The sequence below is a fragment of the Vulpes lagopus genome, chromosome 10 (genome assembly GCF_018345385.1).
Source record: "Vulpes lagopus strain Blue_001 chromosome 10, ASM1834538v1, whole genome shotgun sequence".
Lineage (NCBI taxonomy): Eukaryota > Metazoa > Chordata > Mammalia > Carnivora > Canidae > Vulpes > Vulpes lagopus.
Genome location: NC_054833.1, coordinates 110,195,995 through 110,268,083, shown reverse-complemented (window position 1 = coordinate 110,268,083; position 72,089 = coordinate 110,195,995).

Here is a 72,089-nt window from a genome sequence, read left to right as displayed (position 1 = left end):
AAATTTAGTGGCATAAAATAAAAATAAACATTTATCATCTCACATAGTTTCCACGAGGCAGGGATTTGGGTGCAGCTTTGCTGACTGATTCAGGTTCAGGAACTCTGAGGAAGTTATCCAAGGATTTGGGCCGATGCTACGGCTCTCCGAATACTTGACCTAGACTCCGGGATCTGCTTCCCAGGTGGCACGCCCACATGGCTGGTGGGTTGGTGCTGGGTGCTGGTGGGTTGGTGCTAGGTGCTGGTGGGACAACTCAGCTCCTTACCATGTGGACCTCTCCCCATAAGGCTGCTTGGGTGATCCAAGAGAGCTAAGCAGAAATCTCAGTGTCTTGGGGGGATTTAGCCTCCTTAGAACTTATTCTCTATGATATCCATAATATTCTGGTGACCACACAAGTCAGCCCTAATCAGTACGAGAGAGAGCCACACAAGGGGATGAGTCACTGGGAGCCACCTTGGAGGCTGCCCACCACAACTGACCATGACGCCTACGATGATGGCAGTTTGTTCTTATATTTGGTCTGTAATGATTGAGGGTGGGACCAATGGGGGAAGTCTGTCCAGTGCTCAGACTTGCAAATCACATAAGCTTTGGGTCAGATCTGGGCCCCATCGTTGACTCGCTACATGGTCCCTGTGCTATCTGGGAGGTGGTCAGAACTGGAGAGGCCCTAATAGAAGGAGAGGTGGGAGTCGCAGGCTGAAAGGAGCCCAGGTACAACCAGCTTGTCCTGATCCCTTTCCTCTGGACTGCCATGTGAGGAAGAAGCAAACTCCACTGTATTTAAGACCTTGTGTTTTAGGGTCTCTTTGTCATAAGAACTTTACCTGCACCCTCTATAATACAGGCTACAAGAAGTTTCACCTCTGAATCTAATTTTCCTCATCTGTAAAGATCAGGATAGAAAAACAAACCTCACATTTTTCTCATGGAGAAAAATAAGATAAGGCATGAAAGAGTTTGTCCAGCGTCTGGCCCAGAATCCACACACTCATCATTGTCGCTCTCGTCTTGTTTGAATTTATGATCAGTGTCAACACACTGATTCAGCAAATGCATGTCTCCATCCGCAACAGCGTCTCCCAGGGAATTCAGAACCATTTTCTTTGGAGACCCCTTTAATGGGAACTTGTAGATTTAAATAAACAAGGCAGTGGCTTCGCGGAAAGATTATTCAGTGACTGGTTTGGGGCCAAGATCTGCCATGAACATCTTGTTCTCTCTCGTCCCACGTTTCCAACTCTGGAAAATGGGAAGGAGAAAAAAGGAAGAGAAAGAAGGAAGGAAGCAAGCAAGGAAGGAAGGAGGGACAGGGGAAAGAAAAAGGAAGAAAGAAAGAAGAAGAAAGAAAGAAGAAGAAAGAAAGAAAGAAAGAAAGAAAGAAAGAAAGAAAGAAAGAAAGAAAGAAAGAAAGAAAGAGACATGTGGATGGTTTTCGAATCTCAAGCGTTCCAGAAGGCAACCACAGGAGCTTGGCTGTTTCCTGCGCTGCATGTTATTTGGTTCTGCACCACATTTTGTTGAGGAAAGAGTTTTACTCTACAAACAAGTCTGCAAACCACAGATGGACAAGATGATCTACAAGGTACTGGTGGGCTCTAAGAATCGTTTCCTAATCCAGCACCAGGCACTTCTCCAGCAAGCGCTCCTGCTTCAAACCAAAGAATCCCCCTTCTTCTGAAGCTCTTAGGGCCGTGCCGTTTGTCCCAAATGGAATTAACAGAAGCCAGTGGGTATTTGAGGGGAGTCCACCGAGGACTTCCTTAGCCAGGCTCAATCCGGGCAACGCGGCCAGTCTGAGCAGCACCATCTAGTGAACAAACCGGGCAGCGTAGCCTCCTCCAGCTCCTGCAAGTTCCAAGGTGGGCGGGGAAGCCTCCTTCCAGATGCAGCGGCAATTTAAATCAAGAATTAAAATGAGGAAATGAATTAGAACTCTGAAGTGTCATCTCCAGCCAATGCCCTGGGCCTGAAATGATCAGAACTGTCATTTTATTTTTTTTCTCCTCTCTTAAAATTACTAGTTTTAATTTAATTTCTCTTACTGAAGTTTCTCTGGCCAACTCATCAAATTTTCTATCAAAATTACCACCGAATTAATTTGTATGCATGGGCACAAAAGGATGGGCTGACAAGATGGGTCACATCTAAATGAAAAGCAAAAAAATAAAATACAGCTCCCTGCACGCGCAGAGGAACCCAGTAGATAGAAGAGAGGGGTGACGGGTATGAGGTCCCAAGAGTCCTGCACATGTTGGCTGAATCCTTGGCTTCCCTCTTGATGGTGAGTGTTTCACATCCACGGCATCAAGCAGCTTCCGGTTCTCCTTGCAGAAGCTTTTCCTTGGAGGACCAGAGTCTGATGCCAACACCTCTGTGTCCCTTGGACCCTCCTCTGCAGGTAGAATTTGGCTTATGTTTGAGCACTTTGGGCAGCTTTGGATACATCTGGGAGTCCTAGATTGCATGATTAAAAAAAAACAAAAAAAGAGGATGGTATAAAAACTAGAGTTGAACCTGATGATGTCCTTTCAGTGACGACAAGAAATGCACGGTTGTGCACCTGCCGGCTCAGTTAAGTACAGTTGTGAAGGCCCTTTGCTTGAGGCAGGGGCGGGAGGGGTGGGCACAAGGTGATGGGGATCAGCGAAAGACGTCTAGGCTTCAAGGCAGAGTCCTGGGTTGGTCTGTAGCGATTTCTAGACATACAATCCGTACATGAATGACCTTGAGACAATGACAACTTCTCTAAGCCTCAATGGGACACCTGTAAAATGGGACACCCTCTTCCGTCCTTTCTGGAATGGCATGAGGCATAAGAAAATGAGACCATGGAGGCATGGTAATTGTGTAATAAAGCACAGGCCACCTTGCTCCCGGGCTGATACTCCCCACCCTACGAGGTATTTCCTTGAGGCGGCTCCTTGGGCATGCCCAAGAGTCAGGAATGAGCTGAGAAACATGTCAGGGACAAGGGAGGAACTGCTGTGTCACAATCAAAGAGACAATGTGCAACTGCGCTATGATGACACAAAACATCGCCCCGCACTGTGCCCTGATATCGGAGGCTGTCGCTCTGTGCCTGGACTTGCAGACACCCCGTGAAGGCTCGTAGAGTTCAGTAGAAATTGCTGTTACGTGTAAACTGGATCTTTATATAAAGTTTTACATTAAATACTCCAACTCAATCAGAAAACATTTATTCTGCATTTGCTTCGCGCAGACGCTGGGAAAGAACTGTGAGAAACAAATGAACCGGAGCGCTGCCCTCCAAAGGCTCACAGTCTGGTGCAGAAAATGGGACACAAAGTGAAGCCCTCTCCCAGTGGGCGTACTACTCAATTTTAAGTGAAAACAAAGCTGAAGTGGACACAACTGTCCCTGGAGCAGCAGAGAGGGCCTTCGGGGGAGCGTGCACTTTGCAGAGCCACTGGAGCGAGGCACCTGAGGACGGTGGGGGGAAACCTGCAGCCAGAGGGAACAGAGCCGGCAAAGGAAGGAAGGGAGCACTTGCCCGGCACGCTCGGGGGAGAGCGCAGAATCAGAGGGGCTGGGATGGACGCTGCGAGGAGAGAATTGGCGGTGACCCAGATGAGAGCACAGGCTGAACTGGGAGCAGGTCAGCGCTTCCAAGTGGAGAAGGCGGGGGCTCCGACCGGACGTTCGGTTTCCGTCGCCCTCCGCACACGCTGCCTTCCAACAGTCGTGTGACCCGGTGCCCAGTAGGGACTCAGCACGTGTCCAGGGTGACCGAGTGAATGGAGCCCAGGAAATACTAGGAAATCCTTGCCAGCACATGGGCACAGACTTACCTAAGTACCTGGAGGTGCTTCAGCTGAGCAGATGCTAGGAGACGCCCAGCCCACAACCGTGAGTTCCTGGGACATGTTCTGCTCAGGTGGGAAAACCATCACCTGAACGTTGACTTTCAGAGAAACCCAACGGGGCACCCAGGGCTCTGAGTTTCTGGGTCCCAGGCATGGGGAGGAGATTGAGGACGCGGCGCTCCCTCCCTGACTCTCGAGGGCCCCGGGGACGCACGGGTCGCCCGCCGTGGCCAGCACGCAGACATCCGGGCCCAGGCAGCAGGCGGAGCTGCCTCCTGGATTCTCTCCATTTTCTACCATGTCAGGAAATTCCTCTTGAGAAAGCACATTCCTTCCGAGTTCACCCCGTGATTAGCATTCTGTACAAAAAAGAAACAAAGAAAAGAAAAAATAACCTCAAAGATGAAATTTCTTCTCGTGCCTCGGCCCAATTCAGCTCCACTTGGTTTTCATTTACTGCGATGTGTACTTTGGAATCGGAGCCTCGAGCTTTCCCGGTGAACTCCCGCCACCTGGGGTGCATTAGGGGGGCGGGCTGGGCAGGGACTTGGGCTCGGCCCCCGCTCCCACCTCTTTCCCCACGTCCTGCAAACGGATCGTTAAAGAGGCGGCCTCCGTGCGCAGAGCCCGAGGGCCCGAGTGCGAGTCCTGTGCGGGCCCCAGCAGGCAGGGTGCGGGTCCCCGGAGCAAGCCCTCCACTCCCATCACTCTGGGGGGCGAGTCTAATCCAGACGGGATGTGTGACTTCAAAACAGCTGGGAAGCATTACAGGTCAAAAGTTTAAATCAAGCTCAGCCGGTCGGAATGTGCGAGCTGTGCCTTTGCGACCGCCGCCTCTTCCTGTGCGGCGAGGCCTGTGCACGAGCGTCGGTCCGGGCTGGTGCAGGCTCAGGGGCTCGGGGCGCCCTGCCCACCCCAGGCATAGCTGCACCCCAGGGACCTGCACAGTCAGAGCCCCAAGCTGGAAAGATCATCGCAGATCATTCAAACCACCTCATTACGAGCATGAAAATGGGCCCAGAGAGGTTAACGTCCGGCTCCGAGGCCCCCAGCACCTGGCAGCAACGCACCTGAAGGGTAAGCTCCTCAGATCCTGCCACGCCCCTGCCAAACCCAATGGCTTACGCTCGCCACTAGGACGAGAGGAACCTTCTCTGGTCTAGGAGGCCGGGGTGACCTGGCTGCCACCCGCTGCCGTCTGCTCGGACCACACAGCCCTCCTGGCATATTAGTGTCTTCTCGGTTCTACAGGCTCGTGAAGTCCTTCCCCCCTTGGCAGCTGGGGGACTTGCTGCTTCTTCCTTCGAGAGGATGAGCCCCTGTTCCTCTCTCAGCTGGGAGGTGGAGCGCCACTTTCTCGCAAGATGCGCCCAAGGTCACCTCCCTGGAAGCCCTCTGGCTCCTCGGCTGGCTTGCGTCCCTCCTGGCACCTGATGCCCCACGACCCTCCCTGTGTGTTATTCAGCGATCACCCCCCCCCCCCTTTGCTAGAGTGTAGGTACCTGAGGGTGGAAACCTTGTCCGCTGTGCCACTATCTCCTGACGTCCACCACAGGACACTTGCCCGCTGTGCATCTAACAGATTAATCAATCGGCCAGCCAGCCCGTCGAGCAATTCAAAGACGGGCTCCCCCTGTGTCCTCAGTGATTAAGCCCTGGATGTGTGGAGGCTAGAGACGGCCCCAAGCAGAGTTGACCCGTGACGGTCTGGGTCCCTCCCCTTGATTCCAGGTGGATTCTGCGACTGTTTGGTCAATAGAGGGTTGTCAGTGGTGGCCCCTTTCCAACCCTTAAGACCCTGGCAGCTTCTCCTGCCTCGGGTCCCTGGGGAGCCCTGAGCTCCCTGTAAGTAGTCTGGGTGCCCTGAGCGACCGCCACCCAGGAGAGGCCGCGAGCAAGTGCACGTCCAGTCAATAGGCCCAGCTGCACCCGCCCTCCCAGCCATCCCGACGAGGCCCCAAGTCAGTGAATGAAGTCAGGCCCGACCCCCCTCTCCCCCCGCCCCAAACAAGCCCAGCCACCTGGCGAATGCCACCAATGAACCTTAGCCCATGCCACAGGGAGCAGAAACACCCAGGCCCGCCGAGCTGCGACGGGCGAGCCCTGCCTAGATCTCCGACTGTAATAAAATGGGGGTTGCTTTCAGCTGCTAAATTTCAGCGTAGTTTGTCAAGCAGCAGTGGGGTAACTGCCATGGGACTCTGCAGCCAGATGGTCTGGGTTCAAATCCTGATCCTACCGTTTGTTCGCTAGTTGACTGACGTCCTGCATGCGCATTTCCCTGAAGCATCAGTACTTGCCTGGTGGGATCCGCACCTGAACAGTCCTTAGGGGGTGAAGTGAAATCCACGTCAAGTGCTTTGCACAGTGCCTGGCTAGGGACGCCGAATGATCCGAAGGCATCAGCTGATGCCGTCTGTGTGCCCTTTGACACATCCTTCCAACGAGGAAGAGCTCCCCCTCCCTATGTATAGGAGGCAGGAAAAAAGAGCCTGCAGGCATTCAAAGCCCCTTGCCATTAACTCCTCCGGCTGTCCCACCACCGAAGGGAAAAGTCCAAACCCATTATGATTTGCAAAGCTCTTGCCCTGCTTATGCGCAGCTCGCCGCCTCCGTCCCCATCTCCCCTCAAAGCCGGGTCACAGCCATCCCTGCCCACCCACCCGCACCCACCCGTACCCACCCACACCCACCCACACCCACCCGCACCCACACCCGCACCCACCCGCACCCACCCGCACCGCTCCAAGGGAATGGGTCAATATCCCCACACTGAGTTCTTCTGAGCACGGTGACTTCAGGCATCCTTTTTCCGTCCTTGGGATTCCTTTTGCATATTCTCAGTCTTCTCCAGCAAACACTTTATTTTCATAACGTAGTAAACATTACAAAAAACAGGAGGTGACAAGTCCCTCTACTTGAAGACCGGGACACTATCCTACTTCTCGATCTTCCTCCTGGGATCTGCCTAAACCTCTTTCCTATTATTGAATGAAGGAAGGAAGGAGCTAGAAGTAGTGCAAAGCTCACTGTGCATATATCAAGGTGGAGTAGCCTACATTTATGTACTAACTGCATTTGTAAGTGCAGGATGTAAATTTGAAAACGTCTCTTTTGTTTTCTTGATTTGGGGTGGTGGTGGGTTTGGGTTTTTTGGGGGTTTTTTTGTTTTTTTTTTTTTTCAAAGATATTCATGGTGAAGCCCGTCTCTTTTTAAATGAAGAAACCCTTTCTGAAGTGACTAATCATTGTGTAATTTATTCTTTTTAAGGCCGGAATGCCAGAGTTTCTTAAAATGAGTTTCTTCTTCCGTATCTGTGTTTATCAACTAATGACAGGCTCTTAAACATTCATTTAGTGATGAGAAAGTTCCAAGACAGTGTGCTATGTTCTGGTTAGAAGAATTCAGCTTAGCCAAATATATATAAATTGCCTCCCCACCAAAGGGAGAGGACCTGTCCGGGAGTACTAAATCTGCGGGTACAGATTTGGGAGCACAAACGTTTCTTCTCGGGGGACAGCCAGTGAGCTGACTCCATGTGGCCACGGCCTCCTGGGCCCTGCCCGGGCCTGGCGGAGAAGCACCCATCTGCCCAGACATCTTGGTCTCCCTCTGGGTCTCTCCCCGCTGCCTTGCCGGCTGGATTCAGAAGCCTCACATCTCCAATTCTTTCACAAACTCTCTAAATAGGTTACTAGTTCATGCGCTGGATTTTCGTGCTCTCTTCGATTTACCAGCTCAGAGTAACCCAAATCAGGCCAGCCTGTGCGAGATGAATTCAATGAGCATGGAAATTGCCTCGAGTCCCTCCTGCCTCTAGTACACACACAGGCTCTCCCAGAGCTCCTGTTTTGGATTCCTCTTGCATTAGCAACCGAAGCCGGCTCCTTCCAGAGCACAGCACCGCCGCCTTCCCCCTTCCCGCCCGGACGATCTCCGGAGATTTTAGAATCTTTAAGTCAACCCAACAGGCTTCTTTTCTGGTCATTTCTCATCACTTAGTCCTATAAATATTAATCACAAGCTTCATATTTTAAAACCTCTTTAAGCATATTAACTATTTAGCCACATAAATCAATCGTCAGCTAATCTTAGTGGTCCCTCACACTTTCCCAAGTTCCAGAACTTTCTGTCTTAGCTACCAAACTTCACCCTTTTGCCACCAAAGTTATTTCATGCCTTTTCAATCTACCAGGCCTTTCTTTAGATGAAAAGGAACAGAGAAGGAAGGAGGGAGAGAAAGAAAGGGGGAGGAAAAGGAGAACAAAGAGAGGACAATGGGAGATAAACAAATTAGAAAGATAAACCCACGGGACTGGAGGATCAGGGACCTGTTTCTGATTCTCCAAACCGTCTTGGGCGTCTTGCGCATCCTGAGCAAGCCGCTTAATGTCTCTGGGGTTGACATGGGTTAGGAGGTATCTCTGGCATCTTCTTGCTGAAAACCCTATCCTCCCTACAATAAGTTCCAGAATTTTCTCTCTTCATGCCAGAAGATCTTTCTAGAAGGACGCCCAAAGAGCACAGAGGTTGCTTTGCAACCTTTTAAAGTATTCACGAGACTGCAAGATAAACGATCAAGACAGATCCATAGCCCTTGCTTTAAGACTCACTGGGGGAGTGAGCCGCTCTGTGGGCATAGTCTTTTTCTTTTCTTTTTTAAGATTTATGTATTTGTCTGAGAGAGAGGGTGTATGCATGTGCGCAGGTGCTGGGGGGCAGGACACAGGGAGAGAGAATCCAAGCAGACTCCACACTGAGCGGGGAGCCTGACGCGGGGCTGCATCTCATGACCCTGAGATCATGACCTGAGCTGAAACCAAGAATCAGCTGTTTACCGACTGCTCCACCCAGGCACCCCTGTGGACGTGGTCTTTGTAGTCCCATTTCTGTACAGCCCATTTGCGGTTCAATTACCTTTCAGAGTGTACCTCCTAATTATGTAAAAACTATGCAGCCAACCTATGAGAACCTCCGGGAATCCTAGCAGCATTGATTGCTTCATACCAGCTATTTTGAGAAGGTGTCAGTGTTAGGGGAGGAAGTAACTCCGGCAACTAAGAGAGCGGAGTCAGACAGGCCATGGTTCAAATACTGGCCCCTGCAGGTGTTCAGCATTCAACCAGGTGCCTCACCTCCCTGAGAAGCACTTCTCTCATCTGTAAAGCAGAGAGGCGTCTGCATGCTTCCTCTGGTTGTTATCCAGAAGAAAAGAGACAGTGCTACAACATGTACCGCTCTGCACCTGACTCATAGTTAGTGTTCAATAAATGTGAGCTTTTATTATTACCATATTTCCTCCATTCTGAGACACCATCGATCGGAAGTCAAAGCATCAATTTAATAACTTCTCAGGGGGAAAAACAATATATTAAACACACATTCCCATTTTAAGACATCACAATTTCAACAATATTAAAAGGTGAAAAGAAATGTGTCTTAAAAATCAATGAAATGTGGTCTTATTATTGTCACATTTTGGAACCATTCTAAGTCATTTGCTTGTTTACTTGCCTTTTTCCTGTTTTGTCTGGCTTTCCCCCAGGAGAATAAAGAACTAGGTCTTCGTTTCAACACTGTGCTCCCAGTGCCTAGTACAAGTGTCAACAAAATATTTGTGGGATAAGATGATTTAACACTACTTTAAGGGCAGCCCGGGTGGCTCAGCGGTTTAGTGCTGCCTTCAGCCCGGGGTGTGATCCTGGAGACCCCGGGATCGAGTCCCACATCGGGTTCCCTGCATGGAGCCTGCTTCTCCCTCTGCCTGTGTCTCTGTCTCTCTCTGTGTGTGTCTCTCAAGAATAAATAAATAAAATCTTTAAAAACAAAACACTAGCATGAGGGGGCTACTGATTAAGATGCCACTAATGTTAGCATTGTTTCATATGATGAAACTTCTTCATATCCTCCAAAATCCCTTCCACTTAGTTCCTCCCCAGCCTTGGGAGAAGAGTTTGTTTTTCTGAACGTGTATTTGTTGAAAGCTGGTATTTTCCTTGAACTCTATGCACAAGGAATGAGGGTGAAAGCAGACAAGTGCAGAGCATCTGCCACAACCACTGACACAGAGGTAGCAGTCATAAATCACACTCGAAATTCAACACAAAACGATGGAGGGTATTGGTCCTCATCAGCTTAAAATATGCTGCCGGTTTGAATGTCCTTAGTTTCTGCAGATATGCACTAGACATTAATAAAGATCTATTTATGGAATCAACTAAAATGTGTCCTTTTAATTTGCAAACAAGAAAAATAAACACTGAGGTAATCTCCCCAGTGCAAATGACTTTTACTACACATTCAGAAATTTAAAAATAAAAATAAAAAATAAACGATTCATCAACAATCAGTTTAAGGAGGGCCTACTATGTGTTGGGTGTGCCAGGTGCTGGGTGGAGAAGCAGTCTAGGGTAGTCTAGGATAAGGAAGACAAATGAAGGAGACACCGGGATACACACACCATTGTCCCATGTCAGACAGGAAGAAGCACTGGCTCAGGGCTGTAGGGCCCCAAGGTAAGGAGCAGGAATGATCTTAAGGAGGAGAGAATGTCAGTCCCATCAGACTGACTGGAAGTAGAGGGGTCTCTGATTTTGTGTCACTCCAGCTCCTTCAGATGATTCCCGGCTGCATAAACCAAATCCTGTGTCAGGGGACCTGTCAGACTCCAAGAGATACTGTAGGGGCTTATCAAAAATGAAATGGTTTCTCATTGAGAGGAAGCAAAGTTCATTCACTCAGTTGCCTTGCAAGTGACGGAGGGAGGTAATTACACAAATACAAGCTACTTTTAACTTATCATGAAACAGTAATTCTCAAATAATTAACCTAAACAAGAAATTGGGTCCACTTACCCCAATCATGAGGAACTTGTTGGACAAGAGCTTGTTGCGGGGTGTCCTCTTCTTTAATGAGGATGAGGATGATTCTTTACAGTGCCCAGGAAGCAGCCACAGTATCTAAACAAGGAAACAAAAGGAACTGAGAGAAGAAGAAGACCATAATCCCAGCCCTCAATAGGTCAGGGTTGGACTGACCAGATGGACATGGTGAGTGCTGGGAGGTCAGACTAGGCTTCACAGAGTCTGGAGCAGGAGGTGTTGTTGGAACATGACAGCCCTCGGTTGGTCTTCAACCATGAGAAGAAATTCAATATTGGCAGAAAGAGAGGAAGGTCATACACGCCTTGGCCAGCACTGGAGTAGCAAAGGAGCTAATCCAATATGGCACCAGTACACAGACATGAACTCGGTAATGAAGAGGGAGATGTTGGCAGGAGCTCGTTTAAGGTGGAGCCTGATTATACAAGGAGCTCAGAGTCGTGTTGTTTTGCTTTGCTTTGTTTCAATTGTATTGAGGATGAAAGTTTTGAGCAAAACAGTGATACAATCGGTTGTATGTCTCAGGAAGACTATTCTGGTGGTACCGAGGTTCAGCTGGAAGAGATGAGGAATGTGGGAAGGAAAGACAGTTATCGCAAGAGTTCAGGCAATGGTGACAGGGTCAGATCTCAGAGACTGAGAAGGTGGATGGCTGGGCCTTGGAGGTGAACTGGATGAAGAGGAAGAGGGACAGGAAAAACCCCCCGGCCTGCTAGGGTATTAGAATGAAGACTGTTAGCCCCTCATATTCACCTAAAGGAATGTCCTGGGACTCACGGCATCGCTCTCCATGATGGCCACGTGGAAGTTCCCAGCATCCAGGACACAACAGCATACCATGCAGCTGTAAGAAGGAAAGATCTCCAATGGAATGACCAACATGAGTGAATGCACAAACCAGCCTGTCCAAACACTCACCAAACCAACAGAAGAAGCAGAGTATATACTGCATCATTCCATTTGCCGTACGTTCAAAACCAAGCAAAATGAACTTATGGTGTCCAAAGTTATAAGACAGATCATACTCTGGTGGGGAATCGTGGCAGGTCCTGACTGAGAGAACACAGGTAACCATGGGGTAAGTTCCGGTGTTCCATTTCCAAGTTCTGGTTACTCAGGTATGTTCACCGTGTGAAAATCCATCCGACTGTATTTGTATTATCTGTGTGCACTTTTATGCAAATACAAGATACTTAAATTTAAAAACCTACAAGAAATAAAACCATCTTTTATTTGCAGTGCCTCCTGTATGTACAGCACTAAAGCAATGTCAGTAACAACAACAACGCCTTTTATTTTGGAATATTAATCCCTATGTGCTAGAAACTGGTAGGTGCTGACTGCAACCTCGTGAGAACAGTTTTATTTTATTTTATTTTTTTTAAGATTTTATTTATTTATCCATGAGAGACACAGAGAGAGAGGCAGAGACACGGGCAGAGGGAGAAGCAGGCTCCCCACGGGGAGCTTGATGCAGAACTCGAACCCAGGACCCCAGGATCACAACCTGAGCCAAAGGCAGATGCTCCACTACTGAGTTACCCAGGAACCCCACACGAGATCATTTTTAAACCCCTAGCTAGAAACAAGGAAACAGAGGTTCTGAGATATTTAAAAAATGCCTAAATCCACCATCTTTCTTCTGAAACAGCCCCTTACCTTGTGTCAGGATTCCACAAGTGTTCCAAGAAACGTGACTGCAATTATTCTACTGTAGGCATTGAATCTGCTGTGTCCAGTGTCCACACGATCCTACTTTTCCAGCATAAGCTGGATCTGTCCCCCCTCGTACTTCCAAACATTCAGGTTATCAATGAACTATTTCAGGGCTTCACATCATGCTTATTTCCACAATTCCAGACCTCTCCAGCAAACACCTTCCTTATGAAGTTTTCAATCAAACAAATGAATTCAACCCAGAAAAGCAAACACATTTTGGATAGAACAGTCATCTTTTTTAATCAGTTTTTGTGTTTCCTATATAAACCAGCAGCCCAGAGGTACTATTTCTGAAAGCATTTTGTAATGGAAGATTTTAGCCGAGTGCTATTTAGAATTATCGTTATTATCCCTGTTATTAATAATAATGATTTATAGAGCAGTTGGAGGAGGCAGTGCTATTTAGAAACTAGGAACACCAAGCCTGATTTGATACTTACGCCAGCAAATGGAATAGGAGGAGAAGAGGCAAGAGGAGAAATTAAAATAGACGCCTCTATCTTCAGACATCTACCTACAGGGACCAAGAAGCAGGTGATATGAAGGAAAAAGTCTACAAAAATGGAGCCCAGGGACATTTTTCTCCACGAGGTCACCACCTCAAGAGATGCGATCTGCCAAAACTCACAGAGCCTGGCCAAAAGCCGTAGCACCTTGACGAATTCACTTCCGACATGTCATGACCCTGGAGAATTTTCTTTTTTTTATTTTATTTTTTATTTTTTGAGAGTTTTCAACATATTCTACAAACACAGATGTGTGTGACCTTTGCAAGAACGCTGTGAGGTAGACAGGGGCGGGCTAACTTCACATCTCCACCCCTACCATGCTGGTGAAAGCACTAAAATTCGGGAGCAAAGCATCACATGACAACATCACAGAAAGCCACCCTGGCCGCGCTACCACAGGAGGTGACCCCAGGGGCCATCTCGTCAGGTGGTTCACAGCCCTCACCGACTAAGAAAGCTGTGGGAGAATTTTGTGATGGTTTAAGACTCCTGAGCCTCATTCCAGGACTGAGGGGAACCCAAGAACGTATAATTCAAAGAATAAAACTCCCCAAAGGACTCATCATAGAAACAAAAGAACTTGGGTCTTCAGAACGATGGAGTCTTTGGAGTGTTGCAGAAGACAAATAAATCAAAAACTCTCACCTGGCATCCCGGCGAGTATCCAAACTAGCAACAATGGAGAGAATATCCCAAAAGCCCAGAGAGAAGAAAGGTATTCTCTTCGATGGGGCAGTAATCAGATTCACATCAGTTCTCACCCTTTGAGGGAGAATGTATTTCAATTATACACCCGGACAGCGTACGTGTAAAGATACTAACACTTCTGCAAAGAATATTTTCTGCAAAACGAGAATGAAATTGAGAATATGCTTCAGCCAAATGAAAAAGAAATCCAAGAGAAATAGAAAGGAGTCCGGGAAATCCAAGGAAAAATAGAAACGAATCCCAGAGGGGAGCAAAATGAAACCTCAGGATGACAAGTGTGCAGCCAAAATCAATCAGCGCAAATGGAAACAGGAAGTCGGCAGGTGCCGGAAATAACATGTGTGAGAGGGAAGTAGATTCCGTCCTTTCAGTGGTAACAGCAAAGAAGCTGCAAGTCCCTCATGGGACCACGAAGGCAGAATTTTCTGTGTCAGTGAGAAAAACTAGAGGAACCCCTTGGAAGAGACAAACACATACAGTTGGCCTTGAACAACATGGGGCTTGGGGGCGCCAACCACCCGTGCAGTTGAAAATCCACGTATAACTTTGGACTCCCCCCAAATCTTTTTTTTTTTAATAGTTAAGTCTTTTTCTTTTTTTCTTTTTTTTTAATTGGAGTTCAATTTGCCAACATATAGCATACCCAGTGCTCATCCTGTCATCAGTGTCCGTCACCCCGTCACCCCGTCCCCCTGTCCCCCCCGTCCCCTCGCCCATCTCCGCTTCCACCCCCTTGTTTGTTTCCCAGAGTTAGGAGTTTCTCATGCTCTGTCTCCCTCACTGATATTTTCACTCATTTTCTCTCCTTTCCCTTTATTCCCTTTCACGAATTCTTATATTCCCCAAATGAATGAGACCTTATAATGTTTGTCCTTCTCCGATTGACTTACTTCACTCAGCATAATACCCTCCAGTTCCATCCACTTTGAAGCAAATGGTGGGTATTGGTCGTTTCTAATTGGACTCCCCAAAATCTTAACCTCTAATGGCGTTCTGTTGCCGAGGAGCCTTACCAGTAACATAAGTATATTAACTCACATCTTGTATGTTGTATGTATCGTGTGTTGTGTTACTAACAAAGTAAGATAGAGCAAAAAAAATGTTATTAAGAAAATCCTAAGGAAAAGAGAATATGTTTATAGCACTGTTCCATGCTTACAGAAAAAACTCTGCATACCAGTGGACCGCACAGTCCAAACTCAGGTATTCAAGGGCCAGGTGCACGTGAAAGGCATGGACTGAGTGTGAAAAACAAACGCAGGTGTTCAGTGGGTGTAGGTAAAGGAAGGAAGTTGTTAGGTTTTCCCACCTTCCTTCAAGTGGTGTGAGTTTGAAGGCACGGCCTTGCGCTGGCTTCCTCGAGTCCAGCCCGACCAGGTGGCCAGGTGGCCAGGTGGCCAGGTGCATGCCGGGGGGTGGGGGGGCACTGAGAAGCCACAGAACATACTGGCTCTGAGCAAGAGGTCTGAGGTCACAGGCTGGGCTCAAACTCTTGCCTCTGCCGCTTACTGGCTCCATGGCCTTGGAGAAGTTACTTAACCTCTCTGTGCCTCCGCTCTCTCCTCTGTGCCACCGACCTCACAGGACTGATACACAGATAGAAGAATCCAATATAGGTAACGTATTTCGAATGGCAATTCACTCCACATAAGCACGCAAAGAGTAGCTGTTATTATCGTCGCAATATTAAAATATAGAAAGAGTAGTTGGGTTGTGAAGTAAAGGCCATTCTTAAAGTTAGCCTCGACAAAACTTGGAAGACAAAAACAGAATTAAATATCATAAAATCAACATAAAAATTGAGAAGCGAAAAATAAAGACACAGTTGACACGACGAGAGGCAGGAGAGAGACACTACAGGAAGAGGAAGGGGGTTGCTAATTCCTTCACCTAAGACGGAAGTATCTAAATACTGTACAGACTAAACAGATGAAGCAATAAAGAGTTTTAACCCTAAATATATAATCTGAAATGATTTAATCAATAAATTAATTTTAATTCTTTTAAATTTATTAATTTTTCATTGATTATAATTATATATTTTATCTACATATTACATATACTTCTATATAATTTATATCCTGCTTATGGTTAATTATAATTATAATGAATAATTAATCCATTAATTTAAATGTAATTTAAAGTAATAAAGCAAACACTAAACATGATATTTATAAAGTCAGAAAAGCAGGTGGTGGAGAAGGAAGGTGAAGTGGGAGGTAATGACTGTTGACCTTTGCAGGATGCTTATCGTGGGTCAGGCAATGTGCTAATCGCTCTACATATATTATCTCAATTAATCCTATAACAGCCCTATAAGTTCAATACCTTTGCTATTATCTCAATTAATCCTATAACAGCCCTATAAGTTCAATACCTTTGCTATTATCTCAATTAATCCTATAACAGCCCTATAAGTTCAATACCTTTGCTATGATGATTCCCGCTTCCCAGGAATTTGAGGCAGAGAGAGACTAGTCTCTCTAGTAGGTCGCCTGGATCCCCAGACGAGTCAGAGAAGAGCAGTCCCAGCCTCTGCTTTCTGGCACCTCTACGAGAACGCATCCTCCAGAGTGGGAAGGGTGTGAGAGCAGTTTACAGATAGCACCTGGCGTTAGGGAGGCAGAGGAAAAATCAACCACTATCGTGGCATGAAGAGTGTCCCACAAAAATGTCACGTCTACCCAGGACCTCCAAAAGTGACGTTATTTGGAAGTAAGGTCTCTGCAGATGTAATTGAGATGAGGTCATACTAGAGATGGGTTGGTCCTAAGGCCAAGGCCTGGGGTCCTCATAAGAACAGGAAAAGAAGGAGCCCCTGGGTGGCTCAGTCGCTTAAAGGTCGGCCTTCGGCTCAGGTCATGATCCCAGGGTCCTGGGAGGGAGCCCAGCTTTGGGCTCCCTGCTCAGCGAGGAGTCTGTTTCTCCTTCTCTCTCTCTCCCCTTCTGCTTGTGCTCACTCTCTCTCTCACAAATAAATAAAGTCTTTAAAAACAAATAAAATAGGCAGCCTGGGTGGCTCAGCGGTTGAGCATCTGCCTTCGGCTCAGGGCCTGATCCTGGAGACCCGGGATCGAGTCCCGCATCAGGCTCCTTGTGAGGACCCTGCTTCTCCCTCTGCTTGTGTCTCTGCCTCTCTCCCTCTCTGTCTCTCGAGAATAAATAAACAAAATCTTTTAAATAAATATATAAATAAAAATTAAAAAGAATGTGAGGTGATTTGATTTTAAAAAAAAAAGTGGGGAGGAGAAAACAGGGAGACTCACAGGGAAGAAGCCCACGGGACAACAGAGGCAGGCGTCGGAGAGGCACAGCCACAAACCAAGGAACAGAGATTGCCGGGAGCCACCCGAAGCTAAGAGGAGGCCCTAGGGGTTCTTCCCTGGAGCCTTAGAGGGAGCGTGGCCTTGCCAGCACCTCGACTTCATACCGACAGCCCTCGGAACTGTGAAAAAGTACATTTCTGTTGTTTCATGGCCACCTGGTTTGTGGTAATTTGTGACAGCAGCCTTGGGAGACTGAGACAACTACCCAAAGCCTTAGAATAGAAATGGTCAGGATCATTGGAAAAAGGGAGAATTGGACCCTACAGCTTTCTTTACTTTTTGCTTTCTGAACATCTATCACGTGCTACTCTCTGCGGTAGGCAGACTCATAGGGGGACCTCATGACGCATCCTTCTGGGTTCACATGACTGCATAACTCCCTCCTTTTGATCTGAGTGGAAGCTGTGACTGGCTTCTAACCACTGGAATACCCCAAATACAGATGTCACTTCCATGATAGAATTATTTAAGACTGTCACGTCAGTCTTACAGATCCTCTCCCTCGCTGGCTTTGACGAAGCAGATGGTCGGGTCGAGGAGACCCGCGTAGGGAACAGAGGCAAATCTCCAGCCAGCAACTACCTCGGCGCTGAGACTGTTCTCTGACTCACAACCAGCAAGACGCTGAGGTCCCCAGTCCAACGGGCTGAAGGGAACTGAACTGTGCCAACAGCCACACGAGCTTGGAACCGTGGCCTTCGCCGTCCGAGTCGCAGCAGAGACGCCACCCCTCTGAACCCTCCACCATTGCCCTGTGGGACCCTGACTCAGCCAAGCTGTGTGTAAACCCCTGACCCACAGCACCTGGTAAAATAAAGGTAATAAAGGCCTGTAGTTTTAAGCCACTAGAGTTGTGTAATATTGTCACGCATCAATAGATAACTAATATTGGCCTATAAATAAGAAGAGTAATTATACTAAGACTCCGAAGCTTTTTTGAAACGAGCAATGGTTTGCTATCGTTAAAAATTAAGACAAATTATTCTGATGACCAGTTGGCTTTGGGGACAGCTCCCTCATGAAACAAATAAGGAAACCAAGGCACAGAGAGGTGGAGAGGCATGGACAGGTTCGCCCGGGTCATTAACGGAAATGTCAAAAAAAAATTTGTAAGTTAAAAAATAAAAAAAACTGAAATATCACTGAGGCACACTGGTCCCCATGGATGCTACATGCTCCATCTTGCTGCTGCCTGCAGAACAACCGGAATAAAAGGTGGGGAAGGGGAGTAGCAAAGAGCAAGATAATTGCTCAAATCAAGGGCAAAGATTCAGTTTTGCCTTCGATTAGATTCATGGCAAGCTCTGTTCCCAACATTCACCCCTAGTTCCTGGGAGGGTAAATGTGTGAAACAGGCACTTATTAGACAATTTTTTTTTTGACAGCTGCTGCCTTTGCAATTACTGTGGTATGATTTTTTTTTTCTTCTGAATGGCTCCAGATTTGTTTTTGTCTGAGCTGAGGTGGAAAATTGAGAAATAACAGATTCAACAATAATTGACTTTATTAGGAATATGAATGTATTACACATGCTGTATATTAAAAACTCATTGCTTTTATATTGGCCTCGCACACTCTACGCTACGTTTATGGTTCCCTGGTCTCTGGTGTTCCCCCTTCTTTACGGTTCCCATCAGCTTTATGTTCCTCATTCCCTGTCATGCGGAGGAAATAAATGGTTAAAAATCTAAGTGCTCATCAGACACAAGCCAGAGTTCATAAATGAAAGTGGGCAGGCTTGGGTAATTTAAGATACTGCTGTGAGCTGGTGTTGCCAAAAAAATGATGCACTTATTGAACCATAAACAAAAGCAATTAAGATGAGCTGTTGATTACTGTGGAGAAAAACTCCCCAACAGCACAGAGAAGCGGGCCTCAGAGGGAGTCTCATTTGCATAAGCATCTCTGGAACCCTGGGATGTCCCAGGACGGTTGCAGGAGACCCTTTTGCAAAAGGATCCTGGTGTCTCAGGGGAAGAATCTTGAGAAAGCCCCTGGAACCTTCTGCACAAGGAATCACAACTACCAGGAAAAGAAGGGAGCAGAAGGTTGACTGTTTCTTTAGAGCAGCGCCAGGAAGGAAGCAAGTCCCTCTGAGGTGGTTTGAAGGCATCAGACTCGTGGCAAACCACAGCTGGAACATAATGTTGAGTTCTACCTGGCAAAGCATTGCCTCAGCCCGACCTTTGAGAGCTCCTTGGAGAAGGCTAGGACCTGGGAGAGGGGAGGGAGTACCCCTGGTGCAACCTTTAATGGCTGGGCCGTCCCAGGTTGCACAAAATGGAGCTCTGATGGGAAAAGCTGAGCAAAAGAAGCCTGGATCAACAGCTGGCAGAGAGCACCTGCTGACGCCCGGCTGCAGAAGCAGCAAGAACCACAGAAGCAAGGATGTAACTGAGCTGCCAAAGATGCAGAGGTGGTTAGGAAACTGGAAACAAAATGAGGTGCCCGGTCTGGACAAACACACAGCAATGGCCAGCCCCCCGCCCCCCCAGCTCCAAGCCCTTAACCACGCCCACCACTGGAGCAGGACGCACAAGATCACAGCGGAAATCTGTGAACACTGTGACCCTGTTATCATCTCTTTCTGAGAGTGGAAATTGTCCACTGATTATGGAGAGCTGTACCTAAAAGTGCCCAAGAGCAAGGTGCGTGGTCGATGCTTGACAATTGTTTACAGAGGGAAAAAGAGAAAAGGAGGAATGAGTGGATGGACAGATGGAGGGAATGCATCACTGGGAGAGAAGTTGAGGTCAGGACTGACATTTAGAGTCGCCTTGAGGAGGCAGAGAGGGTGGAAAGAGCACGCCAGGGCAAAGCGCCCTGAGACACATCTTAAGTAGTGAGCAGGAGCAAGACAGGCAGGAGAAGAAAAATGAGCATCCAGCCAGACAGATGATGTTGGGTCAACTCAACCCTTCCCCTCCTGTCAGGAAACTCTGCAGGCACACATTGCAGCAGGCGATCAGTCGCAGCGAGCAGTGATTGGCATCTGCGAGCCTAGCACCTACGAGAAGACTGACATTCAGGCAGACAGGTCCAAATGTCACCGGCCAAAGGCCAGAGCACCTGGCAGGCTGGCTCGGGCCACTCAGACGGGTGAGGTGACGGTCAGACCAACGCAATCACCCTGAGTGGTGGGTGGAAATTCACTGCCGGAGGCCAGTTCATTTAACCAGGAGACATATCTGTGTTGGTGTATATGAGGTGATAAAGGCGTGGGAGCCCACGGAAAGGAAATCAATGTGTGGGGACCTCCTACTTTCCACCCAGGGCTTAACACCAGCGTGTGGAACAGTCAGCACAACTCAAGTAGGGGTGATCAGCTCTGTTTCGCTGATAAAGGACCTCGGGCTCTGATAAAGTCAATAGTCTTTAAAAATTCACACAGGTGATAAGAGATAGACCCAGGATCAAATCGGGATTGCCTGAGCCATGGGAGTCTTGTTCTTTCTACTAACTCTCTGCTTTTGACATCGGCACCGAGAGGCACAGAGATACGTGAGGCGAAACGTTTTCCAAGGCAAAGAAGCAGAGGTAAAGAAATTTCAAAAACGTCTTTCTGCGTATTGCTGTTGCCATTCTGCAATTACAAGGGAAATAATTCGTGAGGCAGACGGAGAATACGATGGTAGGTAAAAGGAGCAAGAAGAGAAAGGAGTATCGCTTCTGCACTGGGTTTGTACCCCGCCCTGAACCCACGATAGATCACATGGAGGCTGAGAGGGAGGCCTCGTTTGTGGCCGAACCAGGGTCCCGGAGCAGACTTCCAAGTGTCACTGGGAAGGTCGTAGAGGAGCATGGGAAACTCTGATATACTGTGCTAAGCGAGGCAGAAATGGCAAAGGACTCGGTGACCCAGGATTCACTCAACAAACATTGCTGAGTGTCGCATCAGCTGCCCTCATGCCGGCCTACAAAAGCCTGTGGGAGGAAGTCCTGTCCACACAGGTGTCAGGCTCCAAGAGGAGGACAGACATATGGGAAGACAAGGTCATACAATTATGCTCTCTTCGGGGAAATGTGCTTCCAAGACCAAATTTGTAGGACTTTGTGAATTAATTCATTAAGTCAATAAACATCTATTGAGTGGCTCCCTTAGGACAGGCCACTGTAGGCTCGAGGGTAGATAAGTGAGCACAACAGACGATAAAGTCTCTGGTATTGCTTGTATTCTGGGAAAGTATATTCTGTCTACATCCAGTCTTGCCACATTTCTTCCCTATGAGTCTATCAGAATTGTCCTTGTACCACCCACCTCAGAGAAGCGGGTGATAGGGATCAAGAGTAGGGTTTTTATACATGGGAAGCTTTCAATTTAAGTTCCAGATTATCACATCCTAACTAAGAGATCCCCTAAAATCAGAAAGTTGCAAGGGTTTTTTTTTTGTTTGTTTTTTGTTTTTTTTCTCCCTTGTAATACTGGTGACAACGATCTTTCCTTGCAGGGATTTTAGGAGAGTTCATTTGAATATGCTCACATCATCTAGCCTGATGCATAGACAATGAAAATAGAAGTTTCTGTTCCCTAGTTGAGATTTCTCTCTCCCCCAGGGCCAAGTTGCTATATCAAACCGTAAACCCCACATGCCCGCTTTCGGTTATAATTATGTCCACACAGCAGCTCCTACATACTGTGGACATCTGCACTATTTGGAAATACTCCTTAGTTTATACCATCATGGCACATAGGAAACCCCAAATCATTAACTGTAGAAGACAGGGATAAAGGAAGGGGGGAAGTAGAGGCAGGGGCCCAAAATAAAGTGTATCTCCAGTCGGAGACAATGAGTACGCTCCCCATTACCAGGAGTGTGACCTAGTAGAGTAGGAGGAATGGCTTTGGGAAGAATTTTAGGAATTTCTTTATCTGTAGGTCATGTTGAGATATCAGGGCTGAGAAAAAGGAAGCCCCAGCATTGTCCAGTTTCTGATCTGGGCTACAGGGTAGAGAACAATGTTACCTAGAAACGCTCACTAGGAGGGAGGCAGAAGTATGAGCTGCTGCTTTGTTCAATTCGGTATGTCTGACGGACAGTCGGGGGTGATAGCAGCTGGAGCCACATAGAAGCCTCTGCACGTCATGGAAGCCTGGGCTTCCAGATGTGGGAGTCATTGGAATGAGATGACGGGGGGTAGGTAGCAGAGCGGGAGGAGGCCATTGAGGGAAGAAGCACGGGAACGTTGCTGTTCAATCTCAAACGTGGAAGTAAAGCCAAGGAAGTGAATACAGAGGAGGACGCAGAGCTGGAGACCGAGTTCCCTGGAACTGAACTGGTCCAGCAGATGTGAGTGAGCGTTGGCATCAGGACCAAGGACAGAGAGCCATGCCGCATCCCCCACCCCCCACAATGGGCAGGGTGGGCACCCCAGTAGCTCCCTGGGACACAGCCCTCTCCAGGGGTGGAGAGAGAGGGACCCTATGTTACAAGAGCGGCCACTGGCTCTGCCAGAAGAAATGCCACATTGGAGGAGTCCCAGCCCCAGAAAGGCAGGGGATTCGCAGCAAGATGGACGGCTCTGGGGAGTGTGCACTGAGTTCCCTGGGATTTTCTGGATAGTTCGTCCTTCCCCTCCTCTGTGAGGTAGAAATGCTTCAGAAAGAAATCTACAGTCATAAATTCTCTAGGTTCCTTCTTACCCAGTCAGGCAAGATTGATGGGCTGAGCTGGTTTGACACAGAAGCAATTGGGAATATCATTATTTGCCTTGTATTTATCTGCATTTATGTTAATGGCTTTGTTCTTGATCAGAGTAGCTACTAAACTTAGGGAAAATGTTTATTGCACTCAAAGTTTTCCTATGATGAATTATGTGGGAGTCACAGAATAGCCAATGCACACAACGTGAAGAAAACATTTCCTTTTTTTTTTTTTTTTTTCTGCTTCTGATCCCAACGGCACAGGCCTCCTGCATACTTGGGACCAAACCAACTCAATTTTTCACATTCTGCTTTGTCATCTGATTGATTTAATGCTTCTTGTGGTCAGACTTTGCAGAGAAAAAGAACACGCATACAATTTCTCTCTCTGGCATGAGCTCTTTCTTGCTCTTTTTTTGACGGGCAATTTCATAAAATCACAGGGCTGGGAAGGGCCTTTATGTGCATTTTTTCCTAACTCCTCGCAGTACAGAAGCACTTGGGAGAAAAAAAAGAGACAGAAAGAAGTAACTTTTTTTGAGATCTTTCCCAGGTGAGGCAGTGTGCTCAGAGGCATCACTTATTATATTAGCCTACTTTATCTTCACGACACTTTCTTACCCCCACGTCGAAGACGAGTACATCGAGGCTTGGAGAATTAGACCACAGGCTGACAAACTACTGCCTGGGGCTGGAATCAAGCCCACCTTCTGCTTGTGTAAGTAAAGTTTTCTTGGAATGCAACCATATTCATTCATTCATTCATTCGTTTATGTATTGTCTATGGCTCCCCAAGCTATAATGGCAGAGTTGAGTGGTTGCAACCAAGATCATTCAGCCCACAAAGCCTAAAATATTTACTATCTGACTCTTTACAGAAAAGGTTTGCTAACCTCTGCTGGAGTCAACTGCCCTGGTCACAGATGGTAGGTGCTTATGTTTGGTAAACACCCTATTCTGTTCTGTTCTGGGTGACTCCAGACCGTCTGTCTTTCTCCCCTATTACTGCTATCTTGCTCACAGTGTCCACCTCATGGAGGACAGACCAGTTCAGGTGGCCCCTCAGAACGTTCTCATCCAAAAACATACTCACCTACCTCCAAACAAACCAGAAAGACTTCCTGTAGCAAACCACAGGCAGCGGTAAGGATGTACCTGCTCGGAAGGCATTTGAAAAATAGAGATTTAAGCTTCTTTACCCTTCGCCTCACAGTGGGTTTCGCCTCTTCTGTCTTGCACAGAGGAAGCCAGAATGGATATTTTTTTAAATATTTATTTATTTATTATTTATGATAGACATAGAGAGAGAGAGAGAGAGGCGGAGACACAGGAGGAGGGAGAAGCAGGCTCCATGCTGAGAGCCCGACGTGGGACTCGATCCCGGGACTCCAGGATCACGCCCTGGGCCAAAGGCAGGTGCCAAACCGCTGAGCCACCCAGGGATCCCCCAGAATGGATATTAGTTTAATAGCACTTAGTAAGAATTTTAATATCTTTCATTACTGTGTCTATCAGGGAAGACTTCCTGGAAGAGGTAGAATTTGATAGAAGGTTTTCATGCCACAGGTCATGTAAGTTTCTCAAAAAGCTTCTGGAGGAAATGAGAGGAGGTGAAAGATAATTTTGAAGACCATCAACCCTTCAGAAAGGTGATGCTAAAGTAAGGGGGGACAGTGTTAGGAGAAGACATTCACGAGTTCTTCCAATGTGTACAACCCTTGAAAAGGAGTGTGATTTTTTGAGATGAGGGAAGAAGGAACCCTCAAATGTGAAGGGACTCACCCAGGATCTCATAGTTTACAAGATAGGATTTGAATTTGGGTCTGGATGCAAAGCCCACTCGGTTTCCCACGTGCCATTTTTTAAAATGAAGCCAGCCTGCAAAGAGGTAACTCTCAGAACTGATCCATACCTGTAGTGTTCACATTTTCTCAGAATTTCTCAGGATTAGCTTTCTTAGAGATGAAGTAAACTTGACTGAACAGAAAGCGACCAAAGGTAGACATTTCTGGTCCTGAAGGTAGTGAGAAGTCTGAAGATGAGAGAAAAGCGGAGTGTAGCAGAGAAAGGCGCTGAGGAGGGAAGGAGGGAAGGGAATGGAAATGGAGAGGAAATAATTTTTTAAGTGGAGTGTCTCTAGACTGGGAGACCTTGGGAACCAATCAAATCTCAGAGGAGACCCAAGAGAGACCAAGTGAGGTCCATCCACGGAGGCCAAGTCCACAAGGCAACAAAAGAGCAACACATCTGACCTTGAGGATCTCATTTGTGATGTGATCTCTCATCACATGTGACCTCATGTGATTAATCAGGGAATTTTAAAACATCAGGCAAAGAACGGAGTTATGGGTCATCTGGTCTGGTCTTTCATCCTGACACCTCCCTACAGCACCCATCAGCAGGGATGCCCAGACCCTACTTGATTATCTCTAGTGGCAAGAAATCTAAACCCCACAGCCCAGGCAGCTCAAGTAAGACATATAATTTCCCTGTGACTTAAACCAATCGATTCCAATTATCCCCCGAGGAGATGATCAGGACACACGAAACTACCTTCTCGAGTAAAATTTCTCAAAGTATACAAAGACAGCAGGTACCCGAAGTAAACATAAAAATCACCAGTTACAGATGCCTTCTATGTAGACTAGACGCCTTCCATGTATAGATGCCTCACCGGAAGCTTAGATGTTATATCCCTAAGATGTTATATCCCTTAGATGTTATATCCCTAATTCATGACTGTCTCTATTTTATAGGAGAGAAAACAGAGGCTCAGACTACAGAAGCAAGTTCCCCATGGTAACATCACCAGGGAGTACAAGACACAGATTTCCAACACAGGTCATTCTTTGAATTCCACGTACCTCCTGACACCAGGATTTTGAACTCTCTCAGCATTATGGTGATTTCACTAAGGACTTTAAAAAGGAGAAAAGTGTAAGTGGGCATATTTTTATCTGTTTTTTTTTTTTCATTATATTGACATGGAAGAGAGAAAGTAGGTGATGAGTGGAATTGAGTCAGAGCTATTTAAGAAAGACATCTGACCGGCTGAAGAATGTCTTCTTGTAAAATAACTTCTGAGGTTGCGTCTGATGTTGAAAATACAATCAGTGGTACGTGTCTCTGTAAATCCAGGTAAGAAATTCACCAGTTTCCCGTGAAGAGTCCATAAAATCGTATTTCCTTACATTTGTCAAACAGTTGGGAATATATACCTCATAATTAGATAAACTTCTTCCCTTTGTCATTTTAAAATCAATAACATCCTTAAGATGTATTTTCCTGATAATGTCCTCTAATAAAAAGTGTCAGAAGAGGCAGTTTCATGGACCGTAACTTTACAGACAATGAGATTAATCAAGGTGGATATGTTTGCACAAATGGCTAGGAGTTTGCAAGCCTCCAAGGTCAAGAGACAGATACCAACTATAAAATTTTGGTTTTAAATGGCACCATAAACGCCAACACCAGTTACAAATTTCCAGGTTTTCTTCCTTCGGTTCTTTGGCCCCAACACTATTCCAAATTAGGAACTGGCCTTCTGTGAGCCTATTAGTGTGGTTGTAACTCCCGTGAATTCTTTCTTTGCAACAACTTCCTTGTGTTACAGATGAAACCATCCACCACCGCAGGAGCTGAAGTCTGACTTCCAGAGGCCCAGGGCACCCACTGTCTGACACACACTCACTTTCTGAATATTTTAAAGACAAGGGGATTAGGCACTTCAAAAATAACAGACCCTGCTTTGCATGAAAATATAATACGTTTCCATCTTAATGATGTTAAAAGAATAGCTTGTTATCACCAAGCATCTGAAGAAAAAACAAATTACACATGCAAATGTTTTTTGGCTAATTAATTCAATTCTGAAGATAAAATTGGGACAGTACAGAATTTCAAGCAGATTCCTAATAAGTTCTGGAATCCAGCAATTTTTAACTAGGATACCAGACCATCTATTTCCAGGAGGTGAGGTTTCTTGCAGACCCTTCTGTTAACATTGATTCATTCCAGTTTTGCGAAAAGCCTCAATGTGCTGCTTAGTTATTTGTCCCATCACTCCTGTGGTGTAAAAATTCCAGGGTCAAAATTTAGACTAAAGGGGTGGAAATTCTAGCTGCCTTGTGCAAATTGAACTACCTCCCAGAAAATGACTTACTTCATCTATAGCAGTGATATAAAGATGACATTATAAAACCTACGACAGTTACACAATTAAGCCGGTCTTTCGATCTGAAAGCCCAGCTCCATTTGAAATTAGTGGGAAGAGCATGGGTTTGGAGGCACACAGATCTGGATTGAATAACAAATCTGCCACCTATTTGCTACTTGAGAGGAAAAAACGCAGTTACAATCCCTAAAACATTACTGATTTTTTCATCTGTAAAGTGGGATTAAAAATGTCTACTCTCAGGGTTTTTTTTTTTCTTTTAATTGAGAATTAGAATCAAAAACGTATTTGCATTGGAGGAAAAAATCTTCACAATCCTTTTTTAAAATAAATGCTGTGTTTTATATCTGTTTGCTCCTAATTTAAAAAAAATAAAATCTTTCTGTCATGAGACCAAAATCCTTTGAAAATCACAAAAATCTTGAGGAAGCCTTTGGACTTCCATAAGGCATGGGTAGAGGAGGTGATTAAGTTTGTCTCATCCAGAATTTAGGAATGAAGAAAGCCTCTAGATTACACAGACAGAATAGAAACGATCTCAGAGCTTTATGTACAATAGATGCTCAAGAAACATTTCTTTCTCTTGTAGAGGCATTGTTTCTATACTATAGCATCCCAGTTTGTTTAAGTACCAAGAAGTTCCCTATCTTATCATAGGAGTGCCAAATCTCTACAGCCCATCAGCAAAGAAAAAAATTTTTACTCTGTACCTAATGGTGGGCTCCAGTCACTTGTCTGGAAGCCTGGGAGGAAGAGCATATCTACAAATGGGACATAAAGCATGTGGCACACAGTTGCCCTACCCATGGCCCGGGAAGACACTGCCAAAGACAGAACTGCCCAGCACTCCAGAACTCCACGTGCCTAGGAAACTGAAGTTGGCGTGAGGGATTAAACAAATTTCCCATTATTCACGCGTTTCAGTAGAAGAGGGACTTCCTGGGTTTCTTGGCAGAGGGTGACCACTCTGAATGTCCCTCCCTGCTAGTGGGAAGAGGAAAATACTGAGGGTCACTGGGCTGGGAGATGTGTATGGAAAAACCTGTCCAGACCACACAAGTCAGAGGCTTAGCATGGAGTCAGGGGAGATAAGGACCACTTGAGTTGATGTCCAAGAAAGGAGCGGACAACAAGGCAAAGAGACAACAGAACCAAGGAACAGGTCAGGTCAGGAGGAACCAATGGGACACAGACAGGGAGCCAAGACAGGGCAGTGAGCCCAGAAAAGGCTCAGCAGGGGCATGCGACGAGGCCATGCCATGCAACATTTCTCAGGTCTTGAGGGCCTAGCCCGGGAAGGGGGTTGAGAGGAAGCTGCCCAGAGCTGGAGAGGTAAGGGGAAGATGATGGTCTGGACACCTGTGAAGGAGCCTCAGGCATGCACAGCCAGCACTGGGGGCCCGCCCAGGGGTGAGGGCCCGAGTGACTCATAGAATAGCTGTTCCCTAAAGGACTTTTCCTTCTCATAGAATGTCTTTTTTATTTACCCTGGGCTGAAGGCAGGTGCTAAACTGCTGAGCCACCCAGCCATCCCTAGAATGTCTTTTTTTTTTTTTTAATTGTTTGTTTATTTATTTTAAAGATTTTATTTATTTATTTATTTATTTATTTATTTATTTGAGAGAGAGAGCATGCACAAGTGGGGAGGAGGGGGAGGCGGAAGGGGAGGAACAGAGGCAGAGGGAGAGGGAGAAGCAGACTCCCTGCTGAGCAGGGAGGATCATGACCTGAGCCGAAGGCAGATGTCTAACCTACTGAGCCATCCATGCACCCCAAAGAGTGTCTTCAATTGTGTGTTTCTCCAGGAACAACCCAAGGACAAGCAAAAGCCATACTTCTAAGTCAAGTGCATAGAAGCCACTTTGCTCTTCCTGTTGGTGAAAATGCCGCTGATGAGCCACAAATTCCTGCAAACGCTACGAATGAGTCCAATGGGAGCACAGAGGCTACCTTTCCCCTTTCTAAAATACACCAATGTCTCTTCCCTGGAATGTATCTGAAACCCTCTGGCTGACATTGAGTTTTCTGAGCTTCAGTCTTCTATCTATCAAGTGGTGAGAACAATGTTGAGATGGAATTTCAGCTGGAATAGGGAACCATCCCGGCTGTCTGGTTAAGCAACTCTGAATTCTGGAGTTAAATTGGACTCGTTTATTTTGGCCCCAATTTCAGGATTCTGTGAAATTCAGCTCTGAAACAGACTTATCTAGGAAATAAGGCCACCCATGATCTGAGGCCCCTCTTGGACTTGAGTGTTGACTACATGGTAGGCATGGCCAAGAGTATTAGATAAATTACCTCCTTTTAACAACCCTACCAATGACTACAACCGCTTACTGTCTTTTAACAAGGCCACTGAGAGATGGCAGTAGCATAACTTGCCCAAGGTCACCCAGCTATAAAGTGGTAAAGCCAGTTCAGACGGTCCCTGACTTAGAATGTTTCCAACTTAGGATATTTTTTTTAAAAACTGTACAATGGTGTGAAAGCGGTTTGCATTCAGTAGAAACCAGACTTTTAATTTTGATCTTCTTCTGGGCTAACAGCGTGTGGGATGACCCTCAACCATGATGCTGGGCGGCAGCAGGAGCCAGAGCTACCAGGCAGCCACGGACGGGATCACGAAGGTAAATGAGCGACACGCAACCATTCTGCACCCCCAGAGCCATTCTGTTTCTCGCTTTCAGTACAGTATCCAATAAATTACAGGAGATGTTCAGCACTTCGTTATAAAAAAAAGGCTTCGTGTGAGATGATTCTACACAACAGTAGGCCCACGGTAAGTGTTCTGAGCACGTAGGTGTAAGGCAGGCTAGGCTAAGCTATGATGCTTGGTAGGTGGGGTGTATCAAATGCATTTTCAACGTACGGGATTTCCAACTTTACAGTGGGTTTATCGGGATGCCACCCCCTCCCCCCTTAAGTGGAGGAACATCTGTATCTGGATTTAGGCAGTGACTCCAGAGCCGAAGCTCTAAGGCTCTGTGTATACCATACTGGGAGTTCGGGGAGGTGAATGATTTTGAGAGTTTCAGTGGAGAAGGGAAGGGTTGATTTCTGTAAACACTGGTCACACTGTTGTTCTCCTTGATGCTGAGATTTAGACACCATCGTGCAGGGGGACGTGAGTTAGCAGAGTTGACTACACGTGAGTCAGACCTATTCTTATCTTCTCCTCCATATGATTCCGGTCCCTAAGGAGAGGTTAGAGGGGAAGAGAAGACCAGAGACCAGGACACTGGCCACCTGACCCAGCCCCCCTGGATAAGAGCCAGCCCCTGGATTGTCCAGGCTTGGCCCCATCTCATCTGCTTGCATTGATTTGCAAATGCCCAAAGCCGCACCCATGCAGGATTGGGGGGTGTAGGGAAGACAAGCTCGTCATCCTTGCTTTTTAATTCCTTTTTTCATCTTCTTATCTCAAGTTCTTTGGTAATGCTCCGATTTCAAAGGAAATATTTGGAAAGATATCTGAGGACTGGATGCGTTCATGTTTTACACCAAATGCTTTCAACATGAGAATCCGCCCAGTCGTATCTAATAAAAATATCCTTCCTGAGCTGGTACCAGGAGGTTTCATTAAAATAGCAGTCGATAAGCAGAGCTGATTTGGCACCAGGAGGGAAAAAAGTCATCGGCATATCAGGCCTTTGGAATTCAAGAATACAGCTGAATCTAGGCCCTTTTTCGTTGTCTTAGGACCATATCCTACATCTTGCCTCATCAGGTACAGAGGAATGTACTCATTCAAACAGTACTGAGCTGTCAACATGAGAGAAGAGTTGGAGATATTTTCTCTGTCCATCATGCCTGAGGCAGAGAGACCGGAAATGGTTTCTCTGATGCCCCAGGATGTGGGACCCCTCTGATGCCCCAGAATTAAAGTTTCTGTGAACTCCCCGAGGGGCTTCTTCCCAGGGCTTCATTTTCCTGGGCCCGATTGCCAGATCAACGAAAAAGTCACAACAGGGGCCCAAATAAATAACTCCAAACATGTCCGTTCCTGTATTTTCATCTTAGGCCTATTGGCTAACAACATAGGTCAGGTCTGCTAGGTGTTGGCGACCAGAATTCAACAGGGATCTCAGCTGCAAAGGCTTGCCACGCAATCAGGGAGATTAGGAAACCATCCCTGCCACAAGGAAATCGAAAGAAGGAGGGAATTATTCACGGCTGGAGCTAGGTGGCACATGGAATGCTTCCTGGAGGAAGTGACAGCAAAGCCAGGCCTTGAGTATGGGGGACACCTGGGCCTCGGAGATGGGAGAGTCTTAGCAGAAGTTAAGAGGATGCATGACGGGGGCTCTGGCTGGACAAGGGACATACTTACAGGTTCAGGCTGCCCTGAGTTAAAGGTGCATGGAGCCACGGTGGCAAAGTGGTCCCACCCCGGTAATGGGCCTCTGCTATCTGGCTGTAAGTTTGCTCATTAACCGGCATATGAGGAGGCCCCTCACAGCACTGATCATTTCTCAATCTCTCTCTCTTTTTTTTTTTAAGGTTTTATTGATTTATTCATGAGAGACACAGAGAGAGAGAGGCAGAGACACAGGTGGAGGGAGAAGCAAGCTCCATGCAGGGAGCCCGACGTGGGACTCGATCCCAGGACCCCGAAGGCAGATGCTCGACCTCTGAGCCACCTGGGTGCCCCCGCGCTGATCATTTCTAACACCATTCCAGAAACAGTGGAAACCTTGGGGTTTCGCTGAGGTCGGGGGGGCGGTACGGAGAGGCTAGCAAGCAGAAGCATCCTTCGATCTCAAATTCTTCAAGTCTAATTGCGAGCCTCGCGCCCCTTGTCTCACGGCCTTTCTCCCTCCTCTACCTGGGGCAGCTCTACACGCACAGCTCCGGCCGCTGCCTCTCGGGGCTCCCGGTGCCCCTGCACCCACCCTGGCCCCACCGGGCTCAGGCTGCCTGTGTGAGTCACGAGGGTCGTGTGGGCCAGGAGGCGCTGGGGGCCACCACGGCTCTGGAGCCAGCGTGGGCTTGCACCTCCGTCCTGCCACCTGTCCTGCTGCACGGACTCGGGGGCGGCCAGCCTCCGTGTGCCTCCGTGTGCTTCTGCGGGGGGCGGGGGGGGGCGGGGACCAGAACACCCGGCTCACAGGTCTTACTAAAATCGCCCAGGTTCTCAGAAGGAAACCGAGGCCCTAGAGATCGGGGTGGAGCAGGTTTGGGGAGTTGGAACGTGTAGCCTCCCTGGGGCTTGGCACAGACAAGGTGTTTTATTGCGTTTATTTTTCAACTCGGCGCTCCCTGCATCTAGCAACTGTGTTGAACACATGAGCAAATTTTCCAAAGTTCCTCCAGGTCGGGCTACCACTTACCAGCTTTAGGGCCGAGCACAGCCCGGGGAGGACCCCATGACCCCCACCTCATCAGCGGTGCAGCCGGCCTGGGGCCAGAGCGGCCAAGCCGGTGCTGGGCACCCCAGACACACATGTTGCAGGTTATGCCTGGGACTCGTATTGCTACGGAAATACCTTCCTTCAAAACATTTTACTTTTTTTTTTTGTTTCCAGTACATGAATTAGGTCTTAAAAAAAAATAGAAGAGAAAAAGGGGAAAAAAAAAAAAAGAAAAGTAACTGATCTGTTTTGTGCTGGAGCTGTCTGGTCTCTCCAGCACTTAATCCAGCGGCTCTCATTGTCTGGGATCAAAGCGCCTTCCCCGCGCGGCTTTGTTCTGCTTGGAGCAGAGGCAGAGGCTGAAAGGAGACTCCTCCGGGCTGCCCGCCCCTCCCTTCCCCGGAACTTCCAGAGAACAAAGAGACTTACAAGGCAAGGATCCCAACTACAAGGTGCTAATGATGCGAATCACAGGCCTCCGAGTCTGGACTGGTTTTCCCAAATCCGAAGGCTTCCTGGAGGGGGAGGAGCCACAGGGAGGAGCCAGGAGCCAAGACCTCTGGACTTGCCCTGGATGCAGAGCAGGGGCACAAGTGTGGCTCCCCTCCCGGGATTGCGGGCGCTCGCAGCCCCCCAGGAGGCAGGCAGGCCACCCGCCCCTCCTAGCCAGGGCACCCGCAGGTGCTGGTGCGGCTCAGTCTGGGCTACACTGGCAAAGGGCTTGCTGAGAATGACGGAGCCCAAACTCCAGGAGAGCTGTTTAGCGGGAATCAGAGCCACCTCGAGGGCTGGTTAAAATATAGATCGCTGGGCCCCAGGCTCCAAGTCTTTTATTCAGTAGGTCTGGGTAGGGCATGAGAATCTGCATTTCTAACAGGCCCCAGCTGCTGCTGGTTCAGGGAGCATCCTAGGGGAGCGGCAGCTCCGTACAGCTTACTCCTGGGCTCATCCTCAGTAAAGCATATGGGCACTGCTAGGGTCTCTGATCACGGTTTCTGGGTGCTTCTCCCTAAGGATCTGGAGACCCCAGAGGCCACCAAGCAACCAGAGTGCATGGTTATCACCCAGCTTGAGCCTCTCTCTCTCTGTCTCGTCTCTCTCGTGTGTGCCCTGGGGTAGTGTGGTCAAGGTGGACACCTATGTGTCCTGCTCTAAAAACAATCCCTTCACGTAAATACACCGATAATGTGAAAAGCAAACTGGCAAGCGCGGCGGCAGAGCAGGGAGAGAGGAGGTTGCTAGGTGGAATCTGGGTCCTGCGAACGGGCTTCATAGCTGGGTGACCAGGGATGAGTCCCCTAAACTCCACTAGCCTCTCCCTCCTCCCTGGGAATGAGGAAAGCAGACTGCTCCTTGGAGCGGTTGGCAATACCAGAACCCATTCGCAGCCTCATTTCGAGCTCCGGAACAAGTGTTAGTTTAGAAGCCCAGACATCCTGCCTAACCTGCCTCTCCTGCCTAGGCCCGGCCTGTCCTTTCCAGGAGTTTAGCCTTTACCTGCAACCGGTAGCTGTGGAAGGAAGGAATTTAAGCTCAAGGAGCCAAGTGAACGCCTTCCTGCCTCGAGTCCTGAGGGCAGAACCAGGGACACCCAGTCGGAGAAAGACAATCATCATATGGCTTCACTCATATGTGGAATGTAAGAAATGGTGAAAGGGCCCCTAAGGGAAGGGGGAAACTGGGGAAAAATTAGAGAGGAAGACAAACCGTAAGAGACTCCTGACTCTGGGAAAGGATTGCAGAAGGGGAGGTGGGTGGTGGGATGGGGTGACTGGGTGACGGGCACTGAGGAGGGCACAGGATGGGATGAGCACTGGGTGTTACACTATATGTTGGCAAATTGAGTTTAAATAATAATAATAACAGTAATGAAACATGGAGGCCAAGATGCGCATGCCCATGATCCACGTCCCCCAACCCCCTGGCAAGGGCACCAGGTGGCACTGGCCACCTTGGCCACGCCGAGGCTGCTGACATTTATATTTCAGCCCGCGCTGCCCAAGAACTCTCCTTTCATGGCAAGACCGTACTTCAGAAAGGGCCTCATCGGTTTTGTAGATAAGAGCTGAGGCTGGTGGGATTTCTGAGGGATTCTCTAAAGAAAAACCTCAAGAGGAACAACCAACTCACGTTGGGAGAACAAATAGATTCCCAAACATTTTCTATTTGAAACACAAAAAAAATGAAAGTAAAGCAACGTGGTGACCTTCCTCATCTTGTGGACATTCATAGTAGATGCATCAGGCCTGGCTCCCCGAGGACTCTGCTCAGGGGAAGCATCAAAAAGGAAGAACATTGGCTTGAGTTTAGCTGCAAGCACTTCCTGTCCACGGGCTCAGTGTCTGAACCTCTCTGTGAGCCAGTGCAGACTTCTATGCGGCCTCCAAAAAAATTACAGCGATGACCAGATACCTCTGATGTCACACAGCTGAAGCGTCTGTGAGGAACAAGGTGCCTCCCGCAGGCTGCCAGCCGGGCTCACAGTCTCCGTGATCCTGAGCAAGGCAAGAGAGGCAGACCCTGGCTCCCCCAAGGCTCAGAGGATTGAAGGAGGGGGTGCTGTGTCAGGGCCGAAGTAGGAGAGGTAGAGGCACCCCAGCCCCCGAGTGAGAACTGTAGAGCAAGATAGTGCAAAGCCACCACGGGCCCCAATCACACTTTCAAATACCAGTAAAATAAATGGCCTTTCCAATGGTATTTCTAAGAAAGTAAGTGGTCGCGTCAAGGTGTCTCCAGACAGCCTCGGGGGTCTTTTCCTTGGTGAATCCACGCCGGTGCCGTCTTAGTTTCTCAGCTCTGGGATTTAGGACAAAGAGGTTTTGCCAGCATCCGGAGGGGGAGATCCATCACTCTGGGTCAGATTCCCACATTTCAGGCTCCAAACTCGTAGACCAAGTGTCAATCTGTCCATTTCCCTTCAGAGGCACAATCACCACACACACACACACACACACACACCAGTGTTTTCCTCTGCATGACCTTTCTGTTGTGTCCATATCCTCTTATATTGTCTAAAAGGTCCCCCGATGAACCTCAAAATCAGAGCAGGGGCCAAGCTGAGGATCATAGTAGAGGAGGGTCAACCCAGGGGCCCAAGCACACCAGTGGGTCAGAGCTCCTCAGACTCTGGCTACAGCTGCTTGGCTGGTGTCATAGGCTGAACAGTGGCCCCTAAAGATATCCAGGCCCTTGTCCCTGGAACTTGCAAGAATTACCTTAAATGGCAAAAGGGCACTACAGTTGTGATTAAATGGAAGATCTTGATATACGGAGACTCTCTTGGATTTTCCAGGTGGGCCCTCAAAGCAGTCACAAGTGTCCTTCTAAGAGGAGGGCAGAGGAGATGTAATGGCATAGACAGAAGAAGAAGGCCTATGTGGTAACCGACGCAAGAAGCTACAGGACGGCAAAGCTCTGCCTGCCACCTACCTATCAGGTAGATGGATATTCAGATGCTGGGAAGCCAAAAAAGACAAATGTCTACTGTGAATGTCGATGTTCGGATCAGGCCATGGGCAAGGAACTCTAGACCTTTGGCGTCACGGTGAGTAGCTGGAATGGGGTGGGATGGGGAAGGTCTAAATACAGAGTATTGGAAACAGCACATCCAGCAGCCTGGATCCTTCCACAACATGCAGCAGGAAAAGAGAAAGTGCTGGGGCTGGCCATTCTAGAAGAGGTCAAGGAGAAGCTCCCATTAGCCTCTCCACCCTTCCTCTTCCTCTCTACCATCACGGCTCCCACTTATTGAGCACTTACAATGGGCATAACCAATTCTCACAAAACCCATAAAGATCTTACAAGGAGGACAGCATCCCTCCCTTCACCAGGCTTTATTTTTCCTTATAACATCGATCACTTCTGACATACTACTTAATTCACTTATTTATCTTGTGTATTATCCATCTCTCTCCATTACTGGAAGGTGAACTCCATAAGAGCAGGGATTTATGTTCATGTTTTTAACCCAGGGCAGACAAGAGGACCTGGTATCCAGTAGGTGATCAAGCCCCTGTAGAGTGAGCAGGTTTCTCAGCTGAACAGAGAGAGGCACTGGCTGTCGTGCACGGGACTGGTGGGCATAGTAGGAGAGATACAGGATGCACATTCAGGCCTGCGGGAATTCAGAGCCCATGACCTGCGCCTTCCCAAAAGGGAGAGAGCGAGCTTCCTTTAAGAAGATGCGTAAGGCATAAAACAGAGCCAGAGATGACAGAACTTAGCAAGTCTAGGAGAAGCCACAGTTCAAAAAGTCTGGAAATAAGGTCAGGGTTAAGGAACCTGGTACAACAGAGCCAGAGATGAGAATGAGGGGGTAGGGACAGCAAAAAGGGGATGGGGTCTTGGGCCACTGCCTGCAGCCCACCCTTGTAGACCATGTGGAGGTGGTGTTGAGCTGCCTAGAAGTATCCAAAGCATGGCAGACAAGAGCTCTATGGCCTTGGCCAGGATGTTTAATCACTCCGGGTGCAGACTACAAGATCTGAATAGATTTTACTTGACCTTTCTATTTAAACTGCAGGTACTTTTCCATTTTCTCAACAGGATGACAATAACTTTGCAGGACTTCGGGAGAATCAAATGGAATTTTACGTGCAAATTATTTGTATCAATAACTAGCAAGGGTTATTGACCCTTGGAGTCAACTTTTCTGTGTATCACAGACTGTATGGCACATGTAAGGGTCCCTCCCGGAGGGAGCACACAACAGCCCAATGCCATCGCCACTCTCACTGCACCCATTTCATAGATGAGAAAAGTGAGTTTTAGAAAGGTTGGGGAACTTGCACAGGGTCACAGAGCTGTGGAGAAGGCAAGTCAGGGAAGGGGGGGAACCTATGAAGTCTGGCTTCAGAGAGTCTGTGCCTCTAACCACCTCCGGCCAACACAGTGATGTAGGTGTAGGATGACCACAAGGTCATCATAGGCCCCAGGGAGCACAGTGATGCTGATGGTCAGACCGTCTGCTGTGCTTTCACCTGGTGACACCCATGTCTTCCTGATTCAAGAGACATTAACAGGAGCCACAGCTCAAGACCGATGCTAATCGCTTCCCAGGCTCCATGTTCCACTAGGAGATCACCTAAGGGGTCACGGACTGCCAGCTGGCGTGGGGGCATGCACCGCCCCCTTCCAAAGCTTGTGACTTGGGAAGACACAGTTGGGATGGCATCCCAGGGCCTGCCCCGAGCCTGAGTATTGTCAACCGGAGCTGACATTTTCTGGTGAAAAGTTACTGGCTGTCTGTTGCTGACATTTAGCAGCAGTTTAAACATTCAGGTCCCTGGGGAGAGCGGCTCAGAACATGCCCCACCATGTCTTACTCTGGCTTTCTACAGTCATCCATATGGAGAATATTTTTGAGCCCGTCCTCTTCTCTCCTGATCACCGGGGCTGGAGGAAGGAAGGAGCTAGTGCACTCTATGCCTTCTCAAAGCTCGGAGTCCAGCATCAAAGAGACATGCAATGTGGGACAGGCCCTTCCGGGCACGAGGATGTGATGCTGGAGTCCCAGAGAGGAAGCAGCTCGGAATGCCTGGAGGTGCCGGGAAATGTTGAGAAAACCCCCCGACGTTCAGTGGAATCGCTGAGACTTGCCCAGCAGGGCAGGGAGAGCAGCTTATTTATACAAAGACTTGAAGGTGCTAATGGAGAAGCTTGGCCCTGTGGCCCGAACATTGGTTTATGGGGAGGATGCGTGGGGTGATGGGCTCATGGTCCCAAAGGTGAGAGAGGGAAAGGCGGTTCCCAGTCAGCCCTCAGCCTGACTGGGATGGAGAGTACAGGGCAGGCTCCACAGGAAAATCTCGAATGGTCTGACTCTCCAACCTTTCTTCCCTCTCTCGCCTCAAACTCTTGAACCTGGGCTCTAAAAACGTGTCACTGCAGCGCTCCCATGTTAATGAGCGAACGTCAAGGCATCTCATTCATATGCAAATGCTCTGACACAGAAGCTCTATGAAATGAATTCAGATGGAATATGCCAGCATCCTTTTTTTTTTTTCTAATCCTTCCAGAGAGTTATGATGTTGCTACATAAGTTAATGAGAGGAATGGAAGAGCAAATGCTGCTCCTGAAACCTGTCAACAGTAGAACTATTTAGATGGGTATTAAAGCCAGGCACTGTCATATAATTTGAGGGTATGGTCGAAGACATCTTAAGAATATTTTGTTTCTGACAATTGAATCATAATTTTAATAGACATCTCCAAAAAGGGAAGCGCTGGTAGCAGCCATGTTATGTTTATTTAGGAGCCGGTGAAGATCTTTGATTCAAAGTGCTGGCTGAAATGACAGGACCCAGCTCTTAGAATGTCAGACCTGCCAGAGGGTTGGAATTTTATTATAACAGTAAGTGCCCAAGAAATATCAGCTCGGTGCCCGGGACCATGCAAAGTGCTTCACATTCATTTTCTAGTTAATCCCCACGGCAGCTTTGTGAGCTAGCAACTTTCATTACTCTCATTGGACAGATGGGCAAGCTGATGCACGGAAAGGGCAGGTAACTTGCCCAAGGTCACACAGCGAGCCAGCAGAGGCCTGGCGATTCTAAGGGTCTGGCTGAGGCTGACCCCCTGTTGTGTGCTCTCCCCACGGCCAATGGATGCTACGGCTTTATTTGTAAAGGGGAGGAGATGGTGGCTAGCCCAGGAAGGTAGTGATTTGGCCCAGCTTTGGAATAAAATTATTTTCCCTTAACCCCCAGTCAATGTGAGCTTTTCATCAAATCTTGCGAGGAGGTGGTGTGATTTCTGTGAAAGGAGCAGAATCTTTAGAGAAGCTAAAAAGCAGGATTAGGATCTCGGCTTTGGCATTTGTTAGATCTGCTGCCTTGGGCAAATATCAAAGCCTCAGCCATGGTTTGATCATGCGTACAATTGGGAGACTCTTACCTACCTTACAGGGTTGTCATTGTGGAGGGCGGGCCGGGGAGATCTGCAGTCCTGAATTAAAGTTCATGCAAAAAGTCTCACTTTTGCAATTGCCCCGAAGCCCCACCTAATGGCTGCCCTGAGCTTCCAGGGAGGTGAAGCTTTTAGAGCAGAGGCTCCGAGACTATCAAAACAGTTGACACTACTGGATTGTAAAGGAAACAATCCAAATGTCCATCCCCAGCAGAAAGGACAGGCAATTTGTAGCATATTCACAAAGTCAGTGGAGTATTATACAGCAAATGAGAATACACAATCTACAACTACACACAATAGAATGACGGTTCTCACAAACGTAAAGTCAAGTGAAAGGAGCCAAAGAGCATCCGTTGTGGGATCCCATTTATGTAGAGAACATAGGCAGGCAAAAGTAGCCTACAGAGATTAGCCTTGGGGTGGGGGGCAGTGACTAGAAGGGGTAATGGGGAAGGAGGTTTCGGGGCACAGAGGATGATGTTTGGTAATCTGGGTGCTAGTGACATAGATTTGTTAATTTTACAAAAATGCAACAGGCTATATACACTGACTGACACTATATGCAGTTTTCTATATATTCCAATTACAAAAAATTTAAGTACTCCAGCACTTTAAAACTCCTCTTACAAAGTCCTTGATCCCACAAAGCCAAAAGAGGTACAAGGCATACCCACCTGGGAAGAGGGAGCCCCCTCTTAGTCCAACCCACTAAGACGGACAAGGGACATATCCGCGGCCCTCCTGAGACATTCTGGATGACACACATGGAAGGAGACAATCTTGGGGTTTGGGACTGCAGGACGCGAGCGACTGAAAGAGAAGAAAAGAACGGAAAGATAGGCCGGCAACCTGAGACCCCTATCTCCATCACGTCCGTTCCCAGTGAGCGAGGCCCTCCTGTGTGCACGTCCATTGCGTGCCCGTCGCCGCAAGCAGAGCTTAGGCCTCACTTTACTGGGTCCCACAGGAACTTTCTAAGATGGGCTTTAGGGCCCCTCCTTACACGTGGCAGACACAAGGCTTTAAACGAATAAGCTACTTGCCTACCTGTAGCCAGCCAGCAGCAGACCTGGAATCTGAGTCAGTTGGTCTGATCACAAGAACCGTCCACGGCCCCAGGCCCTGTTCCTCTGCTCTGTGGCAAGGTATTTCCACCTACTTCCTCATCTTTGGTAAGAGCGGCACGGTCACGACAGGGTGCGGGTGGAGGTGAACCAAAGTGCTTTAACCTCAGCCCGATTGATTTGTAATTATTAAACCTCTTGTGAGACCCGAATGAAGTAGAGACACCCAGAGGGGGATTCGGATGACCACGTCCACGCAGCGTGCGCCTGCTGGCGGCGTGCCCCCATGAGCCCAAGGAACGAGACACGCACCTTGCTGTGGCTGCGCGGCTCTCTCATGGCGTTTCATCCTCACAATAAACACTGGAACAGTTTTTAGCACCGTTGTATGTACACAGGAGAGAGCGAGGACCAGAGATTGGAATAACTGGCTGAAGAAGGCCCAGGAAGGGAATGGCAACACCAGAAATAGCCAAGCCTATTAATACACACTTGAAAAACTTGTGCCAAAATGTCAACACTCCAGCCCACTGTTTAGACAGTGAAGCCTCAAAACCATGTTAAAGAGAAGCCTCTCTTTACTTAATGAAGCCCAATGATCCTTTAAAAATAGTGCTGCTATTTATTGTATTTCTGGAGCACAGAGCAGCTGAGCAGAATATTTTAATGCCACATTCCGAGAAAGATGCGGGTTTGTACCAGTGATGCAATTGGCAAACGAGAGAATACAGTTGCCTATGATATTTGCACAAACGCTCCCTCTTCTTACTCCCCCGAGGTCTCTGAAGGGCGCACCACCCCTGCCTGAGACCACACGTGGGGTCATAGGGGCTTGCCTGTTTCTGAGTCTGCATAGCCCGGTTAAAAGACTGTACCAAACACCCAACATCGAGGTAATCTCAACCATCCTCAGCCTCTCAGTCAGTTAATTCTGGTATTAATAGGTGTGTCTCTGATGGATGCTTCCTCCTCTCAAGTTCTCAAACTATTGCATGGCTGGCATGTATTTAGATGCAATGGAGAGGGGGGAAAAAGAGAGAGAGAAAGAGAGAGAGAGAGAGAGCAAGAATATGTCCCCTACTTGTTCCTTGTACTTCGGGGGCAGATTAAACCACAGGCCACGCATGGATCTAACAAGGAAACAACTAGAAGCCAAAGGGTATCTCTATCCAACCCAGTGGAGACCATCTAAAATGGTTCCTTCTTACTGCATGACCTTCTCCAAGTGGAAACCAATTCCTCCTGGCCCCAGAAAATAACAAGCCAGGAATCTGACCACCAAGTGGAGAACAACTTATTCTATTCTATTTTCCATTCTCATCACACTGCTGATTCGTTTGTCACACTTCTCGTTCCTTTATGATTTTTGTGCAATAAAAAAATACTGGCACTGGGCTTGATTCCTGAGATGGTCTCCGCTCAGAGCCAGGGTTGACTCTCTTCTGAAGACGGCCGCTCTCACTCCTGCCCTTTACGCTTCCTCCCTTCCTCTGGGGTCTGCTCTGCTTTCCCAAAGCAGCCTTAGCCATATCTGTATCAGCCTCCACGTTCGGACACAAGCTGAAATCACTGAAAATACCAACTTCACCCCTCCAAAGAGTCCACTCCTTGCCTAAATCCCAGTGGACAGAAACTGCAAGGCTCATGGCTCCCCCTTTGTTAATTATTATCAAATCTCACTCTCCGATAACCCAGAGAAAGGAAAAGGCAGCCACTCATGCCAAGAGGCTGTAAAAGAACTTCTTCTTCTAATCCTCCCAAAGCACTCAAAGCACTCAAGAGAAGGCTTTCAGCCAAGTCAGGGTCATTTAATGTATTCTGCTCTGGAAAAGATATTAAAAATGATTAAGTTCATTAAAAAATGAAAGAAAAGAAACCTCATCTAAAGCAACGACCTCTGCCCAGCAGCTGTGTTAAAACAAGTACCTGTTCTCGGGATCTGATATGTGTCAGAAATTTCAACCAAGCTATGCAGGAAGGCAAGACACGCCCACACCAGGGAGTGGGTCTTTCCATCTAGCAAACCAGCAAAAGTGCCTGCAGATCAGAAGCAAACGTCACTCCAGGCTCAGTGCCGGAAAGGGGCCTGAGCAGGTACTAACTACAGTCACAGTCCACAGATACCTTACAGTCTGGAAAGAGAGATGACAAATAAGCTGAAAAGAAAGACCATGTGATGAGCGCACAATGAAAGGATCCCCGGAGAGAGGACTTGTGCGCTAAACCTTGAAAGAGCAGTTGAGTTGGGAAGGGCAGAAAACACATTCCAAGTAGAGAAGAATATTTTGAGCAAAAAGAGGAAGTTTACAAAAAGAGAAATTCAACTTTGGTCCCAGGGGAGAGGGAGTAAAACAGATTGAGTCTTTAAGAGCTTAGACACGACCCAGTGGACTGTGAGGTTGTTCGAAACACCAGTGTGAGAGTATTTTTACGTGAAAGGGGATGAGCAAGACCTCCTCTTACCGGCTCAGAACTCCCAGGGCACAGAATCCTCAAGTTTCCGTCACACCTCTGCCTTCCGTATCTCTCCTCTCAGAATTACCTTAAGGAGTTTTGAATTGAGGACAGTACCCAGCAACAGAGCATCTGGAAATGTATGCAGAGCACTTGGATCACTGCTACGATTGGGAGACGTGATCGGTCTCTAGGGTGGAGGACAAGGATACAAAATGCCCTCCGTTGCTCGGTGAAGAGCTGTCTCGACTAACTTAGCAATCGTTCCCCCTTTGAGTTGCACCAGCTGTGATGATGATGACAATAATAAAAAGACAATAATAAAATCACAGATCGAATCAATTGTATATGACTGAGAGCTAAATCCAGGCGTGTCTGCGTCAAAACCCTGTCCCTTGCCACCACGATGACAGCCTCTGGTAGATCTTGGTAGAATACATGTCTGCCCATCAGTCCTGGCTAGAGGGACAGCAACCATGGCCAACTTATTTCCTCTTTTTCCTGCAATCTGCAACATGGGGGTGCCTTAATGGATGAGCCATTAAGGTAAGAGATCTCTCTAAAAATGGGACATAGAAGCAAAGGAGGTGTCGTCTTGTCCTCTTTCAGCAGTTCTGAAGTGAAATAGGGCTGCAGTGACCCTATATTCCAAAGAATAAATCATGGTTTGCTGCCCCCAGCACAGCATAGAATGTGTGTGCCCCTTACAAGTATGAGGTTCAAGGTAGAAGATGGAGTGTGGATGCCTGCATAGTGGACATACTGGAACACCTCAGTTAATAAAGATGCATGGGACCACAGTGGAGAATACTTAAAACATGACATCGGCTCATCGACCGCTGTTCCTTTCATGATAGGAAATGGGCTCTAGCTCGAGGCTGCTGAACTTGCAGTGGTGAAGAGAGGAATCTCTAATTATTCAGAGGGGAAAATGGCATTTCTAGTGTTGTGTGCTACTCCCCAACAACATGGACTGAGCATCCTGAAAGAGTTTCAAAGAAGCAGAAGAAATGAGCTTGAAGACGATGCAGTTGCGAATGGCCCACTCCTATCGGGGTACGACCTGGGCAGTGTGAAGTGGTTTCGTGAAGAGGAAGCTAGTTAGATTTAAGCAGAACCACAGGGCCCTAACCGAGCATCTCGGACTCCAGGCAAGATCTCCATCCAATATGAACAGCATCTTGCTGTGTACAGGGATTTTCTCCATGATGTCGATAAACAGTGAACTGGACCATTTCTCTTACATGCTCAGCAGGAACCCACGTATTAAGCCAAAGCTAAAGCTGTGGCCGCTTTGGACGTGCCCAGAGACAGTGGTGGGAGCAAGGAAAGGAGTGAGAGCGAGGCTGATGTCATGGTAACAATTAAGGGGGCAGTAAGAATCAATCCATGGCCACCCAGGCAGGACTGGCCTTGTGTCCCTGGGCTGGAGAATTCAGGCAGGAGAACCAACCATCCTAGTTTTCCAGGAATTGAAGGGTTTCTAGGCACAATGGATTTTCCCTTTGTTTGGGAAAGTCCTTGGTAAACTGGATGAGAGGTGAAGTCCCTAGAGAGGAGATGGTGTCTTTTGCAGCTGAGGGGGGCTGGAGCAGAGGAAATCGCAAGCCTGAAGGCAGCCTGGACTCCGTTCGCTCCTACTTGGATGCCCTTCCTGCTTGTCCTGTTTCACCATGCTCCACCTCAGCTCTGTCCCATTGTACTTCTTGAGGCTTCACCATGTGCCGTGAACTGGTTTACCCAACTGAAGTCTCTGAGTCTTATTTGAACACTGCTGGCACGACTGCCACTGGCATTAAGATAACTGCCATCCATTGGACACCTTATACCCGGTGGGTAGGTGCTTTGCACAATGTATGGAATGAATCTTCGTATCTGTGAGATAAGAATTCTTCCCATGGTAGAGATCGGAAATTGAGACTCAGGGACATTGGACATTGGTGAGTCCAAGAGACTCACCTCCAGATCTGCTTGCAAGTAGGATGCTCCCCGTAAGGGCAGACCTTGGAGTCCTGTAGCATCTGCCCAGCTAGATCATCCTCCCACTCCAATTTTAAAAAAAGGTGGGGGGCATTTCACAGCACCCACATTTGTATGTTTCTGTGACGATTCAGAATGCCCTTGGAAGCTAAACCAGGGAAAACCACCATAGGGTGAAATAGTCCCATCTATACCGGCAATATTTGCTGGCTTATAACCTTCCATGTGAAAAATCTCCTTGAGGCCTTTGTAAGTGATATATTCCCTTACAGCAGACTTTGAGCAATGTAACACTTTTCCAACACCTCAGACCCTGAGGAACACAGAGAATTCCCATCATCAACTCTGCTCTGTACCAGGCATTAAATGTAACACGGAGCATCTAGTGTCTGGGACTTCCTTCTTGAGCAGCTCCTGCAATGAATCTCTTTGTTTGTACCTTTAGTTTTCCTATAAAGAAAGAAAGGGAAACTAAAGCTGTGTCACAAACCGCATCCCTTCAGCTCAGCCTTCCCAACAACCGTGTACAGATGATGAAATGGCATTTGGGAGAGGAGCAGCTCTTTTTTTTTTTTTAATATTTTATTTAAATTCAATTTGCCAACATCTAGTATAACACCCAGTGCTCATCTCATCAAGTGCCCTCCTTAGTGCCCGTCACCCAGTTACCCCATCGCCCCACCTCCTCCCCTTCTGCGACCCTCTGTTTCCCAGAGTTAGGAGTCTCTTACGGGTTGTCTTCCGAGAGAGGAGCAGTTCTTTAAACAAGGCCACAAGGCTAATAAGGAAAGAAGCCATGATTTGAGCCCAAACTTTAGATCTAAACCCGCTGCTCTCTTTCCTCTTGGCCTCTTCCCCCCTGCTCATGATGGAGTGGGGGGTGGGGGACAAGAGAACCACTGGGGTACTTTTCAAAATGTCCACGTCTCATCCCTTGACACCTTCAGGTTTCTCTTCCTGGAAGGTTGTGAAAATCCACTCTCATATGACACGGGGGAAATGTGTATCATGAAGTTTCATAGGCAATTCTGCTAAGATGCCTCATATTTGCAGTTGGAAACCCGTGCGCTAGACCATAGGGCCCCTTAGGAGCAGGGATTCATGACTAGAATTCACAGAAGGTAATCTCAGGAATCTATGAGCCCCTGAGAAACATAAAGTGGTGTGTGCAGGTACCACATGCATTATTCTAGGATAGCCTCGGTCATTTTTACCAGATTCTTAACTAGTTCCTGACTCAAAAAAAGCTTGGAATGCTCTCCTTTGGGGAAAATGGGTTGCTCCTCCAGCAGAAATGTTAATTCAATCCTTTCCAGCCTCAACAGGCCCTGGACGTGTGTGATTTTAAGCCATTATTCAGGGCGCTCATTCAGCTTGCATTTAAGGGAATGATGTTTCCTCAACTTAATGTAATATTGCTATTGGCAAATAGATCACTCTTAGAGTCATCGAACTGCCAACTTTTATGACCACCAAGGTAAAAAACGTTCATCAGATTTTGTCTTTTCGTTCTCTCAACAGGCTTTAATAGATTTCTGTCTAGGATCAAAAGGTTGGTTGAATACTGGCCATGCATACAGTTTCGTGGGTTAATTAAGACGATCATTAGTTGCTCGAGCTCACTCTTCGCTTCATGATTTGTAGGTAGAAGAGTTTGCTTCTATCAGACACGTTGCCCCCCCCCCCCCCCCCCGGGATTAAGCTGTGTATGTGGAACGTTCAAGCCAACACACGACCCTTGCAGAAAGCCTGGCTGGTTTCTGAGGATCGGTCTTGGTGCTGGTCATCTGGCAGGGTGCTCTTCCCTTCGTTTGGTCCATTAGGCCGTTCCAGTGGGAATTTTTGTCGAGACATCTGTGGGTGACCTTATTGCTGTTTTAATTGCTTCCTGATATTCTCTACTGGTATGTTTCTTTTTCACCTGTGGTTGTAGGAATACATCCACTGTCTCTCCTTCCTTCTGTGCAGTGTACATCCTTATGTTCATTGATCCAAACACTTATTGAGCACCTATAGTGTGCCAGGCAAACTGCTAGGCGCTAAAGAATAAAAGTGAGATGGGACGTGTGGCCTCCATCCTCAGAGAGCCTCTCAGGGCCACATGGGGGAGGGGGAGACAGGTGAACACATCACAGAAAGAGCTCTGGTGGAGCCAGGCTGCCAGAAAGAAACAACACTGAGTCTCGAAAGGTCGCTCGGAATTAGATGGGAGAATAGAGAGTAGGTAAAGGCTCTGTAGGCAGAGGGAATGGAATGTGCCGGAGCACGGAGGCAAGCAGCAATCCGTGTCTCACAGGCCATACCTATGTCACAATGGCCAGAATAGAGACCGTGGATCACACAGGAACCCCCTTGCTTCTTTTAGAAATGTGAACAATCTCCACAAGGTTAGTTGTTTTGCTAACAAGTGAAGAAGTTGTTCTGGGCTGAATATTTGTGCCCTTCCAGATCCAGACGTTGATGCAATAAACCTCAACGCAATGGTATTTTCGGTGCAGGCTTTGGGAGGTAATTAGGTTTTGATGAGGTCATGAGGCGGGACCCTTGTGATGGAATTAGTGCCCATTTGAGAAGAAGAAGAGAGCTATTTGTCAGTTCAGGTCATGGGCCGTAGCAAGTACCTGTGGTGAATCCTAACTCTTGACGAGCTAGAGAGGGATAAAAGGGGTGGAATGACCAATTCTTGTTTATTGAATCTTCAACAAAATAAGGCAGCTCTTTTCAGGAACCCCAAGATGACCAATGATAGAAAAGGATGTGATAGGAGATTAAAACTAGGTGTTTTATACCCAGAGTGAATTTCTCACAATCTTCCAGGCATTTCTTTTAGGAAGGCTAAGTAAGAACTTTGATCCCTTAAAAAGTTTGGTTGGCAGGTGGGGGACATTTGGAGAAGAGGAGGGATTCCATAAGGCAGCCTACTTGGCAGACAGCCCGTCCCCCAGGAGCCTTGAGTACATTGAGCGTCCACGAGTGCAAATCCTCCCGCTGAAAACTGTTCAAGTTTTTATTTTGGTCACTATTAGCATTTTCCAAAGATGGTGACCTTGGATCCACCCCCACTACACCTTTTGTGTTGTTGTTGTCACTTTGGGTTTCATTGGGTTTGTTTTTGTTGTATTGCTCGTAACGCTACTTAACATCCCAAGGATGCCAATTTAGGAAACCTGCGTCTGACCAGTGCAAAGACCTAAGGAAACACAGTCACTGGGCAAAAATGACGGGAGGCTAGCCTGGCCACAGCTGGTATGTCTATGTGATGCACTTCCATCTAATTGTGTTTTTATTTTTATACTTTCTGAGTTTCAAAGGCTTCCAAACTGAATATCTTACTTTCAAAATGCAGGGGAAATTATTTCTTGGCTTGAAATCAAGTAAATAACTATTTATGGTACCCAGGGACACTTTTTACTTACTGCTCTGCCAGTTGTACAACTTGAAATTGTTTCTTTTTACAACTATTTGGGGGCATTTTTGAGGTGATTGAAGATGCTGGGCTAAGGAATCGGAGGACCAGTAGATATTCTCCTCCTTCCTCCTTCTTCTTCCTCCTTCCTCCTCCCCCCTCCGCCCTCCTCCCTCCTCCTTCTCCTTCTTCTTCTTCTTCCTCCTCCTCCTCCTCCCTGTGTCACTGGTTCTCAAAGTGTGGTTCCTAACCAGCAGCATCACCTGGGAATTTAGAAATGCGAAACTCCCACCACCACTCACACATACATCTCCATCGAATCAGAAGCTCCCAGAATGGGGAGTGTTTTACCAAAAGCAAACAGTAGTTTGAGCAGCACTTATTTGAGGTTCAGGGAGTCATGGGTGGGCTGTCAGCGTTGAAGGTGACTTGACCCCGACAACCTCCTTCCAGCCACCTCACCACCCCAGCAGTGTGCTTGCTCCTTGGGTCAGCGGAGGACGGGGGAGCGGCCAAGGCCTAAGCAGATCCTTCAGGTGTCTGTGAGGAGGAACAAACGGCCTCAGGCCTCATCGTCTTGGTCAGCCTTCAGCTGCAGCTGCTTTCACGCATCAGGCCTCACCCATCGTCGAGCGGGTCCTGCAGCTGGAGAACACCAGGCACGGGGAGCAGGAAGGAGGGACTTCCCCTCACCGGGTCGAGGCCTCCACCTGCCCCCCAGTCAGGGAGCCCGGCCTTGCAGATGGCTGTGCAGGGCGGGGGGGGCTGCTCTCTCCTCCCGGACTTCAGCACGGTGTCCCCGCACCCCCTGCGGCAGGTGGGATCTTTCAGCTGGGACACGACCCTGAGATTGTCCCTCCCGAGTCCCTCACTGTACAGGTGAGAATTCGAGGTGCAGGGAAGAAAGGACAGGATATACCCAACAAGGGCTTTCAAATTGTGTCCCTCGGCTGAAATCCGTGTGCATCCTAACGGGAGACAGGATTTTTACAAAATAAATACACGTAGCAATGAATCAATCATCCCCTTGTTACCGCAACAGATAAAATGTACACGAGTAGTTATCTCTCACACACCGGTCACCGTTAAAAACACGGCCACCGTGGAGGACAGATTGCAAATTAGACAAAACGGCCCTGAATCGCCCTCTTGCCTAGGCCTCTCGTGCTGGATCCCAGTCTGTCCTTTGCTCAAATCGGAGCAATCAGGAGCCATTCTGCCCCTGGTGCTTTCAGCCGCTGCCAGCTCATGATTGAGGCAGTGGGAAGTGCGGGGGACAGACGACAGGCTTCCAGCAGTCCCAGGCCTGCCGCTCGCCAATCAGCGTGACCTTGAGCGAGTCGCTGAAAATGTCTGGCCTCAGTCTCCCCGTCTCTGAAACCCAGGGGTTAGTTAATGCCCGAAGGCCTTCTCACTGACAATGACACACACTTCACACACATTTCCAATTTGCCTGCTTGGGACCGACAAAAATACCCGCCTTGAGCCCGGCGAGGTGGGCCACCCCGGTCATCTGTGCCTGGGTGTCCTGGTCCCCTGCACCCTTCCGCAGCTTCCTCTGTCACAAGGCTTAATCCCATTTGAGGCTCTTGGGAGGCCCCAGCCCTGACTAATTTGTCTGACTGCTCGGCCAGCAAGCAGGCCTTGGCGGGCTCATTTGGCATCCCAGTGACATTTGGCGCTGGCTCCAGCAGGAATCGGCCCTGTCCCTCCAAATGGCCACCTTGGATACTACGAAATTAAAGATTAGGATACCGAACACTGCAGCAGCCCACTCCATCCACTGAACGTCGGAGATGCTTCTGCCATTTAAGGCCCCGAGAAGGGCTGGTCCCCACTTGGGCAGCTGGAGTCAGCCCTAAATTACCTAAAGAGCCCGAGTGCTGGGCCTGGGCTCCATTTGTTTACAAAATAGGCACTTTCAAAGGCCCTTTACTAGGGACTGGCAATTCCCAGGTCCCCTGCTATAGGCTGATGCATAATGCATAAGATGCTGGGAAATGTGTATTCATGAGGGCGGCTTGGCTTTTGTCAAAAAGAACTGTGAAATATTATGATGGAACAATTTTCATTTCTGCCACATTGTTTTTATAGTGCATTCATGACTGGGGATTGAGGGCTTTTCGAGTTTTTCTGGTGCAGATGTTGCCGGGCTGAGAGCTGCTTCAGACATCCTAATTTTCCAACTTTGCTGCTGACAATTACATGGGGGGGGGGGGGGGTTCTCACAGGAGACAAAGGATATATGTCCTCGAGTGATCTTGTCCTGAATTCATTCAGGAGGGTGGGGGCGAGGAGGGAAGGATGAGAAGGAGCGAAGGAGGAAGGAACAGGGAAGGAGGGAAAGAAGGGGGCAGAAACTGATGTTGGGAGAGGCCTCCGGAGTGCCAGCCTAGGCGAGGGCTCCTCCCGTCGTTCCTCCCTTACTCCTAGAAGGGAGCTGTCATCTCCATCTGACGTATGAGGAAATGGAGGCCCAGCAAGGCGGAGCCACTGCTCTCAAATCATGTTGCCTCTGAGCTGTGAAACTGGGGTTTGAATCCACTGTGACATGGCCGAGCTTCTACTCTTCTCCAGCACCAGGCTACAAAGAAGTGAAGCCAAGGAGGACTCTCCTTCTGCAGGCCATCGAGGGACATGGGACAAGGGGTGAGCAGCACATAAGCGGCCACTGGGTGAAGAAGACACAGGAAACCCTGAAAAAGAAGGGCTGGGAAGCGGGTCAGGCATCTGGGTGCCACGTTGAGACAGGCACACATCTTGGGAGGTTGGGGAACTTGCCAACACCCCACAGCTCCTGCCCTCTGGTACCAACATTGCACCAGCTCAGATCCTCAGCACCACAGATCCCAGCTCTGTGTCACACGCCACTGGCTGCCTCCCAGTCTGCGAAATGCTGGCCCCTTTGATCGAGCCCCTGAGCCAGGAGGGAATGGATTCCTGGAGGCGGGAATTGTGGCTTAATTTTGCCCGGATCCCCAGGGCTGGCGTGGCTCCAGGCAAGCTCCGAGGCGGGCTCCCACACACACTTTAAATGTATCCAGCATGACAGAGAGGCCCCGGCTCCAGGCAAACTGGGCGGCAAGAGGCAAGAGGAGAATTCATCCCAGGATGGTCAGAGAAGAAAGCACAGAAGGGTAGTGGGGGTACCCATGGCCTGGCCCCCGGAGATCGGGGTAGGTGGGCACAGCACCGGGGTTCCCCTAAGACCAACACACACTCAGGGCACTGAGCAGGCCAATGGCAGAGGCCCGAGAGCAGGAGGGGGCGTGAAGGAGCGCCACAGGCACAGGTGGGTCCCTGCCACAGGCCGGGCAGAGGCCGAGACTGAAGTCCAGGCTGCAGGGAGAAGAGTCAGGGCTTTCAGCTCAAGGAGGACCCACCACCCCAGCTCATGGACACGACCCAAATGAGTTAGAAAGTTCTGGGAAGAAACAGACACACATGGAGACACCGAGGTGTCTCCGGAGCGTCCGTCAGGCAGGAGTTCCTGAGGCGCTCGGGCCACCCCCAGGTCCGCTTTCTTTCCCACACCCAAGCCTTCATTGTTCTGGAACTCTTGTCCGTGGGGCGATTCACTGGAAGCTCCGGTGGCCAAGCGCTGGTCATAGAGGGTGGGTCTCGCTGCAGACGCAGCCCCCCCATCCACTCCGCAGATGACGCTCTTTCTCCCTTGGGAGTCTTGGCATTGGCCGTTCTCTGCCTCCAGCACCGTCCGCCCCGCGTCGTCAGGGCTGCTGCCTGCCCACCCTTCGGACCCCGGGTTACCCGGCTGGCGCCCCATCCCGGTGTTTCCCATCCGAGCAGGCCGTCCCGTTCTGCTGTTGCCGGCGTGCTTAGCGCCCGGGGGTCCGTCCCCAGCTGTCATGAGAGCCTGTGATAGCAGCACCGGGCCGGACCTGCTCACCCTTCTCCCCTCGGCACCCAACATCATGCCTAGGACGTGGCCAGACCTCGCTAAAGGTTCGGGAATGAACGAATCGGCTCACGGCGTGTTGTGCAAGAGCATTAATAAGGCGTATCTAAGGGGATTAAAATCCGACAATTTGCTCTCATGCTGCACAGGGCGCTTCTACCCAACTGGAGAAGCAAAACTAGGCCAGGGGCAAGCACCAAAGCATGAAAAAGCAGATCAAAGCTCACCGCGACCAGGCCCAAGAGTTCGCCCTGACCCTCCTTCCCCTCGGCAGTCAGGCACAGGCTTGAAACACATCGGAGCAAACGTGCTTTCACGACCCCACACTCCCAGGCACAGGTTTTGTAACCGTTAGCCTCCGTGTTTCTACGTCAGGGTTAAAGGGAGTAGCCCTGGGCTCGCGTGGCTGTGAACAGCGAGTTAGAGCTCCAGTGTTTCAGCCAAGGGTGACTTTGCCCCTCAGGGGACATTGGTCAAATGTCCGAAGACGTTTCTGGCTGTCATAATAGGGAGAGCGCTGCGCGGGACTGTTAAACACCCCACAGAGCGCAAGACAGCCCCCACGCAAAGGATCAACTCAGCTCACGTGTCAGCAGTACTGAAGGGCAGTACCAAGTCCGCGAGGTTGCAGCCGTACAACAGGTACTCATCGCCCCCCTTCCCCGTGACTGGGGCCCCCTGAGGACACCTGCGAGGGGTCTGCTCAGCTCTGTCCGAGTGCTCCCTGAGAGCTCCTCCTCCGGGAATACCTGTTGTCTTCGTCTGTCTGGGCCGCTGTGGGAGAGTGCCCAAGACGGGGGGCGGGGGGGCCGGGGCCGGAGGCTCAGGCCCAAACACTTATTTCTCAAAGTTCTGGAAGATGGTAAGTCCAAGAGCAATGCACGGACAGATCCGTGTCTGGTTGGTGGACGGCCACCTTTTCGGGGCATCTTCCCATGGTGGAAGGGGTGGGGGATCTCTCTGGGGTCCCTGTCATAAGGGCACGAGTCCCATCACAAGGGCTCTGGCTTCATGAAGCAACCACTTCCCAAAGGCCTCGCCTCCGACACCATCATCTTGGAAATTAGGTCTCAACATCTGAAGTGGGTGGGACGGGGCGGGGCAGTCAGTCTCTAGCATCCGTCTTCCACCTGGAAGGGCCTTCGTTCACGTCTAAGCTCAGGAGCCGCCACCTGTCTGCCCTCCCGTCCTGCACGTCCACAGCAGCATGAGGCTTTCTCGCTCGGCACTGCCGCCTCTTCCAGCCCACCCTGGGTCGGAGCCCGAAGCACTGCCTCCTAAGGACAGACTTGATTTGTAGACGAGGAGAGGGCTTCCCAGGCAGCCAGATCCAGAGTCCTAATTAGAGGGCTTCTTCCTGTCTGGCTTTGCGCATTTGCAAAATGGGCCCAACCAAACCCAAGTATCAGGCTCCCCTTGAGCATCTGAGACACTGGATGTGACACGTTGCGTGTCGGCAGTAAAATTCCATTTTTTTCTCCTCTCCTGCAGAGCTTAGTAAAAGCCCAGTAAGTCGGCTGCTAAATCAACCTCTCCTGAATGGAATGGTTCTTGTTTCCTAATCCTCGAGAGCCGAGCATACTGCCAGGTAGGGGAGAAAGTCAACAGGCTTCAAGGTGTATATTTGGAGGAGCCCATTTTCTTCTAAGATCTCTTTCCATTTCATTGCTCTCCCCACACAAGGCCAAAGGGGTTCTCCTTCCCTCAGCAAGGTCTGGGAGCATGGATTCCCCACCCTCCTGATCCAACCGCCCCTCCCGAGGATGAGCCTGCCACCCGTGACCAACGCTAGGCTACCTGCCGGGTGTGCGCCCCAACTCTAGCTGCTTGATCCAGTGTGTTCTGAGGGCCGGCAGGGTTCACAAGAACAACATCCTTAAAAAACAAAGAGACTCACAGCTCTTCAGGCTCGTGAACATAATTTCCAAGACACACAGGGATTCTAGGAGGAGCACGTCAGAGGGGGCTGGTGGCTCAGAGCGCGGGCAGGACGTCAGTCACCCCCTGCCTCTGAGGCGAGTCCGACGGCGTCAGGGCCATAGAGCCAGCCACCTGTGGGCCTCCTTCGCCTCATTCACAGCCCACTTTCTGTGAGGTTCATGCAGAAACACCAAGGGTAGGAATGTGCCGACACGGTCCGGGGGCACACCTGTTTCACTTGCTGGGAGGCCACCCAGGATGGGACCCATCGCTTTGTTCATGATTCTAGTCCCGGTGGAGGCCAGGCGACAATGCTACTGTAGCCCTGAGTGAGCCAACTAACGAGGCCCGGGTGGGAGCAGACCTCCCGTGTCGATGCTATTACCGTGTGGGCTCTCAGGAGGGCACCGGGGCCGCCCTGCCCCCACCGAGGGCCCGAGGAGAGGTGGGCCTTTGCACGTCCACGCTCCTCCACCTCGTCTCCGTTACGTCTTGCTCCGGAAGACAAAGAACCAAGCAGAAGACACGCCAAGAACCGGGGCGGCTTCCTCTGAAGATCGTGCTACGGTCGGTGTGCAGCTGTCTGTGCAAAGACGGGGAACCAGCACAGGAGGCCTCAGGCAGGAGGGGATAAGGATTTGGGAGGAGATGGCAGAGCTGGAACAGACACTAGGCCGCAGACCTGGGAGCGGCCGCATTTGAAGAGGCCAGCCGATGGGAGCAGCTGCAAAATATTTCATTTCAGTGACTCAGAGTCTTACCACTTCTGAGAGACCAGTCACAGCTAAGTCTGATCAGACTTAATCCATAAAGCATAACCCAGAAACTGGCAGATAGAAACACTCTGCTCGCCAGGCTGGCGGACACGGGGGACGGCGCGCACCCCTGGGGCACACCAGGCTCTAGGGAGGGGGAGATCTGCTCCGGCCCCCTCCGTGCCTCGCGGGCCCCGTCTGTGACATGGGGACCGTAACTCTGCCGGGCTTCTCTGTCGTGAGGACCAGCGTAGAGGAGGATCCAGAAAAGACAAACCCTTACGTACTGAAGGACTTGGAATCACCCTCAGCAGAGGACAGTTCTAGTATCGTTTCTTCTGGAAGCTTCTCAGGTCCTTCCCGATCCAATCAATTCTCGCCATTAGCTCTCATGGTACCCCATCCCCCTCCCTCAAAACACTTGCCATGTTGTCGTCTCACATTTCTCCATTTGACTCTCTAGATAGTATTGGCTCACACGCGAGGATGTAAACCCCAAGCGGGCAAGCAGCTGGGTCTTCTGTGCCCGCCACTTTTTGTCCTCATCATGGCCTCTCAGCGTAGGTCTTGACATAGGCCAGATGCCTGGACAAATGAATGGGCACGAGCTCTGTGGTGCTGGGCACCCCTCCCTGCCCATCATGCCGCTATTATTCCAAGGAAGGTGTCCCCAGGCTCGATGACTCAACCAGATGCCTCTCCCCGAGACCTTTCCCTCTTCCTGAAGTTCAGCAGGTTGATGACGGCCGCCACTATTTACCCCATTTGGGGGACGGGGCCATGGAACCATCCCTTAATCTATAAACCACTGAAATAGATGGTGCAAGTGTCCTGAAACGGCGACTGATTTTATGAGGTTTGCTCTTTTAAAAAAAAAAAAGAAGAAACAAAAAACTGGTTTTGCATTTAAGGTTTCCAGCAACCACAAAGAGCAAAAGGCAGAAAGGGGAAGTGTTGGGTGCGTCTTAAAAAGAAACCACGCAGACAGTAAGCGAGGTACTGCTTTGTGCTGGCGGCACAGCGCGTGGCAATTATTAATCCTTCATTATGCAGAGAGCTAAAGACGTACGACCCTGCAATGAAGAGTCCAGTGGTTTCCGACAGGCGCTCACCACCATGACTGCACCCGTTAGGGAGAAGCAGGACCCCGTGCTTCGCGCTCTGCGGCCCGGTGTTTGGGCCCACTCCATTTTCTCCAAAAATTTTGAGCAAAAAAAAAAAATCCAAGGAACGGTACTTTTTAAAAATTAATCTTTATTTATTTATATATTTATTTGCTCCCTTGTCCCAGGCTGGATTTGACGTCTTTTTGCAGTGAGCTCTGGATAATGGCATCATTAACTCGGTTACGTGCCCATTTGGCAGGGGAACAGGTGGGCAGCACAGAGGTAATGGCGCTAGAATGACGAGAAGAGCAAAAAGTAAATTGTGTAAAGGTCCCAGATGATTAAACAATTACTCTCTTTGTAGTTCATATTTTAGAGTAAACAGCATTTACCCTTGACTGCATGTTTTTTTCTGTCTCGGAAACTCTGCCTCTGCGGGCTGTGCGTGCGTCCCCTTTGTCCCCGATGAAATGAGATCCCGCCCGGGACAGCCCGGTGGCCAGAGGCTGCTGATCGGGCCGGACAGAAAAGGCCGCTGCCCTCCCGCTCCTGGTCCCTCGCACGTCAGCTCTGACTCCCAAGCGCGGGGCGCCCCTCGCTGCTCTCCGCCCGCTCATTCAGGGGTTCACCTCCTCTCCCTAATATGTACCAACGTGCCCACCAGGCAGCGTCCCCTTTTCAAGGGGTTTCTGACTTCCAGAGGTGCTTTGCCATTCAGCTCCCCTTCTCTGACGCCCGCATTCTCGAAGCTTCTGCGAGTGGGTTACAACGAGGTGACCGCGGAGCACGCGGCTGCCCGAGCTAACCTGAGCTGGGGGTCTGGACATCGCTCACGGCCCCAGCAGCTACATGGGAGTCGGGGGGGCGGCTGGGAACTAAGCGAGGCCCAAGTGTTGCCGAGATGTGAACCGATCTGAAAATTTTGACCAGAAAAGATGAAGAATGCACGTGCACGTGCACCTCTGTGATAACAGTCACTCCCGACCTGGAGGGTGGAGGGTTTGTTTGTTTTTGTTTTTGTTTTTTTTTAATTGAGACGAAAAGTGAATTGTGGATTGACAGCTTCTCCTAAAAGCACAAAGTGATAAAAGTGTCATAAATTTGGACAAGTTCAAGTTCTACGCCATGCGGGGCGGCCCTCGAAATCTAGCAACGGCAGGATATCCAGCAGCAGTGAGGCCTGTTCCTGCAATCTACTCCACTGCAGGCAAGAGTCGTGACTCCAAGACTCAGATGACTGTACCTCCTCGAGGTCTCTATCTGCGCCAAGAGGGGATCTTTATCTCCGGCCTCTTCCTCGAGATAATAAATGGATTTATTGAGTATGCTGAAGTTCAGGCTCCGGAAGGAGAACTTGATTCATGGGAGTCCACACACTGAAATAAATAGACCACATAGAAAATACGGTGGGCTTTGAGCCCAAGCTTCACCATTAACATCGAGGATGGGAAAACACCAGCAGCGGCGGTGGCAGCCGGGATTTGGGGAAATGCAGATTCCTGGGCCCCAGCCCAGACATTCTGAATCAGAATCTGCATTCCAACAAGACCCCCATTTGGAATGTGCTGCCCTAAGAAGTCTCTGATCATCTGCAACCCGTGTAGGGGAGGCTGCAGTTATTTCCAGTCCGGATCACCAGCATTTAGAAAGTGCGCTCTAGGGGCACCTGGGTGGCTCAGCGGTTGAGCGTCTGCCTTTGGCTCAGGTTGTGATCCCCGGGTTCCGGGATCGAGTCCCACATCTGGCTCCCTGCATGGAGCCTGCGTCTCCCTCTGTCTGCCTCTCTCTCTCTCTGTATGTGTCTCTCATGAGTAAATAAATAAATTCTTAAAAAAAAAAATGTGGGCTCCAAGGGCAGTGGGTTCATCTCCCCTTCTCTAGGAGGCCCTCAACAAATAGGCTTTGAATGAGTGACTCTTCTCCCCTGTGCTCTGTATGCACTGGACTGCCCACTTCTGGCTTCAGGAACCACGCTCCTAACTTTTGAAGTTTGCTTACTAGTTGCTGGCTTATTCTCAGCCCAACCTGTGAGGTCCTGGTGTTTGCAGGCTAACCTCAGGATGAGCAAGCAGCATTGTGCAGCAACCAGAGCTCCAATGTGACCCCTGGGGCAAAATTTCTATTTTTACCTCAGCCCTGTGATTTTTTTTTTTAATTCGTTTATTTATTTCAGAGAAACAGAGAGAGCATGAGCAGGAGAGGCAGAGGGAGACATCATCTCAAGCTGACTCCATGCTAAGCACAGAGCCCAGTGCAGGGCCCCATCTCATGATCCAGAGACCCAGACCCGGTGTCTGTCCCACCATCATCACCTTTCTCAAGATATTGAAAGGGAGGCAGGGAATGTGAAATAAGGAGAATGTTTAGGGCAAATATGAAGATTGTTTCATTTTTTTTTTATTTTCACGTAGGGGGTGCATGAGAATCTCCAAGAAGACGCTCATTAATTACCTTTAATTCCATCTTTTCTAATGTCACGTATGGAGGGTGAGAGGACCTCCCTACTTTCTCTCCGAGTCTGGAGTTGGCCTGCTGCACACTGAGCCAGGACAAGGGTTTGCTTGAGCACAGATGGGCTCAGCCGCAGCCCTGCCCTCCCTGAAGGCCACCTCCTGCGCCAACTCCTCTCCCAGAAGCTGGCCCCCTCCGTGTGCCACTCCCTCCCCAAACACAGCTGCTCACTTACTGTCACCTTCACTTATTCACAGACCCTCATCACCCCCCCCGCAAAGGGGGGACATGGTGACCCAAGGATTTTGAAGTTAGATGCCAGTGGCTTAAAGTCTCTTCCTGTCTCCTGCTTGTCAAATGATACTGGGTAACTCGCTCATCACCTCTATGTCTCTCTACTTCGTCCTCTGAACGATGGAAAGAATAGTATATACCACATGTTCTGCAAAGTAAAAACTGAGCCCGTATCAGGTACGTAGGATAAAGGTCAGGGCGCCGTATCTGCTCCCATACTATCCACCAGGCCCTGCGGCCGGGGGTCCCGAGGAGTCTCTATAAATCAGGCCTAGAGCAGAGGAGCAGCGGCTTATGGGAGCCCACCTTCCCTCAACTGTGAGATCAGATGCGACTCTTTCTTAATCCTGTATCACAGAAAACGCACAAGAGTCAGAGCCGTCTTGAAAATCAGTGAGTGGGATTCTAAGGCCGAGGAGGGGAAATGCATTATAGAGAAAAGAGACACCGATTTTCCAACCAGACAAACCCAAGCCAGACAAGCTGTGTGACCCCAGGCAAATCACTTGAGCTCTCTGAGCTTCCGTTTCCTCATCTGGAGAGTGGAGGTAGCCATGGCTCCTTGTAGAGGTTGCAGTGGGATTAAATAAATGTGTTTAAACATCGAAAACAGCAGATTCGTAATTGGGGATAAACAAGTGAGAGCCTGTCGTCTCTCTTGCCTTTTCATAAAAGGTCAGGGAACATGGGCACGGAGGAGGCTGACACCATAACCTGCTCCTCAGGCAGTGACAGCTACTCCTGAGCCATCAGCGCAGGAGTGATCACTTGAGCTATTCATTAGCATAAATATTCCACAACAATGTCATTTTAATGCTCCCAAAAGAGCACCTGTTATCTATCCCACAAATTGGGCCTTCCATGGCATAAATCATCAAGAAGCACTTCCCATGTGCCTTAAGTGAAGGAGTGACATTCCAACCAATGGAGCAAACAGTAAACAAAACAAAAAACAGACAAAGCGCAGAAACACCCCATGCTGGGACTTTAATAGCTGATCAATTGCAGATCAAGAGCTTTAATTTCTCCTTAGCACTGGGTTGGCAGCAGGAACTGAGTTCCCACTCACTTAGAGATGATTACTTTGGTGAAGAACAAAGGCTCCTTTCATCAGACCTGGGCCAATAAACACCCCTGAACTTGGGGCTCTCTCCCAGAGAAAGATCCAGAAAATAGACGATACCACAGACCTGCCAAATGACCCCCTCAGAACAGGGCTGGATAGTGACCGTCTTGCCACCACATGGCCAAGGTGTGACGCCGCTTCCGTTTCCCTGAGTAGATCACGGGTTATGGGAAGGTACAGGACACGCTCCGTCTACGGCAGGATTGAGACCCAACCACGTTTGTTTAATTTCCTCAGGTGAGCCAGTGGTGGTCAAGCCAGACTTTGCCTCTCCCGCAGGCCTGGCACCCACCCGCTGCTCAAGGTCTGTCGCTGACCATCACATAAAGGTTACAAAGCTCTGATTCCACCGGGCCCACCTACTTTCCACCTTCTCTTTGAGTTCTCCTCTGGTATTTTGCAGAAAAACATTAACAGTAATTACAATAATGATGCACACTTCCTCCAGCCCACCTAGAACTCCTGGTTCACACCCATGGCCCAGTTCAGATGACAGCATCTATGCCCTTCCTTGAGGACAATGAGCACACTGTCATCGTGCAAGACTGGGAGAGGATGCGGACATGGAGACGCCATGTCCACTGGAGTCAAACAGACCAGACGAGAATCATGGCTCTGCCACGTATGGTAGCTCAATGGACTTTAACAAGTGATTCAACTTCTCCATAAAATGGTACAATACTATCTACTTCATAGTCTATTCATTCATTTTTTTTTTCTCCAAATACTATGGAATACCTTATTTGCCAGTCACGGATCTAGGCACTGGGGATTGAGCAGTGAACAAAATAGACCTGAGTCCTGGTCCTATTCAAGGGAGGCATCGAGAGATCGCCTCTTTAGAGGCAGCTAGTCCGTGGAAGTTACTCAACCCAACAAATATACAGTGGTTTCATTTATAATGCCCAGGACCAGGCCTTGACATATAACACTGGTTCCACAAATAATGAGAGAATAAAGTAAGTAATTGCTTCTAAATTAGCCAGAGCCAAATCCAGCTTACTTTAAGTTAATACGAGCATTTCTCTGCCTAGTGAAGTGCAATTCAGTTCAACCATCATGTCACGTCATGGTGCCTTCCCGGGGCCACACTTAGCTCAAGGTTCGGGGAATACCTAGGAGATGTAGGCAGCTCAGTATAATCACCACATGATACGCACGTAAAGTTGACAAACGTGCAAGACTCGACAAAGGAAGGGGTGAACTCTCAAGTTAGAGATGGCCTCGCCAAGGCAGTCACACCTGAGCAGGTATGGCTGAGGGAGGAGCTTTGTTCCTGGGGGTCCACATCACTCCAGTGCTCATTGGGGGACTGTGTGTGCCCAGCTCCGCAGTAGGTTCTGAAGGCCAGGCTCAGAGTCAGAGGCTCCGTCCCCAAAAGTTTCTCCACAGCATAAGCAGGTCTGTCCCAGAGCGCTCGGAACGCCGTGTGCCTACAGGAGTCAGGGAGGCCTTGGACCTGGAGGGGAGAGCAACATTGAAGCCAGGGGAGAGGGGAGACACACGGGCAGGTTGGTTGCATTTTCTACTTTTCTTGGCCTAGAGTGTTTCTCTTAGACCTGACTTCAAAAATGAACTATCACCTCTGGGGAAGAATAGAACAAAAGGGGCCCGTGGGGGGCTCAGCGGTTGAGTGTCTGCCTTTGGCTCAGGGTGAGATCCCGAGGTCCCGGGATGACACCTGCATCGGGCTCCCTGCAGGGAGCCTGCTTCTCCCTCTGCCTGCGTCTCTGCCTCTCTCTTTCTGTGTCTCTCATGAATCAATAAATAAAATCTAAAAAAAAAAAAAAAAAAAAAAGAAAGAAAAGAAAAAGAATAGAACCAGAGAGGGCAATGACCCCTTGAGAACAGCTATTTTGGGCTTCCAAGGGCAAGGAGCGACGTGCTGAGTGGCCTTCAGCTGCAGGGCATTGCTTAATCCTGGGCAGAGCACAGCTGCAGGCAGACGGGTCTCGGGGTGCTGGGGGAGCAGGCTCCCCGTGAGGTAGCCGTCCCCAGGCCTCCCTAGCAGACAGGAGCCAGGACAGGCCCAGGCAGGGGCCCGGAGTGGGCAGGGGATGTGGCCAGTGGTCCCGGTGTTCCCAGCCCTTCCTTCCTCCCCAGAGGCCCTGAATCCTAAGCTGTCTTCCAGCAGCCAGGTGCTGTGCCGAGCCGAACTGTGTGGAGCGAGGCACCTGGGGCCAGGCCGCAGCCCTGCTGCCCTCCTGCCCTCCTACCTGCATCTGCTGCTGGTCAGAGGCCCTGCAGCCTCCAACAGCTACACCGTTAGGGAAGGGGACAGGAGAAGGCCGAGGGCTGTGATGGGTCAAGGACCAAAACTGCAAAACAAAGGGCTGAGCTCTAACCTCCCCCCAGGGTCTCTGTATTTTTCACCTCCTTCCCCAAATATCTATCATCACTAGTAAAACCTTGTTCACAATATCAACCCAACAGTAAAATTCAGAAAGAGAGACGGGCCCCCTCTGTGGTATGTGAGGACCTGTCCTGGCAGGAGGGCGGGGCAGGAAAAGCCTTGGCACCCTCTAAAGCCAGGCACCTCGGGCACCTCCTGGACAGAAGAAGGGGTGCGGGGCTGGAGCCACGTGGAGGCAGCCTGAAGCCCGTGTAAAGGAAGGATCCTGTCTCTGTCTCCATGCGTGTCCCCAAGAGCATCTCTGCCCCAGGCTCTTCGCAGGCCTTCACTTAACCTCCAGCCTTGAACACTTGGCTCTTGGTAATGTGGGGGTAGGGGACAGGACAACTGTTAGGAGCTGAATTATGTCCCCAAAACGTAGACGTCGAAGCTCTCATCTCTACATAGGGCTTTCATAGAGGCCATTAGGTCAAAAGAAGGCCACTCGGGTGGGCCCTGATCCCATACGACTGGTGTTCTCACAAGAAGAGTGGATGAGGACACAGGAGAGACACCAGGGATGCACACGCACGGAGAAATGACCATGCGAGGACACAGTGAGAAGGCAGCCGTCTGCAAACCAAGGGGGGAGGCCTCAGAGATGGGCCCTGCTGGCACTCTGACCCCAGCCTTCCAGCCTCCAGAACCGGGAGAAAGTGCACATCTGCTGCGGGAGCGCCCCGGTCTGTGGCAGCCCCGAGCTCCAGCCCCAAGTAAGCCCCGGGCCCCAGCCCCAAGCAGGCCCAGAGCCCCAGCCCCAGCCCCAGCCCCAGCCCCAGCCCTGGGCCCCAGCCCCAGCCCTGGGCTCCAGCCCCGAACCCCAGCCCCAAGCAGGCCCCGAACCCCAGCCCCGAGCAGGCCCCGAACCTCAGCCCCAGCCCCGAGCCCCAACTCTGAGCCCCAGGCCCCAGCCCCGAGCAGGCTTCACCTGGTCCTGTCACCTGTGCACTGGCCTCCACACATCCTCCAAGAAGGAACAGGCTGGATTGCTCATTAAAAGCTAGGGAGAGAAAGCAATTAAAAGACAAAAAGCCGAGCAGAGAGCAGAGCTTAGCCCTTGGAAGTTGCAAGTTGAGCAAAGCCTTGTGGGAAGGAGGAGAGGCCGTTTCGGAGGGTGGGAGCCGGAGAGGCTGGAGGGCCGAAGCCGAGAATCCACCAGGCGGACAGAGGCAAAGCGGAGAGCGGACGGGGGCAGGCCTGGTGCCGAGCATGCCTTTCCTCTTCTTCCATTTAATTTATATCCATTTAAATTCATTTAATTCACTGAAATGAGCTGGGCATGAAATATTATTTCTTTTTTAAATTTTATTTAACTTCAATTTGCCAACATGTAGTATAACACCCAGTTATTTTCTTTTTTTTTTTTTTTTAACTGTCCCCTTCCTTTTTCTCTACGAAGGTCACTTGCAGCAGACAGGGGCAGCAGGCTTCGTGAGCACGGCGGCTGCACAGCAGAACAGCCCCCCCACCCCTTGCTTCGAGGGGCCACACTTGGTTTAATGTCGTACTGTCACCACCTTAAATGGACATTATTTCCAAACAAGGGATCCTGCATTTTCATTTTGCACTGGGCTCCCCCCAAATTATGCAGCCAGTTCTGCTGCTAGAATAAATGACCAGTCCCACCACAATTGTTCTTTCCAAACCCTTTTCCAGAACCCCAGCTGGGACAGGCCCCGGGCCCTCCCAGCCCCCTGCTCTTCGCAGGCTTGTCGCCAGACCCATTGGAGTCCCTTGCCAATAGGATCAGGGTTGATTTGAAAGAGGATCCACGATGTTTTACAAATTAAAATAAGAATCCCGGATGGCATTTCCTGGGAGGATTTTTGGTGGGCCTGAAGTACTTGTGGGGAAGTGTGTCTCCCTTCAAATTGTTTTGCTCCTGGGTAAGCAGCAGAGAACTATCACCCTACAACCATTGTCCCAGGCAATGAAAATTTATCCTAGGTGTTAATTAGCTCAATATTTATCTCATCTAATATGCAAATTAAGACACTGCGGTCTCATTAGCGTCATCTGTGTTTCCTTTAAGCAAAACTAAATCTCTTGCCAATGTAAGAAAAAGGCAAAAAAAAAAAAAAAAAAAAAAAAAACAACAACAAACATCAGTATTTCTCTTTGAAGCTAATGAGGGTGTGATTTGGCTCTTTCTTTCTTATGAGGTAGCAAGTAAAGAAAAATGCATTTTAAATATGCCAAGCGTGGCCCGACCTCATCTATCAGAGGCAAGAACACGGCGTGGACTGGTTATTGGGCTTTCTGCTCCAGCTTGTCCAAAGAACTGGGGCCTGTGGAGCCAGCGGGTGAGTTTGCAACAAACCCCCCCCCCCCAAGGAGAAGGACTAGGAAGGGGCCTTCGAGAAGAGCCCACTTAGCAAACAGATGTGGTATTACTGCAATGAGAAGAGAGGTAAGAAGTAACTTATGCCACAAATCTTAAAATGAGAAAATGTCTCTCAAATTGAAAAAAGAACAAGATTTTAGCTCAAAATTTCTACTCCTTCCAGCTTCCCTTCTTAAGATTTTAGAATTAGAATGCAAAGAATAAGCAGTCATCAAATACCCACATTGCGCCCCCAAAGGCAGGCTTTACGTGCTGGTGACAACAGATGCTACGGACGGACAGACGGACAGACGGACAAGAACATCAGGAGCAACTAGAACGTTCTGGGCCTTCGGCGGGCTGATGGGAATTCCACCTGCGTCAGCTTTAACCTTCGTGGTAACTCAGAAGAGTATCATTTCTCCTTTTTCACAGATGATGACACTGTGGTTCGGGGTGTTCAGGTCACTTGTCCAAGATCATGCAGCTAAAATGTAGCCAAGGTGGGATGAAAAGGAAAAAGGACTATGACAGGCCATAGGGACGGCAGCCTAATTAGCGAGGTGTCCTATGCCCAGTGGGGGGGGGTGCCCGACTCTCTCACCCCGGAGGTTAATGCACACTGCGGATCCCTGAGTTCCGAGAGCACAGGCCCCTGTGTGGCTCCTTGCTATCTTCCCTTTCCTAATTTGACAAGTTATTCAAAACCTGTTTTGTGAACACCATCTGCTCCCTGGGGCAGGAGAGAGACCACCCTGCATCCCAACACCTCCTGGCCGGAGCCTGGAAACTAAAACCCACTGCGCAGGCCGAGGAGGCTGACTTCCACATGTTGCAGATCGTGTCTGGTGTCACAGCCGTGGTGTGAGGCAGTGGGAGGCCGAGGAGCTGCCTTGGCTCTCAGGGGACACGGGAGAAAGAGCCATGACCTCCCCGGGACCCATGGCCCACGGATGACAGATTCCTGCGGTGACTTCACCTTGTCAGAGCGCATGCCCGTGAGCGTGGCCTTCACCTTGAAGCCAAGCAGCTGAGCAGGAGGGAAGGCGAGTGAACGTGGCTGGGCTGTGAGGGAGCTGCGGGAACTGCGGCCAGTTCAGTAAGTGTCTCCACTGGGCCATCAGAAAGCTGCATGGACAGATGCTCCAGCTCTCTGGGGACACTGACACTGCTCTACTGGAACTTCCGGAGGCTCTAGCCAAGTGCTTTCCCTTCCCTCCCTGCCTCTGAGCCCCACGAACGGCCAGAGACCGACAGCCCCATTTGACAGATAGGAATACTGAGGCATCAAAAGGCCAAGTGGTCCGCTGCAGCAAGAGAGCCACGTAGCTTGGGAAAGAACCTGTTTCTGAACTGTGTCCTCTGTTCGGGTTCCCGTGCTGGGCGGTCAGCCACATGGGCTTTCTCCTAGCGTTGGCACAATGTCCACCCAAAGCAGGCATCGCCGTCCCCATTTTAGGGATGGAGAAACGGAGAATGGGCATATCCGGGAATGAGAGAAGGAAATGTGCATCTGTTGCGTGCCTCATGCTGGGGGTGTTACAAGGCCATAGGAAATAGGACCGGGTGATAGAGGGATGGCATGGGAGTCCCAAGTGCAGAATGACCCTCAAGGACAGGATGGAAAAGTGAGACCAAAAAAGCAAGCAGGGTACTTGCACCTCCGGCCCCGGGGCAAGAGTTTCGGGGGGCCCACAGGGAGCAGGGCAGAAAGCAGAATGGTAGCCTGTGCAAAGCAGGGAGCGGGGGACACGGAAGTTCCAGGCCGGGGCCTGCCGGGCCTGAGACATAAAAGAAAGCCGCACCTGCTGAGGGTAAGCAGGGTGGGTCTGGAGGCTCGGGGTCCCACGGAGTTTGTGTCCTTGTGCTGCTGTCTCTACCTCTGGTGACTGAGATTAGGTTTTGGATTTCCTTCTTCCACCTGATAAACCTCTTCACATAGACTCCCTTTCAGAGTGGTTGCCCCGGGTTTCTTTAAGTTACCAACTATTTGATGCATAATGAAATACGCATCAGGTACGGGCAAGATATAAAGCGAAGTCACAAAACCCATTCCCACGGACTGACCACGCCCGGCCTGAGAAATAAGGTCACTAAAGCACTGAGACTTTCCGAGGGTCCTTCTCTCATTCTGTTTCCACCGTCTGCGGGCCAGAAGCAAGCTTTAGTCTGAACTGTGGGGTCATCACGGTCAGATCGCTGGTGGAGGCTCACAGGCGTGTTACGTACGCCTGCACATCACATACACGCGTGTCCCTTCGTGCTATGTTGCTTCGGTCTTTTTGTTTGGGAGCTTTACAAAAATAGCATCGCAGGGCGTGGACACCTGCATTCCTCTTTTCTCACTTTATGTCCCGTTTTTCAGATAGTCTCAGTAAAGGGGGAATTTGACCTAGCAGGAAATTCTATGCAGAACTTTAATGAGAATTCATGGGGAAAAAAAAAAAGAAAAAAAAAGATGGTGTTGCAGCGGGTGTTATAGATCCTAGTGATTCATTTATTTTTTATTTAGCCGAGAGAGAAAAAGAGAGAACTCCAGCAGGGGTGAGGGGGAGAGACAAGCAGATTCCCCGGCTGAGCTGAAAGCCCCACCTGGGGCTCGAGCCCAAGACCCTGAGATTATGACCTGAATGAGCTTAACCTACTGAGCCACCCAGGTGCCCCCTAGCGATTCATTTAATCCTGACCCCGTTTCATAGACGGATGTGCAGCCCAGAGGGATTTGGTCATGTCATCTCAGCAGGTGCCTGGGGAGCCAGGATGTGGCCCTGGGGCTGCCTAGCGCTCCGTGGAGGCGGCACCGCTTGCTGGCAGGGTCTGGGAATGGTCCCTTCCGTCACCCCCCGGGGAGGGGTGTCATGGGGCCGCGCCAAAGTTCCTGCTTTTATCTCTTTGCTTTCTGCCCAGGATGGGGCTGACATTCAACCCTTTGCCAAGACAACGTGCCTGCTTTTCAGGGTACTTGACACTGGAGGTGTACTACTGCCTCGAGTCTTAGTGGTTTTATTTCCTGTTACCCCATCTGTGACAGTGAGCCCACGAAAAATTCTTTTCAACTCAGATATCCTCCCCATGCAATATCATCCTGGAAAAATCACATTTTGCATTACAGAGAAAGCGTCTCTCCTGCTTGACTATCCCCAGCACCCAGAAAGAAGTGCCACCACCAAGAGATACGACAATTTAGAAGAGGAAGGTGAGGATCTCTTGATGGGACTTCAGCTGTTAAGCAGGGGTCCTCCGCAGCTGTGTCACCCGAAGGGAGAGGGAAATGCTCTAAGGGCGAGAGAAGGAGGCAAGGGAGCTGCATTCAAGGAGCGCCCAGGGCACACCGGGTACCGGTGGTTTCCCATAGGCATTACCACAAGCGGTCCTTGGGGAGGCCTGGCAGGGAGTGTTGTTTTAATTCCCATTTTACAGATGAGTAAACCAAGGCCCCAAGGTTTTAACTGCCATGCCAGAGGACAAGAGCCGGCCAGTTTGTTGACCAGCAATTCAAATGATTTTCTTCTCACCCAAGCTTCTTGCTTCTTTGAGCATGACTTCGGCCCGCTTGGAGGCAAATCCCATTAGGCTTCTACTGAGTGTGAAATTTGTAGATGTGTGAAGACTTGTGAGCGAGGAGACTTCCATGTGGGGCAAATACCCCTACCTCCAGCATGTGGAAGGGGCTTCAGAGATCACCTCGCACCTCTCTCCTGTTTCACAGCCGGGGACAATGAGACCCAACTCTGAAACCAGTAGAGCCACACACACATCAAAGCCTCCCCCTTTGGGACCAGGTTCACGGACGGCCAGAGAGGAGCTCAGAATTGCGTATCCTTCGTTGCATTAACTCTGCATGACTGACTTTTTTTTTTTTTTAAAGTTTGAATAAACTTTTTAGCCTTCAATAATTTTAGGCTTACTGGAAAGTTACAAAGGTGATTCGGGGAGTTCCCATATCCCCTTTATCCATCTTCCCCTAATGTTCTCCTCCTCCGTAATCGTGGTCCATTTGTCAACACGAGGAGCTTAACATTTGCACATATTATAACTAAACTACAGTCTTCCTTTGGATATCAACAATTTTTTTTTTTTTACTAATGTCTTTTTCAGCTCCAGGAGCCAATCCAGGATTTTAAATGCCAATTTAATATTTATAAGTCTCTCAGCCTTGAAAACATGTCCAATATCTGCCCACCCACTAGGCCATGGAGTTCCAGAAGGCAGAGGCCCCAGGGTATGTACCTCTTCGTGTGCAGCCGCAAGACATGCATTTTTAAATGTGTACTAAGCAATGTGGACTTAAGAAAGATTTATTATACTGGTTGTTGATCGATGCCAAGACCCCAAAAATGGCCCTAGGACCACAGTGCCTCCTTCACGCCGCCCCCCCCTTATTACCATGAAAAATATGAATGTAAAGAATTCAGATCTACAGATCTATGTCTGTACATAGGCTATGCACACCCACACGTACCTATAGAGAAACACGTATGCACGAGAACGTGCTCCACACAAGGCATATCTCAAATCCATTGAGAAATGGTGTAGGAGCCAATTGCTATTCATTTAATTTTGGCTGTTCATAAGTAGATAGATGTGTAAGTAGATTCCTACCTACTCCTTAAGTTCCAGAATTATTAGAGGGTCAAATGTCGAACAAGTAAAAATATCAAATAACTAGAAGAAAACAGAGAAATATATTTATCCTATTGGGGTGAGTCAGGCCTTCTGAACACAAACACCGTGAAGGCCAAAAACGAAATGCTGCGTTAAATATACGACAAAATATATAACAAAATATTAACGAGGAGAAGGAAATTTAAGATGGGAAGATATACAAATGTCTACAAATCAATAGGTAAAAGATTAAACACAGCGACAGAAAGCGACCTACGTTCTGCGGATTGGCAATGCACAGAAATGAAATTACAAACCCTCAAAGCGCATCAAAGGAGGTCTGCCCTCCCCAGGAATCAGGAAGCAAACATGGGAGCAGCAGGATGTCACCGTCACCCAAAGGTTCCCACGGGGTATGTGTGTCACCACGGGAGTCTGGATGAGGGCAGGACAGCCACCACCCTTGCATGAGCCGAGCTGCTGGAGCCGTACGGCTGCGGGCAGCCTTACCCACTGTCGTGAACCACTTAGTGCAGCGCCCACACCCGCGGTAACAAGCCTTGAGGTCACCGCTTCCAACTTCCAACCCCGGGCCTGGGCGGCTGAGACCGGAGCCCTACACCTGGGAGCTGCGTGGGAACCAGGTCTGCGGGCTCCGGACTGTGCACCAGGGCCTAGGGTCAAAGTAGGAACTTGGCCTTGGGACAATAATGTTGGTCCAGGTGGGGGCTGTGGCCCCGTGTTGGGTGCTATATCCAGGTGCCCCTGGCCCGTCCTCCCCCAAACTCAGATCCCCAAAATCTGCTCATGAGACTGAAGGCAGAACGGCCAGAGACCTACAGTGGCAAGAACCGCTGGGAACGCTGCTGGCGGCTCCCGCGGACTGTCCTGAGCTTGGACGACTTGCAGCCGGGCCTTAGAGCCCTGCCTGAGAAGGGCCTGGATCCCTGCACCCCTCTGGGCCAGCTGCCAGCTCTGCCCTCCCAGGAGGTGCCTCTGAAGGTCCCTTCTACACCTGGTCCTCCCCTGGTCCTCCCCGGTCCCACTCCACTCACTACAAAGCTTTATTCAGAGCCTTAATACCAAGGGGCCCTGACGCAACACCCCCCGTGAGTAATATTTTGTATGTTCCCCTTGAACCATTGTTGCTGCCCCCAGAGAAAGGCCAACCATTTCAGGCTCCTTTGGGGAGCATTTGCATGACTTACGAGGTTTATTTGGGGCCTTGGGAGTGCCTTCCCAGAGGAAGAGCAGGGCTGGGCCTGCTCCTGGCTGGGGGCCCTGGTCACTAATACGCCCGAAGATTTGCTGGCAAGAAGCTGTGAAGCTCTCCTCACGCTGCCAGGCAATTTGTTCTGGAGTCTCATGATTGGAGAGGGGGAGTGTTACGAGGAGCTAGGCAAGACTTTAAAAATATTGGGGGGATCCCTGGGTGGCGCAGCGGTTTGGCGCCTGCCTTTGGCCCAGGGCGCGATCCTGGAGACCCGGGATCGAATCCCACATCAGGCTCCCGGTGCATGGAGCCTGCTTCTCCCTCCGCCTGTGTCTCTGCCTCTCTCTCTCTCTCTCTGTGACTATCATAAATAAATAAAAAAAATTAAAAAAAAAAAAATTAAAAAAAAAAAAAATATTGGGACACCTGGGTGGCTCAGTGGTTGAGCATCTCCCTTCGGCTCAGGGCGTGATCCCAGGGTCCCGGGATCGAGTCCCACGCCGCGTTCCCTGCGTGGAGCCTGCGTCTCCCCATGCCTGTGTCTCTGCCTCTCTCTCTGTGTCTCTCAGGAATAAATAAATAAAATCTTAAAAAATATATTGAGGAAGGAGCTCAAAAGTCCTCAAATCCAGACTCAGTAGCCTGCCAAATGGAACCGTTTCCAGGGCTTCCACTACTAAAGCATGAGGCCTTCGAAATGCCATTAGCTTAGCCACTAAGTTTGGCAGCTGATGTTCAAACCCCCAAATTAAGGCCGGTCAGTGCCGGGGGAAGTCCGCTGGGCAGACAGGTGTATCTTCTCCCTGACGTGGCTCCGAATTCCCAGGCAAGGTGGTGAGAGGCCCTCCCTCGTCGCCTCCACCCAGTGTGGACTGGCCCAGCGACCCGCCCTTGGTGTGCTACTGCCTGAGGCCTGCCCTAAAGCAAATACTGATCTGGGGCTTATTAACTGGGAAAGACTTGGCAGGTCAGGCCATCAACCCATAGTTAGTTATGTAATCGACCTCTCGATCTTAGGGGAAAGGGTAAAACCGCGTGGGCGTGGGACCGTGGTCTGCATTCTGCAGCCAGGCTGGTGGCACACGGAGGTCCGCCCGGGCCCTCCTTCCTCAGCCGCCCATGGGAGCAGCCCCCTCCCTTCCTACAGTGGCAGGCCCTGGACCACTCCGTGGTCCGGGCGTCACCTGCACTGGGGCTGGGCGCTGACCTTCTATGTGGCTCTCACTCATCCCCGGGGGCCCCCTCCACGTCCGCCCGCACGGCACGAGTGGCCTCCTCTGAATGTGCATCACTACTGTCCTCCCACTGGTCTGACCTCTGAGGACCCCTGCCCACCACTCAGGCTCCGTCGACTCCTTCCTCCCATGGCAGGAAGCCCGTCTGGTCCTTCAATACCCATCCCAGCCGCCTGGCATCTGGAACTCAGCATTATCAGTGCCCCGAGCCGCTTCTACGCCGGCCCGGCTCCGGCTCCGGCTCGGTGTGCTCCGGTGTTTGGATTGCTGTCTGGATGGCTCCTGGCCTCAGGGTCAAGCTCAGTGTGGCTTGGGGATTTCTAATCCCTGTGGGCAGCAGTAAGGGTTGGGAATCCAAAGTCAGGGCTTAGGGCCGGTTTCACGGAAGATAGGCAGTGGGTTTTGGGACTGCGGCTTTCTCTTGTATAGTGAAAATACAAGCCTGGTCTCCCTGGAGGGTGCCGCCACCCCCAGGATCATCAGGCAGACTGGGAGGGGGGGCAATAAAGTATTGGGCACAGAGCCAGGCCCCCAGGAAGCCCCAGAACAAGCCCAGTCTCTGCTGGGGCCCAACTGGCTATGCCGCGGAGGAAGTGGGCGCCACTGAGAACGTGGAGCCGGGGCAGCACCCACCGATCCCGTCGGCAACGAGGTGCGCCTCTGGGGCTGAAGTTAGAGTCACCGCCACGCTCTGCTGGAGACGCTCGCGGCACCACAGCCCGACGGGCCAGGCCCAGCCTCGGCAGCAGCTGCATCCACATGCAGCCAGGTCCTGCTCAGGGGGCCCAGGTTCAAAC